At 40.0% G+C, this 72,089-nt stretch overlaps 1 protein-coding gene across 2 annotated transcripts; it reads right to left on the minus strand.

The window, feature by feature from the left end:
• Positions 1-2,104: 2,104 nt before the first annotated feature.
• Positions 2,105-56,438, minus strand: DOLPP1 (dolichyldiphosphatase 1). Of its 2 annotated transcripts, XM_053696120.1 has the most exons (8): positions 56,349-56,438; positions 42,742-42,842; positions 34,379-34,463; positions 30,334-30,433; positions 27,292-27,390; positions 18,446-18,574; positions 17,951-18,040; positions 2,105-4,080 (listed from the first exon to the last, which is right to left on the minus strand). In XM_053696120.1, the coding sequence occupies exons 1-8, from the start codon at positions 56,422-56,424 to the stop codon at positions 4,044-4,046; spliced, it is 717 nt and encodes a 238-aa protein (XP_053552095.1). In that variant the 5' UTR covers positions 56,425-56,438; the 3' UTR covers positions 2,105-4,043. The 2 variants fall into 2 exon arrangements, with proteins under 2 accessions (XP_053552095.1, XP_053552096.1); XM_053696121.1 differs by lacking the exon at positions 2,105-4,080 and having other exon boundaries at positions 17,947-18,040.
• Between the last annotated feature and the right edge of the window lie 15,651 nt (positions 56,439-72,089).

Here is a 72,089-nt window from a genome sequence, read left to right on the forward strand (position 1 = left end):
GGAACTCGGTGTTCCTTAGCAATGAAGGAGGTGACTCGCATTCTCCAGTGAGCGGAGTCTAACGATTGCCTTTTTTCAGCCTTCCACGTCCCAGGGGTGGACATCAGGGAAGCAGGTTTTTTGTGTTTTTTTCTGAAAGGGCAGATCTTTCAACCAGGGGGGTTCTGGAGTTGGATCTGATGGCCTCACGTCTAAACGCCAAGCTTCCAAAGTACGGTTCCTCACAGGATCTGGTGAAGATGTCATCTCTACCCCCTTGAAGGTTGCCTCCGAGGAGGGACCTTCTACTTTAGGGTCCATTCTCCATCCAATCTGGCTGTTTGGAGATTGAACTCCTAGTCTTGGATAGGTGTGGTTTTTCTGAGGTCATTGATACTCTGCTTCAGGCTCATAAGCCTGTTACGCGTAAAATTTTCCATAAGGTATAGGTGCGAATCGAGGGGTTTTCTCTTCGAGTGAGGGTTCCTCACATTCTCTCTCCTCTTCAGGAGGGCCTGGAGAAGGGTTTGTCAGTCTGTACTCTGAAGGGTCAGATTTCTGCACTGTCTATTCTTTTTCACAAACGTTTGGCAGATATGCCTGATGTTCAGGCATTGGTCAGAATCAGGCCTGTCTTTAAACCTTTGCAGCAGGTTCTGTTTGAGCCTATGCATTCTTTGATATTAGTTTGTTATTGTAGAAAGTTGTTTCTTCTAGTCTGCTCGCAGCGTTTCCGAGCCTTCGGCTCTGCAGTGATTCCCCTTACCTCATTTTCATACGGATAAAGCAGTCCTTCGTACTAAACTGGGATTTCTTTCCAAAGTGGTATTGTATCGCAACATCAATCAAGAAATTGTTGCTCCTTCTCATAAGGAAAATTTATTACACAACTTGAATGTTGGGCGTGCTCTAAAATTTTATTTACAAGCAACTAAAGTTTTTTGACAGTCTACTGCCTTATTCGTTATTTCTCAGGTAAGGGTCAGAAGGCCACTTCATCTGCTCTCTCTCTCTGGTTGAGAAGTGTTATCCGGTTAGCATGAGACAGCTGGACAACAGCCTCCAGAGAGAATTATGGCTCATTCCACTAGAGCTGTCTCTTCTTCCTGGGCTTTCAAAAATGAAACATCTGTGGAGCAAATCTGCAAGGCGGCCACTTGGTCATCTTTGCATTCTTTTTCCAAATTCTACAAATTGATACTTTTGCCTCGGCTGAGTCTTCTTTTGGGAGAAAAGTTCTTCAAACGGTGGTGCCTTCGGTTTAGATACACCTGTCTTATTCTCCCTCGCTTTTATTCTGTGTCCTCTAGCTTGGGTATTGGTTCCCACTAGTAATTGGAATGAAATTGTGGACTCTCCATGCCATAGGAAAGAAAACAAAATTTATGCGTACCTGATAAATTTCTTTCCAGGCATGGAGAGTCCACGACCCGCCCTTATTACATTTAAGGCGGCAAATTTTCTGGTATAAACCTCAGACACCTTTATACCCTTGTGTAATCTTCTTTTTCCTTTGAATGACTGGGGATTATGGGTAAGGGAAGTGACACTTAAAGGGACACTGAACTCAAATTTTTTTCTTTTTCGCGATTCAGATAGAGCATGCAATTTTAAGCAACTTTCTAATGTACTCCTATTTATCAATTTTTCCTTCGTTCACATGCTATCTTTATTTGAAAAGGAAGGTATCTAAGCTTGTTTTTTGGTTCCGAACTCTGGAGAACACTTTTATTGGTCTATGAATTTATCCACCAATCAGCAAGAATAACCCAGGTTATTCACCAAAAGTGGGCCGGCATCTAAACTTACATTCTTGCATTTCAAATAAAGATACCAAGAGAATGAAGAAAATTTGATAATAGGAGTAAATTTAGAAAGTTGCTTAAAATGGCCTGCTCTATCTGAATCACGAAAGGAAAAAAAATTGGGTTCAGTATCCCTTTAACAGCTCTGCTGGGTTGCTCTTTGCCTCCTCCTGCTGGCCAGGAGATGAATTCCCACTAGTAATTGGAATGCATTCGTGGACTCTCCATGCCTGTAAAGAAAGACATTTATCAGGTAAGCATACATTTTGTTTTTATTAAGCATTTGTCACTTTTTACAAAAATGAAAAAACTCAGGTACATGATATTTTGCATTGGTTTTATTTTAAGGAAAAAATCAGTTTCAGATTGAACTCACATTTGAATTACAAAAAAGACATTACAAAAGTTATCAGAGGATGCAACATGAGTTAGAGAGTCAGAGCATCTCGCAGCCTTATGCAACAAAATGTTTAAAACTGGAAAGTTCTCTTTTTTGCAGGTATATGAATTTAGGAATTGTGGATTTTCCATGCAGTTATCCGCTGAGAGAAACAAAACACACTTGTGCAGTTTCTGCATTTAAATGTCCTGTAATTGCAAGCAACAATTTATCAAAATGTCAGTTGTGTTCCCACAATTAGTTCATATCTGGGCTAACAATGCGTAAAAAAAAAAACACCTTCGCATACCTTCGCATATTCAAGGTAGTAAAGCTATTGATGAGAAGAAAAAAAAAATCTAAAAAAAAAGGAGCAAACAGACATCCTGACTTTTGTTAATAGTATCATTAGAGACTACATAGACGTGTGTTGATATGATTAAAACAATTATTAAAACAAATTTGCTTCCATAAAAATGACAGTTTTGTTTTCTTTGTTCACCAGGCTGATTTCATATAAGACACCAAACTTTCTCAGCAGATAATCTGTTTTGACAAATATATACCTACATAGCTATCCTAGAAATTGATCCGATTATAAGGGTGTGCTAGACTGTGGGGATTTCATTTTAAATCCAGTTTCAGGTTCAATGCCACAAAGTATTACGTGAATATGTCAAGATTTTGAAGTCTAAATGGACAACTTGATACGGTTACAGACTTCACCAAATCTACCTCTCACCAGGGCCTCCACAAAATGACGCATTCTTTTTTCCCAGGTGTGGCCAAATCAACAATATTTCAATCTTGCACTATTGGTCATTTGACACGGCTAGTGTAGGGAGTAGTTGTTAAATTATCTAGTTAGCACTCGTTTTATTCTGTATTTATTTTTAACTTATGACCCTAAAATTAAAAGGGGGGAAAAAAAGTAAACTTCATTAAAGGGAATGTCACAGCACTCCTCTATATGTGAGGATTTATTTTACCACTGACTTCATAGAAGAATATCAGTAACAAATGTAGCTTTTATAGCAGAAAGTAGGATATACAGGTGTCTTTTCACAGTAAGAAATTCATGCTGTTGTGGTGTTCTTAATAACTGGGACATGACAAAGAACAGCACCAAGGGGTTAATGAAATATACATCTAAGATAAGACGCCGGAAGGTAATAGGATATGGTTAGTACACTCACTGCTGCAGAATTCACTCGCGGTAACGTCTGAGTAACAAAGAAATAGGGGGGAAAAAAGCTCCCACCTCTCACGCAGTTTCCCATACACGCACAAAGAAAAAAAAAAATCACTAGTGTTAAAAGGATTTAGTCCTTTCTTGAAATCTTGTAGAAAGTGCAATGGGGGATGGCTTTCAGCCCTCACTCAATCAACAATAGGCACCTCTAGTAATAGAACTGCAGCCCTTATGGGCTTATATAGCGGCTACAAAGATTTGCAGGTTTTATGGTTGGTAGTTAAGGGTGTGGCGGAGGGAATATATAGAATTACAACCACTGCCAGGCAGTGAATGCTTCTTCTAGGCCAACCAAACAGGCTTTCATTAAAAAAATAAATAGTGGATAATGCATGCAGTTAAAGGACTTGCAGGAATATGTATTTTAGTCTCCAGGAGGGAGAAACGTTAACAGCTCGCTTATCCGTAATTGTCGTCCCTCCAGAGTTTAGTTCACTGGATAGCGTGCATATATGAGTATTCCCCAGGTTAGACCTGGTAATCCCATCAAGAGCCGACTGTCCCCTTTGTCAGTTTAAACCATCCTCGCTACGCCATGTGCTGTACCGGCTTCAGTTCCTTTCAGCTGCCATGATATTGTTGGATCATATTAGTTAAACCCCGCCCTGCCACATTGTTTGTTCTTGACTCACTGAAGCTTGGTACCGAGTTTACGTTGTCTGGATCTGTAAAGAAAACAATAAAAAAAAAAATAAACCAATCACAGGGAGTGGTCTGATGGTTGCATTAAGATAAATGAAATATATATTTATATATATCTAAGTGGCAAGAGTCCATGAGCTAGTGATGTATGGGATATACATTCCTACCAGAAGGGGGCAAAGTATCCCAAACCTCAAAATGCCTATAAATACACCTCCCACCACACACATACCTCAGTTTTACAAACTTTGCCTCCTATGGAGGTGGTGAAGTAAGTTGTGCTTGATTTCTTCTGTGATAAGCGCTTCTAAGCATTCTGAAGCCCAATTCCTCTCAGAGTACAGTGTTTGTCAGAGGGATGAGAAGGGAATATTTCCTATTGATTTTATGGTTTCACTCATGAGAAATCTATTCAAAGGCTCTCTGTAATCGGTCGAAGGGGTTCAATCCCCTTGCCTCCCTTTTCAGATCGACGTTACTCTCCTATACCATTACCGCTGCTGATATTTTTCAATACTGGTTTGGCTGTCTGCCTTAAAAAAAATGATACGATACATACTTACCAGAACTCTGATATGTTTGGCGCTTTATATTATATTGTAAAGTTTTAAATATGTGTTTGCTTATATTTGCAATGAGTCAGGTCTATGTATGTTTCTCTTTTCTGCAGACTATCAGTTTCAGTATGGAATTTATGTTTGGGAAGATTTAAATTTTTTCTTACCTGGGGTTCCAGTTCTTTCGATTTGACTTTGTTTTCCAAAAAATTTTGCGGGCCAACTAGGCTCGCAAGGACACAAAATGCTGTTTTTTATGGTGTCATTTTTTGCACAATTTTTTTGGCGTGGAATTGCGTCTAGGGTGACACAAGTCTCATTTCCTGTGTCTTTGTTGACGTGAGTTATTTTGGTGTGAAGTTGCGCTTGTTATGACGCGAGTTGTGTCATTTCCTGCTGTTAGCTTTGGCGCCAAAACATTTTTCACTTCCTTTTGTGTCATGCGTCATACTTGGCGCCAAATTTTTTAATTTTTTTTTTTATATATTACCCCTCTTCCTTTAATGCTTCTGGTTCTTTTCATATTTTTAAGAGCTATGATGCTTATTCTTTTGCATCTTACTTTAGCATAAGCATTTTTTCCCCATTCATGAAACTGCTATATGACGAAATTGGATATTTCGTTTAAATGTTTTTTTCTTTTTACATTTTGCAAGATGTCTCAGTCTGATCCTGCCTCTGATGTTCTACCAAAGCTAAGTGTGTGTGTTAAAAATTAACAGATGTTATTTCTTCAGCAAAATTATGTGGCATCTGTCATGACAAGCTTTTGCATGCTGATAATTTTTCTATTAGTACTAATACATCGTCTGTTGTTCCTTCAACGTCTAATGTACCCAATATTCCTGCAGATGTAAAGAATTATATTGCTGCAGCTATAGATAAGGTTATGTCTGCTATTCCACAGTCAAATAAACGTAAAAGGTCTTTTAAAACTTCTCATAATTCTGATTAACTTTGTATTGACAGACAGCATACTGAAATATCCTCAGCTGATGTGGATTCCTCTGGTTCAGAGGATCCTGAATCAGATTCTGAAATTGACAAATCTTCCTATCTGTTTAAGATTGATTATATATATTCGTTCTTTGTTGAAGGAAGTTCTGGTTACTTTGGGCATTGAAGAGTCTATTCCTCTTGATAAAGCCAGTAAACTTTTAAATTCTGTTTTTAAACCTCCTAAGGTTGCACCTGAGGTTTTCCTATTCCAGATGCTGTTTCTGATATGATAACTAAGGAATGGTCTAAGTCTGGTTCTTCTTTTAATCCTTCTTCTAGGTTTAAGAAAGTTGTATCCTTTACCTGTGGCTAATTTAGAGTTTTGGGGGAAAGTCCCTAAGGTTAATGGGGCTATTTAAACTCTTGCCAAATATACTACTATCCCTATGGAAGATAGTACTTCTTTTAAGGATCCTTTAGATAGAAAGATTAAATCTTATCTAAGAAAAGCTTATTTACATTCTGGTTATATTCTTAGACCTGCCATTTCTATGGCTGATGTGGCTGCTGCTTCAACTTTTTGGTTGGACAGTTTAGCTCATCAGGTAGAAGATACTGATTTGTCTAGCATTATTCTTCTGCTTCAACATGCTAATCATTTCATTTGTGATGCTATACAGGTGGCCCTCTGTTTATAACGGTTCAGAATAACAACCTTTTTTTCCAGTCATGTGACTGCTATTGAAAAGCAATGCATTGATTAAAATAGCCAGTAGGTGGAGCTGTCGGCTTGTGTTGCAGCAAAGCCAAGCAAGCTGAAATTAATCAGTTTAACCAGACCTGAGCTATCGAGCAGATTTCAAAGAAACAAGATCTACCTGTCTTTAAATCAGTCCAGATTGGAATGCATAGAAAGAACTGTTTGCAGAAAAATGCAAGTGACGTCTGTATTGTGTGATTATTTTATTAGGTTTATAATGCTGTTTAGCAAATGTTTTTGTTCAATTATATATTCTGTGTTGTGTGATTATTTTATTAGGTTTATAATGCTGTTTAGCAAATGTTTTTGTTCAATTATATATTCTGTGTTGTGTGATTATTTTATTAGGTTTATAATGCTGTTTAGCATTTAAAGTCTTCATTTCAAAGCTTTAAAAATAATGTATTAGGTGTTACTTATGACAATTTTGAGAGGGGCATGGAACCTAACTCCCTCACTTCCCATTGACTTACATTATAAACTGGGTTTCAATTTACAACGGTTTCGATTTACAACCATTCCTTCTGGAACCTAACCCCGGCATAAACTGAGGGCTACCTGTATTTGACATTATTAGGATTGATGTTAAATCTGTGTCTTTAGCTATTTTAGCCAGAAGAGCTTTATGGCTTAAATCTTGGAATGCTGACATTATGGCTAAATCTAGATTAATATCTTTATTATTCCAGGGTAAGAATTTATGTGGTTCTCAATTGGATTCTATTATTTCCACTATCACTGGAGGGAAAGGAGTTTTTTTTACCCCAAGAGAAAAAGTCTAAGGGTAAATTTAAGGCTCCTAATAGTTTTCTTTCCTTTTGTCAGAATAAGGAACAAAAAAAGTATACTCCTTCCCCTAAGGCCTCTGGTTCCAATTGGAGACCATCTTCAGTTCAGCTGCTGGGGGGCAGATTGAAATTATTTCAGGAAATTTGGTCAGGTTCTGTTCAGAATCAGTGGATTCAGAATATTGTGTCTCAAGGGTATCAAATAGGTTTCAGAATGAGACCTCCTGTGGGAAGATTCCTCATGTTCCAACAAATCCTGTGAAGACTCAGGCTTTTCTGAAATGTGTTTTAGGCCTAGAGCTTTCAGGGGTGATTATTCCAGTTTCTCTACAGGAACAGGGTTTCGGGTTCTATTCAAATCTATTCATTGTCCCAAAGAAAGAAAATTCGTTCAGACCAGTTCTGGATCTGAAACTTTTAAATCATTTTGCAAGAGTCCCAACTTTCAAGATGGTGACTATAAGGACTACTCTGCCTTTTGTTCAGCGAGGTCATTTTATGTCCACAATAGACTTACAGAATGCTTATCTTAATATTCCAATTCATCCAGACCACTATCGGTTTCTGAGATTCTCTCTTCTAGACAAGCATTACCAGTTTGTCGCTCTTCCATTTGGCCTAGTGACAGCCCTAAGAATCTTTTCGAAGGTTCTCGGTGCCCTACTATCTGTAATCAGAGAGCAGGGTATTGTGGTGTTTCCTTATTTGGACAATATATTGGTACTAGCTCAGTCTTTTCATTTAGCAGAATCTCACACAAAACAACTAGTGTGGTTTCTTCAAAGGCATGGTTGGAGGATCAATTTACAAAAGAGAGTTTCTTGATTCCTCAAACAAGGGTCACCTTTTTAGGTTTCCAGATAGATTCAGTGTCCATAACTGTCTTCAACAGACAAGAGGCAAATGAAATTGGTTTTATCTTGTCTAAACCTTCAGTCTCGATTGTTCCCTTCAGTGGCTATGTGCATGAAAGTTTTAGGTCTTATGACTGCAGCATCGGATGCGATCCCCTTTGCTCTTTTTCATATGAGACCTCTGCAGCTTTGCATGTTGAATCAATGGTGCAGGGATTATACCAGGATATCACAACTGTTGCACACATATCATCACAACTGATATACTCAAATCCCAACATTCAACTCTCTCTGTCTTGGTGGTAGAACCATCACTGTATTGTTCGAGGGGTCTTTTTTTTTTTTTTTTTTTTATTCGTCCTTCCTGTACTGTGATCTCAACGGACGCAAGTCTTAAAGGTTGGGGAGCTGTCTGGGGGTCTCTGACAGCACAAGGGGTTTGGAAACCTCAAGAGGCGAGGTTACCAATCAGTATTTTAGAACTCTGTGCTATCTTCAGAGCTCTTCAGGCTTGGCCTCTATGAAAGAGAGAACTTTTCATTTGTTTTCAGACAGACAATATCACAACAGTGGCATATGTCAATTTTTAGGGAGGGACTCACAGCTCTTTAGCAATGAAAGAAGTATCTCGGATACTTTCTTGGGCGGAGTCCAACTCTTGTCTAATTTCAGCGATTCATATTCCAGGTGTAGACAATTGGGAAGCGGATTATCTCAGACATCAGACTTTGCATCCGGGGGAGTGCTCTATCCATCCAGATGTGTTTCATCAGATTGTACAGATGTGGGGTATTCCAGAAATAGATCTGATGGCCTCTCGTTTGAACAAGAAACTTCCCAGATATCTTTCCAGATCCAAGGATCCTCAGGCAGAGATGGTGGATGCTTTAGCAGTTCCTTGGTTTTACCAACCTGCTTACATTTTTCCACCTTTAGTTCTTCTTCCAAGGGTGATCTCCAAGATCATAATGGAACAACCTCATATGTTTCTGATAGCACCAGCATGGCCTCACGGGTTCTGGTATCGGATCTTGTCCGGATGTCCAGTTGCCCGCCTTGGCCACTTCCTTTAAGGCCAGACCTTCTGTCTCAAGGGCCGTTTTTTTCCATCAGGATCTCAAATCTCCAAATTTGAAGGTATGGAAATTGAACGCTTAGTTCTTAATCACTGAGTCAGAGAAACCCCTATGACTAACACTATGTTACAGGCTTGTAAGTTTGTTTTGAGGAAGATTTATTATCGGGTTTGGAAAATCTATATTTCATGGTGCTCCTCTTATAATGTTTCTAGGCATTCTTTTAGAATTCCTCATATTTTACAGTTTCTTCAGGATGGTTTGGATAAGAGTTTGTCTGCAAATACTTTGATGGGACAAATCTCTGCTCTTTCTGTCTTATTTCATAGAAAGATTGCTAAACTTTCTGATATTTAGTTTTGTTCAGGCTTTGGTTCATATCAAACCTGTTATTAAGTATATTTCTCCTCCTTGGAGTCTTAATTTGGTTTTAAGGTTTTTGCAGGCTCCTCCTTTTGAGCCTATGCATTCTTTGGATATTAAACTACTTTCTTGGAAAGTGTTATTTCTTTTGGCTCTCTCTTCTACTAGAAGAGTTTGAGTTGTCGTCTCTCTCTTGTGAGTCTCCTTATCTGATATTCCATCATGATAAAGTGGTTTAACAGACTTAGTTTAACTTTTTGCCTAAGGTTGTGAATTCTAACAACATTGGTAGGGAAATTGTTGTTCCTTCTTTATGTCCTAATCCTAAGAATTCTCTTGAGAGATCTCTACATTCTTTGGACATGGTAAGAGCTTTGAAATACTATGTTGAGGCTACTAAGGATTTTAGAAAGACTTCTAGTCTATTTTGTTTCTCTGGTTCCAAGAAAGGTCAGAAAGCCTCTGCCATTTCTTTGGCATCTTGGTTGAAACTTTTCATTCACAAGGCTTATTTGGAGGAGGGGCAGTCTCTGCCTCAGAGAATTACAGCTCATTCTACTAGATCAGTTGCCACTTCTTGGGCTTTCAAGAATGGAGCTTCAGTTCATCAGATTTGCAAAGCAGCAACTTCGTCTTCTTTGCATGCATTTACTAAATTTTACCATTTTTATGTATTTGCTTCTTCAGAAGTAGTCTTTGGTAGAAAAGTTCTTCAGGTAGTTGTCTCAGTGTGGTTCCTTTGCATATGATTTGAGTTTTTTTAAATTTAAGAAAACTTAATTATTATTTGGATTTAATTTTTTCAGCGGAAATAGCTGTTTTTATTGTATGTCTCCCTCTCTAGTGACTCTTTGGATTTTCCCATCTTGGGTATTATATCCCATATGTCACTAGCTCATGGACTCTTGCCACTTACATGAAAGAAAACAATTTATGTAAGAACTTACCTGATAAATTAATTTATTTCATAGTGGCAAGAGTCCATGAGACCCACCCTTTTTTTGGTGGTTATTTTTTTTTGTGTGTATTAAAAAAAAAGAAGCAGATTTTTTTCCAGTTCCTCTTTTTGTATGCTTTTTTACACCTTACTACTTGGCTATACGTTAAAAAACTGAGGTATGTGTGTAGTGGGAGGTGTATTTATAGGCATTTTGAGGTTTGGGAAACTTTGCCCCCTGGTAGGAATGTATATCCCATACATCACTAGCTCATGGACTCTTGCCACTATGAAAGAAATGAATTTATCAAGTAAGTTCTTACATAAGAAAGTAAATCATTTATATATGTCCCTAACTGACCTCAGGGTTACAATATGGCGGAACACAATTTATGGATTTTACATTTATTACTTTAATATTTAAACAACTGATGCATTTGTAAATAACATAATTTATGCTTACCTAATAAATATATTTCCGGATATAGTGAGTCCACAGATCTTAATTACTGATGGGATATCACTCCTGTCCAGCAGGAGGCGGCAAAGAGCACCACAGCAAAGCTGTTAAATACCACCCCTTACCCATAACCCCCAGTCATTCGACCAGAAGGAAGGGAGTGACAAAAAAGGTGCAGAGGTGCCTGAAGTTTACATAAAAAATAAACTGTCTGAAAATAACGGGCGGGCTGTGGACTCACTATATCCGGAAATAAATACATTTATCAGGTAAGCATAAATTATGTTTTCTTTCCTAAGATATAGTGAGTCCACAGACCATCTTAATTACAGTTGGGACCCAATACCCAAGCCATAGGACACAGATGATTAGGGAGGGCGAAGACAGGTAACCTTAAACGGAAGGCACAACTGCTTGAAGAACCTTTCTCCCAAAAGAAGCCTCAGCTGAAGCAAAAGTATCAAACTTTTAAAATTTAGGAAAAGTGTGTAAAGATGACCAAGTGGCAGCCTTGCAAATCTGTTCCACAGAAGCTTCATTTTTGAAGGCCCAAAATGAGGAAACAGCCCTTGTGGAATGAGCCGTGATTTTCTTAGGAGGCTGCTGTCCAGCAGTCTCATATGCCAAACGAATAACTCTCCTCAACCAAAAAGAAAGAGAAGTAGCCATAGCTTTCTGACCCTTGCGTTTTCCAGAATACACAACAAACAAAGAAGACTGATGAAAATCCTTAGTCGCCTGTAAATAATATTTCAACGCACAAACCACATCCAGGTTGTGCAACAAACGCTCCTTCTGATAAGAAGGATTAGGACACAAAGAAGGAACAACAATTTCTTGATTAATATTCATATCCGAAACCACTTTTGGAAGGAAACAGAAGGCAGTACGTAATACCACCTTATCAGAATGAAAAATAAGGTAAGGAGATTCACACTGCAGTGCTGAAAGCTCCGAAACTCTTCTAGTCGAAGAGATAGCAACCAAAAACAAAACCTTCCAGGTTAACATTTTAATATCCAAAGTATGCATAGGCTCAAACGAACCCTGTTGAAGAACTCTAAGAACCAAATTAAGACTCCATGGAGAAGAAGCAAACTTAAATGTAGGCCAGATTCTAACCAGGGCCTGACAAAGAGACGCTTGTGCAACAAAATAGATAAAGCAGAAATTTGATGCTTCAGGGTACTAGCAGCTAAACCGTTCTCCAGACCCTCCTGGAGAAAAGACAAAATCCTAGGAATCCTAACTCTACTGCAAGAGTAGCCTTTCGATTCACACCAATAAAGATATTTATGCCATATCTTATAGTAAACCTTTCTAGTAACAGGCTTGCGAGCCTGAATCATAGTCTGAATGACCGACTCTGAAAACCCATGCTTAGATAAAATCAAGCGTTCAATCTCCAAGCAGTCAGCTTCAGAGAAACGAGATGTGGATGAAGGAAGGGCCCCTGAAGTAGAAGGTCCTACCTTAACGGAAGACTCCAAGATGGAAGAGATGACATCTCCACCTGATCTGCACACTAGATTATGCGAGGCCTTGCTGGAGCAATGAGAATCACTGATGCCCTCTCCTGTCCAATTCGAGCAATGACTCGTGGAAGGAGAGCAAACGGAGGAAACACATACGCTAGGCTGGAATTCCAAGGAACTGCCAGCGCGTCTATTAGCACAGCCCGAGGATCTCTTGATCTTGACCCGTACCTCGGAAGCTTGGCATTCTGACGAGATGCCATGAGATCCAGCTCCGGCTGCCCCAACTTGCGAACCAAGTTCCCACTCCCCTGGATGAAACGTCTGCCTGCTCAGAAAATCCGCCTCCCAGTTGTTCACTCCTGGAATGTGGATTGCAGACAGACAGCAATTGTGGGACTCTGCCCACTGAATAATCCTGGCTACCTCTGTTATGGCTAAGGAACTCCGAGTTCCTCCCTGATGATTAATGTAAGCGACTGACGTTATATTGTCCAACTGAACCCTGATAAACTGGGTTGAAGCTAACTGAGGCCAGGCCAGAAGAGCATTGAAGATTGCCCTCAGCTCTAAGATGTTTTATGGGAAGAAACAACTCCTCCCGAGTCCATAGACCCTGAGACTTCAACAAGTCCCAGACAGCTCCCCATCCCAGCAGGCTGGCATCCGTGGTCACAATCACCCAGGAAGGCCTGCAAAAGCAGGTTCCCTGAGTGAGATGTTACTGAGACAACCCCCACAGAAGAGAATCTCTTGTCACCTGACCCAGAACAATTCGCTGAGACAGATCCGCATAATCCCCGTTCCATTGTCTGAGAATGCATAACTGCAGAGACCTGAGATGGAACCGAGCAAACGGAATGATGTCCATAGCTGACACCATCAGACAGATTACTTCCATACACTGAGCCACTGACGGCCGAGGAGAGGACTGAAGGGCAAGACAAGAATTGAAGATCTTTGTTTTTCTGGCTTCTGTCAGAAAAATCTTCATCTCTAGTGAATCGATAATGGTTCCCAAGAATACCACCCTTGAAGATGGAACCAAGAAACTTTTTCCTAAATTCACCTTCCAACCGTGCGAGCGCTGAAAACAACAACTCTGTGTGGGAGTTTGCTTGTTGAAAAGATGACGCCTGGACCAGAATATCGTCCAGATACGGAGCTACTGCAACACCCTGCAATCGGAGAACTGCTAACAACGCTCCCAGAACCTTTGAGAAAATTCTGGGAGCCGTTGCCAGACCAAAAGGAAGAGCCACAAATAGTTTTCTAGGAACGCAAACCTCAGAAACTTGTGATAATCCTTGTGGATGGGAATATGTAGATACGTATCCTTTAAATCCACCGTAGTCATTAACTGACCTTCCTGAACCAAAGGAAGGATGGAGCGAATAGTGTCCATCTTGAAAGACGGAACTCTGATGAATTTGTTTACACTCTTGAGATCTAGAATTGGTCAGAAAGTTCCCTCTTTTTTGGGAACCACGAACAGATTGGAATAAAAACCCAGACCTTGTTCCTGAATTGGAACAGGAACTATTACTCCTATGTCGGACAGATTCTGAACACATTTTAAAAATGCCTCTGTCACGAATATCTCAGGATGTAGCTGCTAAGGGGTTAATTCTGTTTAGTTTGTGAAGTAAGAACAGTTGTTTGTTTTTTTAAAAATAGCTGTGTACTGGGTTTGTTTGTGTTTTCTTTGATGTGCCAGAACCCCTCATAAATAGTTTCTAAAACCCTTCCTCCAAATGTTATTGTGTATTTTCCTCTCTTTTTATTTTAAATAACTGTTTGCTGTGTGTAATTTTATTTGTAACAACCTTTTATTAATAATGCATTGTGCATAATATTTTTGGCATAATAAATAATTCCTTTATTAAGTTTGGCCTTTGTCTAATAATTGAACCACGTTACTGAAGAGACTGGAATATTAGAACTGTATAATTTAGGTTATTTTCTGCTAATGTGTAAGTCTGGGTTTTTCCTAAGAATTTTTCCTTTAATAAATTTTAAGTGGTGGCAGTTTTGGAGCTATATGGTTGTTAGTTTAGTGTGGGTGGCATTAAAGGAGAGTATTGGGCATTTCTTTTAAGTCTAGTACAGACTAGGGAGTGTTAACCCTTGCACCCACGGAACTAAATCGCAAGCTGGCCTGGTGTGTCTAGATTGTGACCTATTTGGCATGGAAAGGGTTATCAGACCCCTTCTACTCTCACTAAGTGACTGGCGCAGGGTTGGATAACCTTGGTTCATCACAAATTGGTGGCAGCGGTGGGATCATTTTTGTGATTAGATTTTAGTGCTTGTGGATTTGCTAGTGTGAAAATCCCAGTACTAAAAAGAAATTGTAACTCACAATTTCCAAAGTGCATTATATAGTCACACATTGCAAACAATCCCCTTCCCTATTCTCTGTTTTTCTTTTCTATTTTTATTATGGAGAGGTATGAGGAGCAGACTAAAAAAGTGTTGGCACTGTTATGCCAGGAGCGAGATATTCCAACCCGTGGAAAGAACAAAGATGAACTAATACAAGCTCTTTTTAAATATAAGCCAAACCACACCAGTTGAAGTCTCAGGAGAGATGTCTGCAGCTGTGGGCAGTGATTCATCAGGATCTGGAGATCCATTGGACTGTTACTTCCAAACTGTTCTGAAACATATGGGCTCAGTGGATGCAAGTTTGCGCATGGAACTTATTACAAAAAGAGAGACAGGGGGCTGCGGAAGCAGCTGAGAGACAGGCAGCTAGGGAAGCTGAGAGAGAGTCTCTGGCAGCTGAGAGACAGGCTGCTGAACGACAGGTTGAGAGAGAGTATCAGCTACAGCTTGTACGGTTGGAGAGAGGGATGGTCTCACCTGTTAGTGAACCTAGAGACCCACCTGTTCCCAGAGTGCGTGCAGAGAATTTTCCCACTCTGGAGAAAGATGGCAATGTGGATGTATTCCTGCGTAGCTTTGAGAAAGTTTGCAGACAGTTCCAGCTGCCAAGGGAGCTGTGGGCCAAGTACCTTACCCCTGGTCTTAAAGGTCCTGCACTGGAGGCTTTTCCTGAACTACCCCCAGAGTTTGATCAGGACTATGATTCCATCAAAGCTGCACTGCAGAGGATATAATCCTGAGATGTACAGGAAGAAATTCCGTTCTCTGCAGAAAGGTACGTCTGAGAGCTATACTGCAGCTGTTGGGAACTTGATGACAGCTTTTAAACAGTGGGTCAGAGGGCTAAAGGTTGCCACTGTGGAGGAGCTGGAAGAGCTGATTGTGAAGGAGCAATTTATGCAGCTGTGCCCAGCAGAAGTTCAAGAATGGGTTTTGGACCGTAAACCCATAACAGCATTGGAAGCTGGTGAGCTGGCTGATTTTTACACAGCCAACAGGTCACCAGGGAATGGGAAAAAATCCTTTTCTAAGGGGGGGGGGTCTACCTGGAGAGGAGCTGATGCATGACCCCCCTTCACAAAACCTGCTGTGCCTTTGTTTCATGTGTCTGTTCCCTCTGAGAAAGGAGGGGCGAGTGCTGCATCTGGGTAAGGGGATACCCGCAGATGTTTTGCTTGCAACAAAGTGGGCCACATCAGCTCCACTTGCCCAGAGAGGATTAACTTGGAGCAATCAGCTGGAGGGGGTAATCCCTCAGAAGTACCAGCATCTGTTTTGTTTGTTACCCGTCCAGAGGAAAACAACCATGAGAACTTGCAACCTGTGACTGTTGGAGATAAGGTAACATTGGGGCTTTGGGACACGGGTGCAGAAGTGACTATTGTGCGTCCAGAGCTAGTGAACTCTAAGGACATTATCCCTGGAAAGACTCTAGCAGTTAAAGGGATTGGGGGAATGAAACTTGCAGTGCCTATGGCACGTGTATATCATTTCTCCCTTAGACGCTATGGAAGAATCCTCCCCCTCAGACCTATGGGAAGAAACATTCAGGATAGCCAGGATACCTTGACAACTGAATCCTTATATCTCCTTTTATGCTTTCCCTGAAACGCAGGAAAAGCCACCAGGGCATTAGTTACCGCAGAGGATATCTGGGTAGAAATGTCCTGCAAGGAAACTCCAACTGGAATAGAAACACTGGGCACTGCATGAGGCGACACTGAATGATGGGACACGAGGAGAAAACTGCGGCATATTCTGAACAGGAGACCCCTGAACAGCATCCACCCCAGCTAATGATGGCTCAAGAAAAATCTTTTCCCTACACTGTAAGGTCCTCTCAATACATGAGGCACAAAAAGGCATTGGAGGTTCCACATTAGAATCAAAACACAAGCTGCATGTAACATCTTGCAAAGCTTCTTCCATCTTTACCAAAAACAAATTAAATTGGCTTCAAATTTCTTTTTTTTTTAAAAAACGTTACTGACACTTTAAATTTTAAGCTGCAACTTTTTTACTGCAAAAAAAAATACAATTGCTTTTTAAAGCTAAAAAAACACCTTCAGGCAGCCTCCTTACCTCAACAGACCCTACTGAAGTGCCTACCTGACCCCTGAAGCCGGAAAATATCTCTTAGCCTTTGAAAGCAATGAAAACTGCCAAACAGACTAAGCCCCGTCCCTTCGTGGGCATGGCTAAAGACCGGCTTCCATTACAGGGGGGGGGGGGGGAACACACACAGAGCCTCTCCCGAGTGTCATACAGTGCCCAAATATAAATCCACACTGGTTTAACAGTCCCTGTACCCATCAAAGTGCCAAACTCTCTTAATAAAGAAAATAAAAACCGGCATTTACCTGAGTCAAATCTGCAGGGCAGCTCACAGATATGGAAAGGCTTCCTCCCTCCATAGACCTGGTGGAACAAGTGAAGGACTGACTAAAGTTAATCAGGCATTTAGGGTAGGGCAGCACCAAACATGAAAAGGCACGGTGAAATGAAAATTCCCACCAGTTTTAAAGTGCTCAAAAGCCACCACAGCTTTACTGAATAGACTGATGTGGAACACAGCTAGACCCCAGTAAAAAAACAGAACAAACAGCTCTGCTTTAAAAATAATAAACTTTTGATTGAAGAATCTACAGCCACTCTAAAAACATTACCACCTCCTCGCATAGGCAAAGAGAATGATTGGGGGTTATGGGTAAGGGGGTTGTATTTACCAGCTTTGCTGTGGTGCTCTTTGCCGCCTCCTGCTGGACAGGAGTGATATCCCAACAGTAATTAAGATTATCTGTGGACTCACTATATCTTAGGAAAGAAAAACATATTATTCTCAGGCTAATCTGTGCTTTGAATACATCACTTTGTATAAATATATTTTTGAGGTAACATTCCTGTGTAGTCATAAAATGCTTTACTTATCTGTAAGAATCTTTTTATTGCACTAAAATGACTTTTTAAAATAGGTTTTCATTCAAACACACGGTCTTCCCTCGCTTAAATATTTTCTTAATAATCTAATCTTAATTATTCATATACTATGGCTCATATCGTTATTTCTATTCCCAGGGGCTGATAATAAGTGCAGACAGCTACATGTGGCTATTGAAACCCATGATTGAAAGTATTAAGCATGTTATTTATTTAAATACATAAAGTTTACAGTCAATAACAGAACCTCCAGGGTTAATACTAAGTTGTCTGGTTTAGACCTTCACTGTTGTTTAGCTGTTAATAAATATAGGATATAAAGTATAAATGGGTTATGCCAGCAATAGACCATGACTTACCTAGCCTGTGCCCGGGTGACTGTGTATTCAAACCACAAGATATTGGGTATTAGGCTGGCATCACGGATGAGAAAGAATTCAGAAATCGGCCTGTACACAATCAGAGAACAAGACAAACACATTGTTACAGATTAGGAAAGTGTAGCCAGAAGAAAGTTTGTTTTTGGGTGGAATCTGTAAGGACGTGTTTTCTTGTGCATAAATAGACCAAACTGAGCACAGCTCTACACCCCAACATCTTTATTAAATCATCATAAAAATGCATTGTAAGAAATAGTAGTAGAGTGCATGAACAAGAGCTCACATTGTATATGTATATTAGTCTGTAATTGGCTGATAGCAATCACATGACAGGGGGCAGGGGAATGGAGCAAATGTTGAAATTTTTCAGAAAATCTACTACTCATTTGAAATTGATCTTTTTATTATGTATTTATTATGTATTTGTTAATGATGTCGTTCTACTGTAAGCATTGGTAGGGACCGGTCACTCACCAGGCTGCGATCCTAGGAAAGATCGGCGTTAGGATCTCCTGCGTAATGGCAAACCATATAATTGCCAGTATACTGCCGGCCACCCCTCCGTACACTACCTGCTTCCAGCTGTGGTACATCAGGTACACCCTAGGGAAGTAACCACAAACATATAAATACCAATAAAGGGTTAATATTGTTTGCAACAGAACGACAATGTCCTCAACTGCAAGTGCTTGTTATGGCACCAAGAGAGGACACGCGTGACATGACAGATGTGGGACCTCAAAAGTATATAAATCCACATGGGGCTGTGTACTGTGCTGCACTATGTTACAAAATAATTTAACCCTTTAGCAAGATGCCACTGACTGAGGGACAGGCATGCCAGTCTGGGGCACAACTGCATATTTACTAATCCTGTAGATTGTAAGCTCTTTGTATACATTTGCATTGTTTAGCTTGTGTTATGTATCTACACTACAGAATGACAAACTAATGATAAAGTACACAATAGCCAGCTAGCACGCTATCTGATTTCATGTCCCTTTAAAGAAGACAGAGGTACCCACTCCAATCCCTTCCACTACCACCAGGTTCCCATCACAGAGAGTGGATATATCATTAAATATCAATAAAAAGGTAAAATACATGGAAAGCAAAACACCCCAGAATCCCGAAAAAGACACTTTATAGACACCCTGACCAGGGAGGACTCGGAGTACCCAATCTCCAAAACTACTGAAATGCAGTTTACTTATCTAGAATAGTGGACTGGTGTTCTTATGAAGAACACCATAATAAGCAATGGGTTGAATTGAAACATGATTTAGGGAACTTCCCCCATCTAAGAGCTTTATGATGGCTAGAAAAAAAAATCAGGATAAATATAAACATAGCACTAATCCCATCATTTCGAAAACTTTCAGGGTCTGGAAACAAATAATTAAAAAAACACAATACCCTCTCCACTTACACCCATTCTGCATAACCAAAATTTCCAACCAGGTATCAACTTCACTCCCACTGGCCCTACGGACATACACCTCCTATTACCAATATACACACTAGCAGTAGACAACAGAATGTTGCCTAAACACCTTATAGAACACTTAGGAGATGGCTTCTTCACCAAATGGTTTTGGTATCATCAACTTAACCCCTTCTTAACCTCCTCCCCCAAGCATAATCTAACTAGAACCCAAACTCTATTTGAAAAGTTATGCAGCTCCTTTTCAATTCATCACATAATCTCACTAACCTATAAACTCTTAAAGGGATAATAAACCCGCAAATTTTCATTTTAGGATTCAGATAGAACATAGAATTTTAAACAACTTTCCAATTAAATTTTATTCATGCTCTCATTATCCACTGCTGAAGGGGTTAGCATTGCACTACTGACAGGAAGCTGAACACATCTAGTCAGCCAATCACAAGAGACAAATGTGTGCAGGCACCAATTAGCAGCAGCTCCCACTAGTGTAGGATATGTGCGTATTATTTTTTAACAAGGGATACTAAGAGAACAAAGCTTATTTGAAAATAGAATTGAATTTAAAAGTGTCTTAAAATGACCTGCTTTATCTGAATCATACAAGCTTAATTGTGACGTTCCTATACCTTTAACCAAACCAAAAGAAGACAACCTACCTACATTTACCAAGTCATGGGATAAAGAATTACCCTTCCTGCTATCAGCAAGTGAATGGAATTTAATTTTTGTCAGTATACATAAATCAGCTTACTCATCAAAATGACTAGAAACTAACACTAAATGACTGTCTAGGTGGTATCTAACCCCACAAAGCTTGAAATGCATATTTCTGAACTCATCCAACTGCTATTGGAGACTCTGCTCTCAGGAAGGAACATTACACCACATATGGTGGTCTTGCCCCAAATTACAACCCTTTTTGAAGGCAGTATCACAATACATACAGGAAACATTAGGAACACCTTTCCCATTAGACCCACTCATATTCCTGTTCCACAAATACCCACAACTTCAATAAAAAACACAAGAAGCTATGTCAAATCATCATAAACAGCACAAATCAACTAATTCCACGTATGTGGGAAAAAATCAACTCCTACTATTCAAATGTGGAAACAAGAAATCCAGGTCAATCTCAAACTAGAGAGATATCATTATCTAATCTCCAACATATTAGAAGTATACCATGACATGTTCATCTGGAAAGCCATAGAGAGCTATTTACACCACATTAGCACCAACACAAAGACTTATTTAAGACAGAAAATCCCTTAGCCACTAATGGTTTACGACATTAACAACGACCTAACCTTCACCACAACAACTTGTTTTTAAACAAGTTAACAAAAGGTCACCAACACCCAGAAACCTACCCACCCTCAAGATGATTACTTTCACCGAGATTACGAGTTTTGCGGTAACAAGGGTGCGTGGCTAACGAGCATTTTTTTTTCACCGCTCACTTAAGACAACGCTGGTATTACAGGTTTTTTTAAACCCGGCGTTAGCCGCAAAAAGGTGAGCATAGAGCAAAATTTAGATCCACATCTCACCTCAATACCAGCATTGCTTACGGTAGCGGTGAGCTGGCAAAACGTGCTTGTGCACGATTTCCCCATAGGAATCAATGGGTCAGAATCGGCTGGGAAAAAAAATAACACCTGCAAAAAAGCAGCGTTCAGCTTCTAACGCAGCCCCATTGATTCCTATGGGGAAACAAAAGTTATGTCTACACCTAACACCCTAATATGAACCCTGAGTCTAAACACCCCTAATCTTACACTTATTAACCCCTAATCTGCCACCCCCGACATCTGCTTTATATTATTAACCCCTAATCTGCCGCTCCGGACACCACCGCCACCTACATTATCCCTATGAACCCTAATCTGCTGCCCCCAACATCGCAGACACCTACTTTTAATTTATTAACCCCTAATCTGCCGTCCCCATCGTCGCCGCTACTATATTAAATGTATTAACCCCTAAACCTAAGTCTAACACCCCCCTAACTGAAATATAATTTAAATAAAACGAAATAAAATGACTACAATTAAATAAATTAATCCTATTTAAAACTAAATACTTACCTGTAAAATAAACCTTAAGCTAGCTACAATATAACTAATAGTTACATTGTAGCTAGATTAGGATTTATTTTTATTTTACAGGAAAGTTTGTATTTATTTTAACTAGGTACAATAGTTAACTATTTAATAACTACCTAGTTAAAATAAAGACAAATATACCTGTAAAATAAATCCTAACCTAAATTACAATTACATCTAACACTACACTATCATTAAATGAATTACCTTAACTAACTACAATTAAATACAATTAAATTAAATAAACTAAAAGTACAAAAAAAAACTAAATTACAGAAAAAAATTAAATAATTACAAGAATTTTAAACTAATTACACAAAAAAAAAACCAAAATAATAAAAATCCCTACCCTACACTAAATTACAAATAGCCCTTAAAAGGGCTTTTTGCAGGGAATTGCCCCAAAGTAATCAGCTCTTTTACCTGTAAAAAAAATAAAAATACAATACCCCCCCAACATTACAACCCACCACCCACACACCCAACCCTACTCTAAAACCCACCCAATCCCCCCTTAACAAAACCTAACACTACCCCCTTGAAGATCACCCTACCGTGAGACGTCTTCACACAGCCGGGCACAAGTGGTCCTCCAGAGGGGCAGAAGTCTTCATTCAGGCGGCATATTCTATCTTCATCCAGCGGGTCCATCTTGAAGCCAGCCGACGTGGAGCATCCATCCAGACCGACGACTACACAACGAATGACGGTTCCTTTAAATGACGTCATCCAAGATGGCGTCCCTTAAATTCTGATTGGCTGATAGGATTCTATCAGCCAATCGGAATTAAGGTAGGAAAAATCCTATTGGTTGATCCAATCAGCCAATAGGATTGAGCTCGCATTCTATTGGCTGATTGGACCCACTCCGCTCCGGATGGATGAAGATAGAAGATGCCGCCTGGATGAAGACTTCTGCCCGTCTGGAGGCCCTCTTCTGCCCGGCTGGGTGAAGAGGTCTCAAGGTAGGTTGATCTTCAAGGGGTTAGTGTTTTTTAAGGGGTGATTGGGTGGGTTTTAGAGTAGGGTTGGGAGTGTGGGTGGTGGGTTTTAATGTTTGGGGGGGGGGTATTGTCGTTTTTTTTACAGGTAAAAAAGAGCTGATTACTTTGGGGCAATGCCCCGCAAAAAGCCCTTTTAAGGGCTATTTGTAATTTAGTGTAGGGTAGGGATATTTATTATTTTATTAGGGGGTTTAGATTAGGTGTACTTAGTTTAAAATTCTTGTAATTATTTTACAGGGAGTGCAGAATAAGTTGTATTTTTGAGGATTAATTTTATTATTGAACAACAACCATGTTCTCAATGAACCCAAAAAACTCATTAATATCAAAGCTGAATAGTTTTGGAAGTAGTTTTTAGTTTGTTTTTAGTTATAGCTGTCATGATTTTGTCCGTTCATCGCCGTGTCACCGCGGCTCCCGGATCTTCTCTGAGTGAATGACGTCACGTTGCTTAGCAACGTGACGCTTCCTCGACACACCCCTCTGATGACGTTGCCGCTCCTGCCTTTAAACCACGGCGGGAGATCTTACTCGGGGCCCGTTTGTTTGTTCCCCTTGGAGTTTGTGAGTACCATACCTAATTCTGTTCTATATTCCTGTGTACCGACTTCTGCCTGCCTGACCAAGCCTTTTGCCTTAACCCTATTACTGATGTTTGGATACCGACTTCTGCCTGCCTGACCTTGCTTTTGCCTTATTCTACTACTGATGTTTGGATGCCGACTACTGCCTGCCTGACCTTGCTTATGCCTTATTGCACTATCTTTTCTTGGGTAACTATAAACCTGCTTAAAGAGACATTTACTTTTACAAGCTGCAAAAGAGAACTTTGCCTTTCTGTTTAAAGGGACATTTACTTTTACAAGCTGCAAGAGAGTACTTTGCCTTTTTGTTACAAGCCTGCTTAAAGGGACATTTTCAAAACTGCAAATAAGAGCATTATCTTTGTATTTTTTCTAACCTGCTTAAAGGGACGTTTTTTCCTTTTTTGCTTCCTTGCATACTGGAACAATTATTATTTTTTGTTATCATTATCATCTGTTTCCTGAGTGGGTCACGTCCTGGTTATTTCTCAGTGTGCTAGCGTGTGTTTTCTATTCACGCTAGCAGTTGGGTTGCATCCCGGACTGATTCCTAAACGGCTGACATTACAATAGCTATTTTAGGGGGATATCTGTGTGTGCAGGTGACTATTACTGTGCATAATTATTAGGCAACTTAACAAAAAACAAATATATACCCATTTCAATTATTTATTTTTACCAGTGAAACCAATATAACATCTCAACATTCACAAATATACATTTCTGACATTCAAAAACAAAACAAAAACAAATCAGTGACCAATATAGCCACCTTTCTTTGCAAGGACACTCAAAAGCCTGCCATCCATGGATTCTGTCAGTGTTTTGATCTGTTCACCATCAACATTGCGTGCAGCAGCAACCACAGCCTCCCAGACACTGTTCAGAGAGGTGTACTGTTTTCCCTCCTTGTAAATCTCACATTTGATGATGGACCACAGGTTCTCAATGGGGTTCAGATCAGGTGAACAAGGAGGCCATGTCATTAGATTTTCTTCTTTTATACCCTTTCTTGCCAGCCACGCTGTGGAGTACTTGGACGCGTGTGATGGAGCATTGTCCTGCATGAAAATCATGTTTTTCTTGAAGGATGCAGACTTCTTCCTGTACCACTGCTTGAAGAAGGTGTCTTCCAGAAACTGGCAGTAGGACTGAGAGTTGAGCTTGACTCCATCCTCAACCCGAAAAGGCCCCACAAGCTCATCTTTGATGATACCAGCCCAAACCAGTACTCCACCTCCACCTTGCTGGTGTCTGAGTCGGACTGGAGCTCTCTGCCCTTTACCAATCCAGCCACGGGCCCATCCATCTGGCCCATCAAGATTCACTCTCATTTCATCAGTCCATAAAACCTTAGAAAAATCAGTCTTGAGATATTTCTTGGCCCAGTCTTGACGTTTCAGCTTGTGTGTCTTGTTCAGTGGTGGTCGTCTTTCAGCCTTTCTTACCTTGGTCATGTCTCTGAGTATTGCACACCTTGTGCTTTTGGGCACTCCAGTGATGTTGCAGCTCTGAAATATGGCCAAACTGGTGGCAAGTGGCATCTTGGCAGCTGCACGCTTGACTTTTCTCAGTTCATGGGCAGTTATTTTGCGCCTTGGTTTTTCCACACGCTTTTTGCAACCCTGTTGACTATTTTGAATGAAACGCTTGATTGTTCGATGATCACGCTTCAGAAGCTTTGCAATTTTAAGAGTGCTGCATCCCTCTGCAAGATATCTCACTATTTTTGACTTTTCTGAGCCTGTCAAGTCCTTCTTTTGACCCATTTTGCCAAAGGAAAGGAAGTTGCCTAATAATTATGCACACCTGATATAGGGTGTTGATGTCATTAGACCACACCCCTTCTCATTACAGAGATGCACATCACCTAATATGCTTAATTGGTAGTAGGCTTTCGAGCCTATACAGCTTGGAGTAAGACAACATGCATAAAGAGGATGATGTGGTCAAAATACTCATTTGCCTAATAATTCTGCACACAGTGTATTTTTTTCTGTAATTTAGTGGGGGGGGTTTCGTACTATAGTTTAATTTAATTGTAATTAATTGTAGGTAATTTAGTTAATTTATTTAATTATAGTGTAGTGTTAGGTGTAATTGTAACTTAGGTTAGGGTTTATTTAACAGGTAAATTTGTACTTATTTTAACTAGGTAGTTATTAAATAGTTAATAACTATTTATTAACTATTGTACTTAGTTAAAATAAATACAAACTTGCCTGTAAAATAAAAATAAATCCTAAGCTAGCTACAATGTAACTATTAGTTATATTGTAGCTATCTTAGGGTTTATTTTATAGGTATTTAGTTTTAAATAGGAATAATTTAGTTAATGATAGTAATTTTATTTAGTTTTATTTAAATTATATTTAAGTTAGGGGGGGTTAGATTTAAGGTTAGACTTAGGTTTAGGGGTTAATAAATTTAATATAGTAGCAGCGACGTTAGGGGCAGCAGATTAGGGGTTAATAAATGTAGGTAGGTGTCGGCGATGTTAGGGGTTAATAAAATTGAACAAGTGTTTGCGAGTTGGGAGTGCGGCGGTTTAGGGGTTAATATATTTATTAAAGTGGCGGCGATGTCCGGTCGGCAGTTTAGGGGTTAATAGGTAGTTTATGGGTGTTAGTGTACTTTTTAGCGCTTTAGTTAAGAGCTTTAAGTTACGGCGTTAGCCCATAAAACTCTTAACTACTGACTTTTAAATGCGGTAGGAGTCTTGACAGGAGAGGCTGTACCGCTCACTTCTTCCAAGACTCTTAATACCGGCGTTATACCATTCCCATTAAAAAGATAGGATACGAAATTGACGTAAAGGGATTTGCGGTATGCTCGAGTCGCGGAAAAAAAGTGAGCGGTACACCTGTACCTGCCAGACTCGTAATACCAGCGGGCGTTAAAAAGCAGCGTTGGGACCTCTCAACGCTTCTTTTTAAGGCTAACACAAGACTCGTAATCTAGCTTGTGTGTTTTATGTTCTTGTTTACTTATCTGTTGTTCTAAGCATTCATTTTGGTCTCCCTGCAAAACTGCCCCTAAATAGGTGCATCCTTAAAGGGACATTATACACTCATTTTTTCTTTGCATAAATGTTTTGTAGATGATCTATTTATAAAGCCCATAAAGTTTTTTTTTTTTTTTAAATGTATAATTTTGCTTATTTTTAAATAACATTGCTCTGATTTTCAGACTCCTAACCAAGCCCCAAAGTTTTATGAGAATACCGTCAGCTACCTTCTCCAGCTTGCTCCTGTTTGTGTAAAGGGTCTTTTCATATGCAAATGAAGGGGGAGGGGGAGTGTCTTATTTCCCACTTGCAGTGGGCTTTCCAACTGCCTTTTCAACAGAGCTAAACTGAGAGCTTCTAAGTAAGTTTTTAAACCGTTTTATACTGGATTTTATATCAGTATCTGTGCATCTTATTCTTTATAGTAGTGTCTATTACATGCAATTATATGAAAATGAGTGTATACTATCCCTTTAAGAGACAAACTATACAGGCACTTAAAGGGACACTGAACCCATTTTTTTTTTCTTTCATGATTCAGATAGAGCATGAAATTTTAAGCAACTTTCTCTTTTACTCCTATTATAAATTTTTCTTCGTTCTCTTGCTATCTTTATTTTAAAAGCAGGAATGTAAATCTTAGCAGCCAGCCCATTTTAGGTTCAGCACCATGGATAGCGCTTGCTTATTTGATGTTTTCATTTACCCTCCAATAAGCAAGCATAGCCCAGATAACCAAAAATGGGCCGGCTCCTATGCATCATATTCCTGCTTTTTAAATAAAGATAGCAAGAGAACGAAGAAAATTTGATAATAGGAATAAATTAGAAAGTTGCTTAAAATTGCTGCTCTATCTGAATCATGAAAGAAAAAATTTGGGTTTAGTGCTACTTGGACTTCCAGCACACCGACCATATTGGTCTAACCTTTCTACCATATCAGTCAAGGATATGAGGGACAATTCAGAAAGCATTCCCTGGACTCTTAGCCTGTATTTACCAAAATGTCACCAATACATAATTTGTTTGTTTATATAAAAATTATTTATATATATATATATATATATATATATATATATATAAAAAAAGGCAATACATTCATGGTATACAATCACTGCCCAGTGATATTGTCAGATGAGGCATATAAGGGTTACAGATATATGCATACCTACTATATGACACTAGGAAGGCTGCCGTCAGCAGACAGAGGGACAGCACGTGTCGCCACAGCAGATCCAGAAAACGAGCATTGTTTGTCTGGTGCATCCTAAAAAGAAAAACACATTAAACCAGGTGGAGATTGAAGAAGTAGTTCAGATATGTGAATCTAATGCCAGTTCTGAACTCAGTTACTGCCTAGTACAGCGGCGCACGCCCTCCCTTACTGCCTAGTACAGCGGCGCACGCCCTCCCTTACTGCCTAGTACAGCGGCGCACGCCCTCCCTTACTGCCTAGTACAGCGGCGCACGCCCTCCCTTACTGCCTAGTACAGCGGCGCACGCCCTCCCTTACTGCCTAGTACAGCGGCGCACGCCCTCCCTTACTGCCTAGTACAGCGGCGCACGCCCTCCCTTACTGCCTAGTACAGCGGCGCACGCCCTCCCTTACTGCCTAGTACAGCGGCGCACGCCCTCCCTTACTGCCTAGTACAGCGGCGCACGCCCTCCCTTACTGCCTAGTACAGCGGCGCACGCCCTCCCTTACTGCCTAGTACAGCGGCGCACGCCCTCCCTTACTGCCTAGTACAGCGGCGCACGCCCTCCCTTACTGCCTAGTACAGCGGCGCACGCCCTCCCTTACTGCCTAGTACAGCGGCGCACGCCCTCCCTTACTGCCTAGTACAGCGGCGCACGCCCTCCCTTACTGCCTAGTACAGCGGCGCACGCCCTCCCTTACTGCCTAGTACAGCGGCGCACGCCCTCCCTTACTGCCTAGTACAGCGGCGCACGCCCTCCCTTACTGCCTAGTACAGCTACACCAGCCCTCCCTTACTGCCTAGTACAGCTACAACAGCCCTCCCTTACAGCCTAGTACAGCTACGCACGCCCTCCCTTACAGCCTATTACAGCTGCAGCCGCATTCCCTTACGGCCCAGTACAGCGACTGTTCATGCGATCGCATGATTTTAATGATGGGATTGGTTCAGGCACGCCCCCCAACCCGCGATCCCATACAGGAAGCGGCTATGGTTTCATGACAGCTGAATGGTTAGGACGTTCCATGCCGTGCTAATGGTGCTAAAGCCCAGCGCAGTTATAACAGCACATAACGTCCTAATGCCAGGGCAGTGAAAAAGAGCTGAATGCCATTTTAAGGGCAATGCACATACAAATGCCCCTTTACAGGCAATGGGTAGTTTAGGTTTATTAGTGTTATTTATTTATTTTTATCACGGGGGGTTTTACTGTTAGGGGGGAATTGGTTTATTTTTAATGTAAAAGAGCGGATTTTTTTTTTTTTTTTTTTTAAGGGCTATTGGTAGATTAGTATTAGACTAGGGGGTGTTTTTATTTTAGGGGGGCTTTTTTATTCTCAAAGGGATTAGGTTCAATGTTTTTATTTTGAATAGTGTTTATTATTTTTGTAATGTTATCCTTTTTTTAATTTTCTGTAATTTTAGATTAATGTAATTATTTTTTTATATTGTAATGTAGTATTCTTTTAATGCAGTTAAGGGGTTAATTTAGAGGGTGTTAGGTGGCTTAGTCATTAAATTAGTTTTTTGCGTTGTGGGGGTTGGCGGTTTAGGAGTCAAGAGGTAAATTAGGTTTAATGCGTTGTGGGGGGTTGACGGATTAGGTAGTTTGCTATGTTGTGGTTGGCGGATTTAGGGGTTAATAATTTTATTGGGTATTTTTTTTTTCTTAATACTTTGTGCGGGCGGTTAGGTTTTATTTGTTCTTAATAGTTCGTAAGGGCGGTTCTTTTTTTTTTAAAATACTTATTGCGGGCGATTAAATTTTTTTCTCTCACTTATTGTGAACGGTTATTTATTTTTATTTTTTTAATACTTATTGCGGGCGGTTATGGGTTTTTTTTTGTAATGTTCCGTTTGCCTTCGCTGCATCCCGGTGGAACTGCCGATGGACGCGTTACAAACGCAATTATAGTATAGTAAAAACAAACCTCCCAAAAAAATTGAAAAAAAACCTATAACACAAAAGACCCAAATAGTTTAGGTATTTTTTTTAATTGGGGGGGGTTGTTTTTTTAGATTAGGGTTCTTTGGGCAATTTCAAATGAGCTGAATGGCCTTTTAAGGGCAGTAACAAATAGCTGAATGTCTATACCTATACAAATGCCCCGTTAGGGGCAATGGGTAGTTTAGGTTTATTAGTGTTAGTTTTTTTTTATCGTGGGGGGTTTGGTGCGTGGGGGTTTTTACTGTTAGGGAGGACTTTATTTTTAATGTAAAAGAGCCGATTACTTTAGGGCAATGCCCTACAAAAATCCCTTTTAAGGGCTATTGGTAGTTTAGTATTAGATAAGGGGGTGTTTTTATTTTGGAGGGGATTTTTTTTATTTTTATAGGGGTATTCGTTTAGGTTTAATTTTATTATTTTGGACAGCTTTGTTTATTTTTTTCTGTAGTTTTACTTTTTTAGTTTTTGTAGCTTGGGAGTTGCATTTTAATACATAGACTGCCCTCTGGTCAGACTTAACTAGAATTAACATAACAGTGTTGGGGTTAAATAAAGAGATTATCTATCTTTTTAAACAATAACATTTTTGGTGTTTACTGTCCTTTTATCTTACTATTCTGTGTCTCGCCTCAGATCCTTCCCTATCACGGTTATGACTGTGTAAAAGTAACATACATTAGATGGGAACTCATGGGCACGGTCCTCTGAACCTCTGTTTTGTGTGTGTACTTGTGCTTATCGTGCTCTGTAATCGTGTACCTAGCGTTGGTGTTTTATAAATATATTGCGCACACATATCTAGCATAAATACAATGTCACATCTCTGAGTAGTGCATCTGCACATCCAATTCATTCCTTTTCCCCATAGTCATCTACAGCTAACAGTGTCTCTACTGAAGCAGAAGAGTCTGGGTAATGATATGTAAATGATATTCATGCTGCCTCAGCTTTTTGCTTTTAAATAAACCAATTTAACCCCTTAGGTGCACACAATGACCAGTTCTTGTCAGAATAGAAGTGATGTGAATCCATGTCCCTTTAACACAAGCATTACATGTATATTCACCTTAAATAGAGGAAGAGGAATGAATAAACAGAGAAAAACCACATAAACTGGGAATGACTGGACGGCAAGCCATATTCTGTTGTGACTGTCGTGTGGGTTCCTGCAAAAGAAGCAATAAAGTTATTGTATTGATAGTAAAGGGATATTTAAAGGGACATGAAACCACATTTTTTTCTTTCATGATTCAGATGGAGCATATTATTTTAAACAACTTTCAAATTTACTGCAATTACCCAATTTGCTTCATTCCCTTAGTATCTTTTGTTGTAGAAGTAATGCACTACTGAGACCCAGCGACAAGAGGCATATATGTGTGCAGCCACCAATCAGAAGCTTCTATGCCTACCCAGGTATACTATTCAACAAAGCATACAACGAAAATGAAACAATTAGATCATTCATTGGAAAGTTATTTCAAATTGCATGTTCTATCTGAAGCATGAAATAAATAAAATTGGGTTTCATATCCCTTTAAAGGGACAGTCAAGACCAAAAAAACCTGTCATGATTTAAATAGGGCATGCAATTTTAAACAACTTCCCAATTTACTTTTATCACCAATTTTGCTTTGTTCTCTTGGTATTCTTAGTTGAAAGCTAAACCTAGGAGGTTCATATGCTAATTTCTTAGACCTTGAAGACTGCCTCTAATCTGAATACATTTTGACCACTAGAGGGCATTAGTTCACATGTTTCATATAGATAACATTGAGCTCATGCACGTAAAGTGACCTAGGAGTGAGCACTGATTGCCTAAACTGAATGTCTGTCAAAAGAACTGAAATAAGGGGGCAGTCAGCAGAGGCTTAGATACAAGATAATTACAGAGGTGAAACGTGTATTAATATAACTGTGTTGGTTATGCAAAACTGGGGAATGGGTAATAAAGGGATTATCTTTCTTTTTAAACAACAAAAATGACTGGTGTTTTACAAATGCTAGGATTGACTTTTGAAACAAATAAAGGGCACTTTCATTCATGAAGTATAAGAAACTTCATGTAGAAAGCTCCTTTATTTGTTTTAACCTATCGCCGTTTTTAGCTGCTACAGCTGCCCACGGCTAAAAAATGTTTTTGCTAAGAGGTGACGTTTTCACCTCTTAGCCAATAGCCGTGCGGTAAATCCGACTTGGCGCCCATGGGAGCTGGATTTACCGCACGGCTATTGGCTAAGAGGTGAAAACGTCACATCTTAGCAAAAACATTTTTTAGCCGTGGGCTGCTGAAGCAGCTAAAAACGGCGATCGGGGGGGGGGGCGTGTCCAAGCTGCGACTCTGAGATGTCGCATCTTCCTGGAGCTCTGGAGGAAAAAACTGTAATCCGTCGCTTACTGTTTTAATTTAACAGCATCCAACAAATCTATGAATCTCATCATACTCACAGTTACCTGCTCTCAAACCCCATACCTTAAACTGCTGTGTTGGCGATTCCAGAGCCGGAATCGGACAGTTGAGGCCTGTAGCGGCGGCACTCTCTCAGGCAGCGTTCCCCCCCCAGACCTCTGGGGTATCTAGCCACTGCTGGCTGCACTTTAAACAAGCCGCATCATATCAATAATCCTTGGCGGGCCCTTGTCTCTCTGCTCAATTCATATTCACTACCAGCTAGATGATATACACATCGGAAATGACAATGCAAACTGCAACCACGAGGAGTGAAGATATCACAGATAACCTGGATAGACAATTTGCTAGAATTGAGGCACTATTTCAATCACTAATCGACAGAACACCCTCAGAGAAAGAACTTTTATCATATATGGAAAATACACCTGCAAAAGGCAAAGATTTACCCACACCGGATCACTCAGCTGACACAGCAAACCTGACCTTACATCACAACGTGATCAACTATCCTAGAGAGTGGGACCTACCACAGTTAATCACAATACCTACTGACTGCCCATCTCTCTTAACGCAAATCTTTTGGGAACAGAAAGGCATCAGTACCCCTGGAACCTGCATAGGGGTAAGTCCTTACATGACATGGAAGCAATCATCAAATGAATATGGAAGGGAAATACAGTTCCTTACAGGGGGTGACTTGTTACATCTGCTATCAGAACGGGACATGAGACCTTATGAAATAATACTCAACAGCTCTAATAATGGGGGCATTAGTTCCTGGCGACTATCCCCGAACCAGCAATATGACTCTAGGATCTGCTCATGCAGAGCTACTGACCATATGTTCTTAATCGCTGGACTACCACACATCCGCAATGAGAATGCAGCCTTCACCAGCTCCCTCATGGACAAGCACAAGCCTGTTCTTTTGGCACCAAAGCGTGAGCAGGGACTGGCGAGGACCGGAGAAGGCTAAAGACAGGACTCTATTCTTTTTATTCACTCAGTAACAGGCATTAACGGTGCTTGGTTACACTATAATTTACCAATGTTATAATATGTATAGTGACACATGTTTAATAGACAGAGGCTTGGAATAATACAATAGTTATGTTTGATCTCTCTTACTGTATTTGTACACCTCGTAGGAACCACCCCAGCTACAATATAGGAGATACTATGCTAATGTTGCTTTCGATGCACACAATTTTCCACACTGCTTCTTTATCAGTTGATATCTTGATTCTAGCATATGTTCATAAGATGCGCACAATTTAGTCAGTTATTTTCCTACAGAAGGTTACATTATTTTCACCTTAACGCTATATCAATACTAGAGAGGATGGCTCACATACTTTACACCTAGACCCTTTTTTTTGCGGTCTGCAGCCAAGGCTGTGAGGGGATAAACCAATATATGCTTTGTATAATGTGCCATTCCAAATTTATTTGTTACACAGATTTCCTGCTCATTCATAGATACTTATTGGGTGATAATTACCTCCACAACCTAATATACATTTATCCAGGGTATCTATACCACTTGTATTTTCTGTCTTAATATCGCTACGAGGAGCTATTAACATTAGATATCAATTTCCTTTTTCAGCCACTAGATGGCGATGCTACCACACAAAATATAAGACAAAAGCTTGAAGAGGTGGATAAACGTTTTTTTACAAATTATAAAATATTGTACTTCATTTTATTCTCCCTCTCTTACACCCCACTACATACCAAAAGCCTCACTCCCCTTTCTTTATGATGACTCTAGATGTCAGATGCTGTTATTACTCCAGGATGATAATTATTAGTGCAGTTGTAGCCTTTAACTCACATTTCTTTTTATTTTCCTATTAGACCATAGAACAGTACTTTTGTTTTGTCAGGCAGTCTTGAATATAAAAAAGTGCTTGGAGGACCTAGCCCTTATATTGTCCCTATATTGCTCTAGATATATAACTATGAAGGACCCAAGAGAGGTCTGGCAGAATATTATTAGGGACAAAAATGAAGATTTTTTTTTGTATTATGACTCCCAGATAAAATTTGTAATTTTGTTGAAAAAAAAAAAAAAACGGCGATCGGTTAAAACAAAGAAGTTTTCTACATGAAGTATCTTTTACTTCATGAATGAAAGTCCCCTTTATTTGTTTCAATAGTAAATCCTAGTGTTTGTAAAACGCTAGGATTAACTTTCACTTTAAGTTTGAAATAAAAAAAGACAAATCATTAGCTCTACAGTGAGATCACGAGAATATTAAAGGGATAGGAAAGTCAAACTTAAACTTGCATGATTCAGACAGAACAGGTAGTTTTAAGACACTTTTAAATTCACTTCTATTTTCAAATATGCTTTGTTCTTAGTATCCCTTGTTAAAATATGAATATGCACAAATCCTACACTAGTGGGAGCTGCTGCTGATTGGTGCATGTACACATTTGTCTCTTGTGATTGGCTAAATAAATATTGTCAGCTTCCTGTCAGTAGTGTAATGCTGTCCCTTCAGCAATGGATAACAAGAGAATGAAGAAAATTTGATAATAGAATTAAATTGGAAAGTTGTTTAAAATTGTATGTTCTATCTGAATCCTAAAAGAAAATGTTGGGGTTTTCTATACCTTTAAATATATCAGAATAAGCTTAAAAAAAAATAAAAAATAAAAGATGATTTAGAGACTGTTGTGCGGCTCATACCTTCACAAGGACGGGGCTCCCGGAATATGTTCTTTATTAACCAGTTAACACCTTCGTTCATGAGTAAACCGCCTAGAAAAGAAATCTGAAAAAGAAGGGAAGAAGCGTGAGCAGAGACTTCCTACTGCTGTACAATAAATACTCACGGCGCGTTCAGAGCAACTGCACAACTCGGCAATAACCCCCTTCCCAGACATTAGAATTATTAAGTAAAGCCACGTTTGGCTGTTTTATGTGTAAGAAAGGAAGAGAGAGGGCGCCACAATATTGTGTTAGCCCCAGATAAATAGTAAGTTTAAATACAGAATACACCCATATGGCACCTAGAATAAAGCCGCTTGGTGCCGTTATTGGGATCTCTTTTACAGTCTCCCAAATGACACACCTCCCGCGTTAAAAGGGACGTTAAAAAAAACGCCTACTAAACCATAGCTTGAATGTTTTATTCAAAGCAAAGATTAGCCAGAGAATAATTTGTACAGTTATTTTATAAAAAATTATGTTTTTTTATTATTATTCTTTATTTATAAAGCGACAACAAATTCAACAGCAAGGTCCATGAGATAAAAGTACAACGATGATACAATAAAGACTCTACTGTTCAGGGATGCATACAACCTACGCTAACCTTTCTTTATACAAGTTCTTCTCCTCCATTGCTATCCCCTTGAACCCCCTTAGCATGTAAGCCTAAGAGCCCAGCTGTTTGTAGATCCCCTTCTTTAGAGCCGACTACAACAGTGCGACTCTTGGCAGGGCCCTTTACCCGTCTGATACCTATAAATGCTTCCTTGTATTCCGCCGATGTTTATAGCGCTGCGGAATCTGTTGGCGCCCTACAAATAACTGATAATAATAAAAATAATTTTTAAGACACAGGACACAATTTATCAAACAAAATACAGGAGGAATTTAGGGCCCTATTCCCGTTGTTTAAATAATGAAACAAATAAGAGTAACATTCTAATGTCCATATAGCAGTGGGTGCCGCCATATTGTAACTTAGGTTACCTTTTCTGCTGAGGCCAATTAGCAATGGGTATAAATAGCTTACTAAAGTGTGCAACCAATGACTGTGCAGAATATTGCTGTGTCTGCACTTCCATGTTTAATATGAATTAGAAAACCCACAATATTTAGAATTAAATTACAGGAAAGGTGAACAAAAACATAATTTATGCTTACCTGATAAATTCCTTTCTTCTGTAGTGTGATCAGTCCACGGGTCATCATTACTTCTGGGATATTACTCCTCCCCAACAGGAAGTGCAAGAGGATTCACCCAGCAGAGCTGCATATAGCTCCTCCCCTCTACGTCACTCCCAGTCATTCGACCAAGGACCAACGAGAAAGGAAAAGCCAAGGGTGAAGTGGTGACTGGAGTATAAATTAAAAAATATTTACCTGCCTTAAAAACAGGGCGGGCCGTGGACTGATCACACTACAGAAGAAAGGAATTTATCAGGTAAGCATAAATTATGTTTTCTTCTGTTAAGTGTGATCAGTCCACGGGTCATCATTACTTCTGGGATACCAATACCAAAGCAAAAGTACACGGATGACGGGAGGGATAGGCAGGCTCTTTATACAGAAGGAACCACTGCCTGAAGAACCTTTCTCCCAAAAATAGCCTCCGATGAAGCAAAAGTGTCAAATTTGTAAAATTTGGAAAAAGTATGAAGCGAAGACCAAGTTGCAGCCTTGCAAATCTGTTCAACAGAGGCCTCATTCTTGAAGGCCCAAGTGGAAGCCACAGCTCTAGTAGAATGAGCTGTAATTCTTTCAGGAGGCTGCTGTCCAGCAGTCTCATAAGCTAAACGAATTATGCTACGAAGCCAAAAAGAAAGAGAAGTAGCGGAAGCTTTTTGACCTCTCCTCTGCCCAGAGTAAATGACAAACAGAGAAGACGTTTGTCGAAATTCCTTAGTTGCCTGTAAGTAAAATTTTAGAGCACGGACTACATCCAGGTTGTGCAGTAGACGTTCCTTCTTTGAAGAAGGATTTGGGCATAAAGAAGGAACAACAATCTCTTGATTGATATTCCTGTTAGTAACTACCTTAGGTAAGAACCCAGGTTTAGTACGCAGGACTACCTTATCCGAATGAAAAATCAAATAAGGAGAATCACAATGTAAGTCTGATAATTCAGAGACTCTTCGAGCCGAGGAAATAGCCATTAAAAGTAGAACTTTCCAAGATAACAACTTTATATCAATGGAATGAAGGGGTTCAAACGGAACGCCCTGTAAAACATTAAGAACAAGGTTTAAACTCCATGGTGGAGCAACAGTTTTAAACACAGGCTTAATCCTGGCCAAAGCCTGACAAAAAGCCTGGACGTCAGGAACTTCTGACAGACGTTTGTGTAACAGAATGGACAGAGCTGAGATCTGTCCCTTTAATGAACTAGCAGATAAACCCTTTTCTAAACCTTCTTGTAGAAAAGACAATATCCTAGGAATCCTAACCTTACTCCAAGAGTAACCTTTGGATTCACACCAATATAGGTATTTACGCCATATCTTATGGTAAATCTTTCTGGTAACAGGTTTCCTAGCCTGTATTAAGGTATCAATAACTGACTCAGAAAACCCACGTCTTGATAAAATCAAGCGTTCAATTTCCAAGCAGTCAGCTTCAGAGAAGTTAGATTTTGATGTTTGAAGGGACCCTGTATCAGAAGGTCCTGTTTCAGAGGTAGAGACCAAGGTGGACAGGATGACATGTCCACCAGGTCTGCATACCAAGTCCTGCGTGGCCACGCAGGTGCTATTAGAATCACTGATGCTCTCTCTTGTTTGATTCTGGCAATCAATCGAGGAAGCAACGGGAAGGGTGGAAACACGTAAGCCATCCTGAAGTCCCAAGGTGCTGTCAGAGCATCTATCAGGACTGCTCCTGGATCCCTGGATCTGGACCCGTAACGAGGAAGCTTGGCGTTCTGTCGAGACGCCATGAGATCTATCTCTGGTTTGCCCCAACGTCGAAGTATTTGGGCAAAGACCTCCGGATGAAGTTCCCACTCCCCCGGATGAAAAGTCTGACGACTTAAGGAATCCGCCTCCCAGTTCTCCACTCCCGGGATGTGGATTGCTGACAGGTGGCAAGAGTGAGACTCTGCCCAGCGAATTATCTTTGATACTTCCATCATAGCTAGGGAGCTTCTTGTCCCTCCCTGATGGTTGATGTAAGCTACAGTCGTGATGTTGTCCGACTGAAACCTGATGAACCCCCGAGTTGTCAACTGGGGCCAAGCCAGGAGGGCATTGAGAACTGCTCTCAATTCCAGAATGTTTATTGGCAGGAGACTCTCCTCCTGACTCCATTGTCCCTGAGCCTTCAGAGAATTCCAGACGGCACCCCAACCTAGAAGGCTGGCGTCTGTTGTTACAATTGTCCAGTCTGGTCTGCTGAATGGCATCCCCCTGGACAGATGTGGCCGAGAAAGCCACCATAGAAGAGAATTTCTGGTCTCTTGATCCAGATTCAGAGAAGGGGATAAGTCTGAGTAATCCCCATTCCACTGACTTAGCATGCACAGTTGCAGTGGTCTGAGGTGTAAGCGTGCAAAGGGTACTATGTCCATTGCCGCTACCATTAAGCCGATTACCTCCATGCATTGAGCCACTGACGGGTGTTGAATGGAATGAAGGGTGCGGCAAGCACTTTGAAGTCTTGTTAGCCTGTCCTCTGTCAGGTAAATCTTCATTTCTACAGAATCTATAAGAGTCCCCAGGAAGGGAACTCTTGTGAGTGGAACGAGTGAACTTTTCTTTTCGTTCACCTTCCATCCATGTGACCTTAGAAATGCCAGCACTAACTCTGTATGAGACTTGGCAGTTTGAAAGCTTGAAGCTTGTATCAGAATGTCGTCTAGGTATGGAGCTACCGAGATTCCCCGCGGTCTTAGTACCGCCAGAAGAGCACCCAGAACCTTTGTGAAGATTCTTGGAGCTGTAGCCAATCCGAATGGAAGAGCCACAAACTGGTAATGCCTGTCTAGGAAGGCAAACCTTAGGTACCGATAATGATCTTTGTGAATCGGTATGTGAAGGTAAGCATCTTTTAAATCTACAGTGGTCATGTACTGACCCTCTTGGATCATAGGTAAAATTGTCCGAATAGTCTCCATCTTGAACGATGGAACTCTTAGGAATTTGTTTAGGATCTTTAAGTCCAGGATTGGTCTGAAAGTTCCCTCTTTTTTGGGAACCACAAACAGATTTGAGTAAAACCCCTGTCCCTGTTCCGATCGTGGAACTGGATGGATTACTCCCATTAACAAGAGCTCTTGTACGCAGCGTAGAAACGCCTCTTTCTTTGTCTGGATTGTTGACAACCTTGACAGATGAAATCTCTCTCTTGGAGGAGAGTATTTGAAGTCCAGAAGGTATCCCTGAGATATTATCTCTAGCGCCCAGGGATCCTGAACATCTCTTGCCCAAGCCTGGGCGAAGAGAGAAAGTCTGCCCCCCACTAGATCCGATCCCGGATCGGGGGCCCTCAATTCATGCTGTTTTAGGGGCAGCAGCAGGTTTCCTAGTCTGCTTGCCCTTGTTCCAGGACTGGTTAGGTTTCCAGCCTTGTCTGTAGCGAGCAACAGCTCCTTCCTGTTTTGGTGCAGAGGAAGTTGATGCTGCTCCTGCTTTGAAATTACGAAAGGAACGAAAATTAGACTGTCTAGTCTTGGCTTTGTCCTGAGGCAGGGCATGGCCTTTACCTCCTGTAATGTCAGCGATAATCTCTTTCAACCCGGGCCCGAATAAGGTCTGCCCTTTGAAAGGTATATTAAGCAATTTAGACTTAGAAGTAACATCAGCTGACCAGGATTTTAGCCACAGCGCCCTGCGTGCCTGAATGGCGAATCCTGAATTCTTCGCCGTAAGTTTAGTAAGATGTACTACGGCCTCCGAAATGAATGAATTAGCTAGTTTAAGGACTCTAAGCCTGTCCGTAATGTCGTCCAGAGTAGCTGAACCAATGTTCTCTTCCAGAGACTCAATCCAGAATGCCGCTGCAGCCGTGATCGGCGCAATGCATGCAAGGGGTTGCAATATAAAACCTTGTTGAACAAACATTTTCTTAAGGTAACCCTCTAATTTTTTATCCATTGGATCTGAAAAAGCACAGCTATCCTCCACCGGGATAGTGGTACGCTTAGCTAAGGTAGAAACTGCTCCCTCCACCTTAGGGACCGTTTGCCATAAGTCCCTTGTGGTGGCGTCTATTGGAAACATTTTTCTAAATATCGGAGGGGGTGAGAACGGCACACCGGGTCTATCCCACTCCTTAGTAACAATTTCAGTAAGTCTCTTAGGTATAGGAAAAACCTCAGTACTCGTCGGTACCGCAAAATATTTATCCAACCTACACATTTTCTCTGGTATTGCAACTGTGTTACAATCATTCAGAGCCGCTAACACCTCCCCTAGTAATACACGGAGGTTTTCCAGTTTAAATTTAAAATTTGAAATATCTGAATCCAGTCTGTTTGGATCAGAACCGTCACCCACAGAATGAAGTTCTCCGTCCTCATGTTCTGCCACCTGTGACGCAGTGTCTGACATGGCCCTAATATTATCAGCGCACTCTGTTCTCACCCCAGAGTGATCACGCTTACCTCTTAGTTCTGGTAATTTAGCCAAAACCTCAGTCATAACAGTAGCCATATCCTGTAATGTGATTTGTAATGGCCGCCCAGATGTACTCTGCGCTACAATATCATGCACCTCCCTCTGAGCGGGAGATGTAGGTACTGACACGTGAGGCGAGTTAGTCGGCATAACTCTCCCCTCGTTGTTTGGTGAAATTTGTTCAATTTGTACAGATTGACTTTTATTTAAAGTAGCATCAATACAGTTAGTACATAAATTTCTATTGGGCTCCACTTTGGCATTGCAACAAATGACACAGGTATCATCCTCTGAATCAGACATGTTTAACACACTAGCAAATAAACTTGTAACTTGGAAATACAATTCAATTAGAATAATATTAAAACGTACTGTGCCTTTAAGAAGCACAGAAGATCTATGACAGTTGAAAATTAATAAATTGAAACAGTTATAGCCTCAATCCTTGTAAATAACACAACTTTAGCAAAGATTTAATCCCATTAGCAAAGATAACAAATTCTGAAAGCAGGAAACAAATTACAGAATAAACGTTTTTTATCTCAGTCAAACTATAATTCTCACAGCTCTGCTGAGAGAAATTACCTCCCTCAAAATAAGTTTTGAAGACCCCTGAGCTCTGTAGAGATGAACCGGATCATGCAGGGAATACAATGAGTTGCTGACTGAAATATTTGATGCGTAGTAAAAGCGCCAAAAAAACGTCCCCTCCCCCTCACACACAGCAGTGAGGGAGAACAGAAACTGTCAGAAAACAGATTAAGCAACTGCCAAGTGGAAAAATAGTGCCCAAACATTTATTCACTCAGTACCTCAGTAAATGAAAACGATTTTACATTCCAGCAAAAACGTTAAACATAATCTCTAGTTATTAAACAGCTTTATGTATTTCTTACAGTGTAATTCTAGTGAAGTACCATTCCCCAGAATACTGAAGTGTAAAGTATACATACATGACATATCGGTATGGCAGGATTTTCTCATCAATTCCATTGTCAGAAAATAAAAACTGCTACATACCTCTATGCAGATTCATCTGCCCGCTGTCCCCTGATCTGAAGTTTACCTCTCCTCAGATGGCCGAGAAACAGCAATATGATCTTAACTACTCCGGCTAAAATCATAACAAAAACTCTGGTAGATTCTTCTTCAAACTCTGCCAGAGAGATAATAACACACTCCGGTGCTATTTTAAAATAACAAACTTTTGATTGAAGATATAAAACTAAGTATAATCACCATAGTCCTCTCACACATCCTATCTAGTCGTTGGGTGCAAGAGAATGACTGGGAGTGACGTAGAGGGGAGGAGCTATATGCAGCTCTGCTGGGTGAATCCTCTTGCACTTCCTGTTGGGGAGGAGTAATATCCCAGAAGTAATGATGACCCGTGGACTGATCACACTTAACAGAAGAAATAAATAATGAGCGTATATTGCAAAGTTGTTTTACTACGCGTAATTAAACTATTTATATTAATATCTTGAGGTGTTTAATGTCCCTTTAAAACCGCATAATAAGGTAAAACACTTCCAGACCTGATGAACCTCAGGTATATCAGTCAGTGTGGCTGAAACGTGCGCATTTGTCATTAGAAGACCTCCTGCTATTTTGTCGATAGAGGTGAGACCAGATTGATACTGCAGGAAAGTTCTTATTGGAGGAAAAAGAAGAAAAAACAAACACACATATGGGGCTAATAAGGCTGTTTCTGCGTTAGTGACTAGATATAGAATACATTTTTCATATATAGCTTTGCCCCTCTCTTTTCTTATATAATTGGTTTTGGTTTAATGTAGTAAAGGGACAGTCAACACTAAAATTGTTTAAAAAGATAAACAACGCCTTTACTACCCATTCCCCAGCTTTGTACAACCAACATTGTTAGATTCATATACTTTTATAACATTTAAACCTCTACATATCTGCCTGTTTCTAAACCACTACAGACCCAGCCTCTTATCACATGCTTTTTTATTTGCTTTTCACAACAGGAGAGCCATATAGATAACATTGTGCTCACTTCCGTGGAGATGTGCAGGACACAGCACTAATTGGTGAAAATGCAAGTCAATAGATGATCAGGGGGCTGCCAGAAGAGGCTTAGATACAAGGTAATCACAGAGGTAAAAAGTAAATTAATATAACTGTGTTGGTTATGCAAAACTGGGGAATGGGTAATAAAGGGATTATCTATCTTTTGAAACAATACAAATTCTGGTGTAGACTGTCCCTTTAAAATAAAACTAAATCACACAACTTATATGTAAATTAAACTTATTCATCAGAACATTCATATAAAAAACAACAACTAATAACTAGGAAATTACCAACAATGATTAAAACTTAAATGGCTATTAAACGCCTCTTGTTTGTGTGTAAAACCTGTGCTTGTCCCACACATTTATATGCAAGGAACAGTGTAGAGGCATATGTGTGTAGTCACCATCACCAGAGCTGACTTTAGCTATGTATTTAACCCATAGTTATACACAAGCAACAGTGCAATAACACATTAAAGTGAAAGAAGAAGATCAGTATAGACTACAAATTTGATAAATGAAAGTCTCATTCATGTTTTAAATTCTATCCTATGACTTGAGCGAGAATGCTAAAGTTTACATTCACTTTAACTAACTGTGCGCTTTTATACCAGGGTTTGCGCTAAGCCTACAGGGGATTTACAGCTGCGGAGAGTTAGGAGGTAAATCTGATGGTGCCAGATCTCACCGTGTGAAGTTCCCTTTTGAAAACGATTAACGTCACAAAACTGATGAGAATGAAGACGGGTCCCAGACTGAGGTAGGCTAACAGGTGTCCGTAAACATCGCCTGAAAGGAAACAAAAGCCGTAACAATATTACACCACAAAGGCACATACTGACCCTGCAGGCGACAAACTACCACCATACAGTGCTCAAGTCACATGCACACCCCTGAGCATACCTCAGTATTCTCTCATGGTGCTAAGTTTCAAAAAGTAGACCAAGTGGTTCATTTTATAGGTTAAGTAAATTGGATTTTTTATTTTTATTGAAAACTGAGAGGGGGATAACGGTTAAAACTAAACCTTCATTCGTCAGGAGAGCAGCAAATTTGAGAGACTTTTACATTTACTTCTATTACCAAATTGACTCAGTCCTCCTGGTATCTATTGTTGAAAAGCATACCTAGATAGGCTCATGAGTTAGCCGCTGGTTGGTACCTACACACATATGCTTGCTGTCAGTAGCTCACCGGATGTGATCAGCTAGCTCCCAGTGGTGCATAGCTGCCCCAGGTGCAGGGTTATAACAGGTTAGAATATTTTATTTTTGTATTTCTACGTGTCGTAAAGTGATAGGAAAGTCAAAACTAAACTTGCATGAGTCAGGTCATGTTAAGATACTTGTAAATTCACATATGTCTACACATTTCCTTTGTTCTCCTACACTACTGGGAGCTAGCTGCTGACTGGTGCCTGCACAAATTTGTCTCTTGTGATTGGCTAACTACATGTGTTCAGCTAGCTGCCAGTAGTGTAATGCTGTTCCTTCAGCAAAGGATAACAGGAGAATGAAACAAATCTGATAATAGAAGTAAATTGGAAAGTTGTTTAAAACGTATTATCCAAATCATGAAAGAAAATGTTGGGGTTTCCTGTCCCTTTAACAACATCCTTTCACTGTATCATGTTAATAACAATTGATAAGACAAACATGCTGTTTTTGTTCTTAAAGTGAAAGTAAAGTTGAGTATATCCCTACATATGCTTATATAAATCTATTAAAAATAACATCACTTTCATTCATCATTTTTTTTACCCTCAAAGCCGCAATACTTGTTAGCCGTTCCTCCGTCTGCATAATAAAAAAAAATTGCCTTCTGTCGTGATGAAACAGCGATATCCGAATTTCATTGGTCCCCCATTGGCGTCTAACTTGTTCTTTTTACACCCCATTTTCAAATGCGCATGCGGCTATCCTCGAAGTTCATCCACAATCCGATGCACGTTCACGATAGCCGCCGCAAGCGCATTTAGAGCTTCAAAGGAAATCCCTTATAGTGACATAACTCAACTGAAATATACTTTGTTAGAACTTACTAAATTTTGTTTACTCGTTACAGTCATCTGGGAATTCTCTTCTTACAAACAAATTATACGATTGCCGCACCCATACTAAACAATGAATCCAGTGATTCAATGTTTAGTATCGGAGCTCTATCATTGCGCATGCGCAAAATATTGGGCTCACGAGAGCGTGCACGGCTTAAGATGTATAGAGCGGGTGGGACCGCTCTTTCCTCTAACACTTCTAAACCCGGAAGCTAGCAGGGGCGGAGGAAGCTAGCTAAAGGTACGCAATATTAAATATAAATTTCCTAAGTATAGAAACTTTTTTTAAACATAAAAAGTTAGCAACTATACATTATGGGAGTTGTATTATCAATAGCATTGTTGGCGTATCTAAAAATTTACTTTCACTTTAACTGATCAATAGCAAGTGCCTCTGTCTCACTATCACTGTACAACAGAGGTGGCAGGAACCGTGTTAAAGGCTCCTGTGTCAGAACAACCCCATAGCCCAGGCTTGTAACACGTACGTCCTGTCTAGCAGTACAGCAAGACAACAGCAGTGCTTTTATGCCGATATAACTATTAGCAGCAGGCAGGAAGGCCTTTATCAATCATTTAGCAACACTGATCATCTATTAAGAACACACGTGAAATATGCAAAGGAACGAAAACCCAGATTAAAAAACTGCCATGCGTGGACTTGAAGGGACACTGAGCCCAATTTTTTTCTTTCATGATTCAGATAGATCAGTAATTTTAAGCAACTTTCTAATTTACTCCTATTGTCAATTTTCTTTGTTCTCTTGCTATGTTTATTTGAAAAGCAAGAATGTAAGTTTAGATGCCGGTCCATTATTGGGGAAAAACCTGGGTTGTCCATGCTGATTGGACAGCACCAATAAACAAGTGCTGTCCATGGTTCTGAACCAAACATTTTGCTGGCTCCTTAGCTTAGATGCCTTTTTTTCAAATAAAGATAGCAAGTGAAGAAAGAAAAATTGATAATAGAAGTAAATTAGAAAATTGCTGCTGTATCTGAATCATGAAAGAAACAGTTTGGGTTCAGTATCACTTTAAGTGGTAGAAAGGGAGAAACACATTGTTCTACAGATAGAGCGCACTCATGACCGGAGAAAGGACAGACACATTGACATTAGCAAAGTAAGATATTAGTTTTCCCAAAGGTTAAATAAAATGTGCTACAGCTATATACAGTGTCACCCTACAGCAATGCTACAGCTATATATACAGTGTCACCCTACAGCAATGCTACAGCTATATACAGTGTCACCCTACAGCAATGCTACAGCTATATATACAGTGTCACCCTACAGCAATGCTACAGCTATATACAGTGTCACCCTACAGCAATGCTACGGCTATATACAGTGTCACCCTACAGCAATGCTACAGCTATATATACAGTGTCACCCTACAGCAATGCTACAGCTATATATACAGTGTCACCCTACAGCAATGCTACAGCTATATACAGTGTCACCCTACAGCAATGCTACAGCTATATATACAGTGTCACCCTACAGCAATGCTACAGCTATATACAGTGTCACCCTACAGCAATGCTACGGCTATATACAGTGTCACCCTACAGCAATGCTACAGCTATATACAGTGTCACCCTACAGCAATGCTACAGCTATATATACAGTGTCATCCTACAGCAATGCTACAGCTATATATACAGTGTCATCCTACAGCAATGCTACAGCTATATACAGTGTCACCCTACAGCAATGCTACAGCTATATATACAGTGTCATCCTACAGCAATGCTACAGCTATATATACAGTGTCATCCTACAGCAATGCTACAGCTATATATACAGTGTCATCCTACAGCAATGCTACAGCTATATATACAGTGTCATCCTACAGCAATGCTACAGCTATATACAGTGTTACACAGGTGTATATATAGTGTCACCCTACAGCAATGCTACAGCTATATACAGTGTTACACAGGTGTATATATAGTGTCATCCTACAGCAATGCTACAGCTATATACAGTGTTACACAGGTGTATATATACAGTGTCACCCTACAGCAATGCTACAGCTATATATACAGTGTCACCCTACAGCAATGCTACAGCTATATATACAGTGTCATCCTACAGCAATGCTACAGCTATATACAGTGTTACACAGGTGTATATATACAGTGTCATCCTACAGCAATGCTACAGCTATATACAGTGTTACACAGGTGTATATATACAGTGTCACCCTACAGCAATGCTACAGCTATATATACAGTGTCACCCTACAGCAATGCTACAGCTATATATACAGTGTCATCCTACAGCAATGCTACAGCTATATATACAGTGTCACCCTACAGCAATGCTACAGCTATATATACAGTGTCACCCTACAGCAATGCTACAGCTATATATACAGTGTCACCCTACAGCAATGCTACAGCTATATACAGTGTCACCCTACAGCAATGCTACGGCTATATACAGTGTCACCCTACAGCAATGCTACAGCTATATACAGTGTCACCCTACAGCAATGCTACGGCTATATATACAGTGTCATCCTACAGCAATGCTACAGCTATATACAGTGTCACCCTACAGCAATGCTACAGCTATATACAGTGTCACCCTACAGCAATGCTACGGCTATATACAGTGTCACCCTACAGCAATGCTACAGCTATATACAGTGTCACCCTACAGTAATGCTACAGCTATATACAGTGTCACCCTACAGCAATGCTACAGCTATATATACAGTGTCACCCTACAGCAATGCTACAGCTATATATACAGTGTCACCCTACAGCAATGCTACGGCTATATACAGTGTCACCCTACAGCAATGCTACAGCTATATACAGTGTCACCCTACAGCAATGCTACAGCTATATATACAGTGTCACCCTACAGCAATGCTACGGCTATATACAGTGTCACCCTACAGCAATGCTACAGCTATATATACAGTGTCACCCTACAGCAATGCTACGGCTATATACAGTGTCACCCTACAGCAATGCTACAGCTATATACAGTGTCACCCTACAGCAATGCTACAGCTATATACAGTGTCACCCTACAGTAATGCTACAGCTATATACAGGGTCACCCTACAGCAATGCTACAGCTATATACAGTGTCACCCTACAGCAATGCTACAGCTATATACAGTGTCACACAGGTATATATACAGTGTCACCCTACAGCAATGCTACGGCTATATACAGTGTCACACAGGTATATATACAGTGTCACCCTACAGCAATGCTACAGCTATATACAGTGTCACCCTACAGCAATGCTACAGCTATATACAGTGTCACCCTACAGCAATGCTACGGCTATATACAGTGTCACACAGGTATATATACAGTGTCACCCTACAGCAATGCTACGGCTATATACAGTGTTACACAGGTATAAATATATATAGTGTCACCCTACAGCAATGCTACGGCTATATACAGTGTCACACAGGTATATATACAGTGTCACCCTACAGCAATGCTACAGCTATATACAGTGTCACCCTACAGCAATGCTACGGCTATATACAGTGTCACACAGGTATATATACAGTGTCACCCTACAGCAATGCTACAGCTATATACAGTGTCACCCTACAGCAATGCTACAGCTATATACAGTGTCACCCTACAGCAATGCTACGGCTATATACAGTGTCACACAGGTATATATACAGTGTCACCCTACAGCAATGCTACAGCTATATACAGTGTCACCCTACAGTAATGCTACGGCTATATACAGTGTCACACAGGTATATATACAGTGTCACCCTACAGCAATGCTACGGCTATATACAGTGTCACACAGGTATATATACAGTGTCACCCTACAGCAATGCTACGGCTATATACAGTGTCACCCTACAGTAATGCTACGGCTATATACAGTGTCACCCTACAGTAATGCTACGGCTATATACAGTGTCACACAGGTATATATACAGTGTCACCCTACGGCTATATACAGTGTTACACAGGTATATATATATACAGTGTCACCCTACAGCAATGCTACAGCTATATACAGTGTTACACAGGTATATATACAGTGTCACCCTACAGTAATGCTACAGCTATATACAGTGTTACACAGGTATATATACAGTGTCACCCTACAGCAATGCTACGGCTATATACAGTGTTACACAGGTATATATACAGTGTCACCCTACAGCAATGCTACGGCTATATACAGTAAAAAAATAGTTCCAAGTTGAAGCAGCAGGTAAAAAAATAACATATCCTTTATTCCTTTAAAAACATGTACAAAGGACATACAACAGCATGGATAGGGTTCAAGCAAGTAAACTCTGACCGGTTTCGGTCATATTGACCGTAATCATAGAATAGCACCTGTTAGGGGGTGCTCCCTTTTATGCTGAACAATCCATATTCATTGGTTAAAAACATTTTGTGTGTTTGCTGATCACCTTAACCCCTTACATACCAGATTTCCCTTTAAACACAGATTGGGAAATAAGCAATGTAGTGTATACATAGGTACATAAATACAAAAGTTGCAGACAATAAAAAATGAAGAAACAAATATAGAGAGTACAAGCTAGAGAGTTAGTACAATAACCCAGAGAACAATATAAATTAGAATATTTGAAGCAATAAGTCTTTTAAATTAGATGAGCTGTAAAATCAATACTTAAGAGGAGATATACAGACATGATGATTACAGCACAAGCATTCATGTTTTGATCAATGTGTGTGATAAAACCAAAAAACAAAATCTCTTTAATATTGTTTAACCACTCTCATTATTAATAGAGGGAGAGATAATTTCTAACTGCCTCTTAATATGTAGAGAAGTGGCAAACACAATAAAAGTAAACATGAACAAGGAAGCAAGAAAGAGCAAGTGTAGATTTGAACGGGCCTATAGTAATTAAACAGATTAACAATAACCTTGTAGATAGATAACCAAAAAAAAACACTATCGAAACGTACATTAGGATAAAGTGTATATTACTAAACTATGCGGTATATATTGTTTTATCTATGTGTTTAACCAATATAAAAACTTATGAATCATTGAAGTCTGAACACATAGTCCTAATAAAGAAGGGGGCCCATATATTCACTAGCCTAAAAAAGGGGATCTCATATATGTCTATACTCCTAATACGATTATTTCTGCCAGTAATTTATGATGTCATATTCAGAGTTGTAACCATATGGTATTAAGCATTTAGTTTTAAAAATCCAGTATGTTTCTTGTTTACATAGTATAGATAACTTATCACCGCCCCTGGGCGGTGTAGTTATCTGTTCTATGGCTTGCCATTTGAAGGACCTGACGTCCTGATGGTGAAATTCAATAAAATGAGTGGAAAGTGCTGAACAGGTACGTTTGTTGGAAATGTAAGAAAGATGTTCTCTTATGCGCTTACCTACTTTTCTGGTAGTTCTACCTGTATATTGTTTTTTGCAGATAGTGCATTCAATTATATAAATTACAAATGTACTTTTACAATTGACACAGCCTTTGGTGTTAAATTCTTCTCCCGTTACATGGGACTTGAATGTTTTTTTTTGTTTTTTTTTCTTGGCTATATACAGTGTCACACAGGTATATATACAGTGTCACCCTACAGCAATGCTACAGCTATATACAGTGTTACACAGGTATATATATATATATATATATATATATATATATATATATATATATAGAGTGTCACCCTACAGCAATGCTACAGCTATATACAGTGTTACACGGGTATATATACAGTGTCACCCTACAGCAATGCTACGGCTATATACAGTGTTACACGGGTATATATACAGTGTCACCCTACAGCAATGCTACGGCTATATACAGTGTTACACGGGTATATATACAGTGTCACCCTACAGCAATGCTACGGCTATATACAGTGTTACACAAGTATATATACACAGTGTCACCCTACAGTAATGCTACAGCTATATACAGTGTTACACAGGTATATATACAGTGTCAGCCTACAGTAATGCTACGGCTATATACAGTGTTACACAGGTATATATACAGTGTCACCCTACAGCAATGCTACGGCTATATACAGTGTTACACAGGTATATATACAGTGTCAGCCTACAGTAATGCTACGGCTATATACAGTGTTACACAGGTATATATACAGTGTCACCCTACAGCAATGCTACGGCTATATACAGTGTTACACAGGTATATATAGTGTCACCCTACAGCAATGCTACGGCTATATACAGTGTTACACAGGTATATATACAGTGTCACCCTACAGCAATGCTACGGCTATATACAGTGTTACACAGGTATATATACAGTGTCACCCTACAGCAATGCTACGGCTATATACAGTGTTACACAGGTATATATACAGTGTCACCCTACAGCAATGCTACAGCTATATACAGTGTCACCCTACAGCAATGCTACGGCTATATACAGTGTTACACGGGTATATATACAGTGTCACCCTACAGTAATGCTACAGCTATATACAGTGTTACACAGGTATATATACAGTGTCACCCTACAGCAATGCTACGGCTATATACAGTGTTACACAGGTATATATACAGTGTCAGCCTACAGTAATGCTACGGCTATATACAGTGTTACACAGGTATATATACAGTGTCAGCCTACAGTAATGCTACGGCTATATACAGTGTTACACAGGTATATATACAGTGTCAGCCTACAGTAATGCTACAGCTATATACAGTGTTACACAGGTATATATACAGTGTCAGCCTACAGTAATGCTACGGCTATATACAGTGTCACACAGGTATATATACAGTGTCACCCTACAGCAATGCTACAGCTATATACAGTGTTACACAGGTATATATACAGTGTCAGCCTACAGTAATGCTACGGCTATATACAGTGTTACACAGGTATATATACAGTGTCAGCCTACAGTAATGCTACGGCTATATACAGTGTTACACAGGTATATATACAGTGTCAGCCTACAGTAATGCTACAGCTATATACAGTGTTACACAGGTATATATACAGTGTCAGCCTACAGTAATGCTACGGCTATATACAGTGTCACACAGGTATATATACAGTGTCACCCTACAGCAATGCTACAGCTATATACAGTGTTACACAGGTATATATACAGTGTCAGCCTACAGTAATGCTACGGCTATATACAGTGTTACACAGGTATATATACAGTGTCACCCTACAGCAATGCTACGGCTATATACAGTGTTACACAGGTATATATAGTGTCACCCTACAGCAATGCTACGGCTATATACAGTGTTACACAGGTATATATACAGTGTCACCCTACAGCAATGCTACGGCTATATACAGTGTTACACAGGTATATATACAGTGTCACCCTACAGCAATGCTACGGCTATATACAGTGTTACACAGGTATATATACAGTGTCACCCTACAGCAATGCTACAGCTATATACAGTGTCACCCTACAGCAATGCTACGGCTATATACAGTGTTACACGGGTATATATACAGTGTCACCCTACAGTAATGCTACAGCTATATACAGTGTTACACAGGTATATATACAGTGTCACCCTACAGCAATGCTACGGCTATATACAGTGTTACACAGGTATATATACAGTGTCAGCCTACAGTAATGCTACGGCTATATACAGTGTTACACAGGTATATATACAGTGTCAGCCTACAGTAATGCTACGGCTATATACAGTGTTACACAGGTATATATACAGTGTCAGCCTACAGTAATGCTACAGCTATATACAGTGTTACACAGGTATATATACAGTGTCAGCCTACAGTAATGCTACGGCTATATACAGTGTCACACAGGTATATATACAGTGTCACCCTACAGCAATGCTACAGCTATATACAGTGTTACACAGGTATATATATATATATATATATATATATATATATATATATATATATATATATATATATATATATATATATATAGAGTGTCACCCTACAGCAATGCTACAGCTATATACAGTGTTACACAGGTATATATACAGTGTCACCCTACAGCAATGCTACGGCTATATACAGTGTTACACGGGTATATATACAGTGTCACCCTACAGCAATGCTACGGCTATATACAGTGTTACACAAGTATATATACACAGTGTCACCCTACAGTAATGCTACAGCTATATACAGTGTTACACAGGTATATATACAGTGTCAGCCTACAGTAATGCTACGGCTATATACAGTGTTACACAGGTATATATACAGTGTCACCCTACAGCAATGCTACGGCTATATACAGTGTTACACAGGTATATATACAGTGTCAGCCTACAGTAATGCTACGGCTATATACAGTGTTACACAGGTATATATACAGTGTCACCCTACAGCAATGCTACGGCTATATACAGTGTTACACAGGTATATATAGTGTCACCCTACAGCAATGCTACAGCTATATACAGTGTTACACAGGTATATATACAGTGTCACCCTACAGCAATGCTACGGCTATATACAGTGTTACACAGGTATATATACAGTGTCACCCTACAGCAATGCTACAGCTATATACAGTGTCACCCTACAGCAATGCTACGGCTATATACAGTGTTACACGGGTATATATACAGTGTCACCCTACAGTAATGCTACAGCTATATACAGTGTTACACAGGTATATATACAGTGTCACCCTACAGCAATGCTACGGCTATATACAGTGTTACACAGGTATATATACAGTGTCAGCCTACAGCAATGCTACGGCTATATACAGTGTTACACAGGTATATATACAGTGTCAGCCTACAGTAATGCTACGGCTATATACAGTGTTACACAGGTATATATACAGTGTCAGCCTACAGTAATGCTACGGCTATATACAGTGTTACACAGGTATATATACAGTGTCAGCCTACAGTAATGCTACAGCTATATACAGTGTTACACAGGTATATATACAGTGTCAGCCTACAGTAATGCTACAGCTATATACAGTGTTACACAGGTATATATATACAGTGTCAGCCTACAGTAATGCTACAGCTATATACAGTGTTACACAGGTATATATATACAGTGTCAGCCTACAGTAATGCTACAGCTATATACAGTGTTACACAGGTATATATACAGTGTCACCCCACAGCAATGCTACAGCTATATACAGTGTTACACAGGTATATATACAGTGTCACCCCACAGCAATGCTACAGCTATATACAGTTTTACACAGGTATATATATATATATATATATATATATATATATATATATACACATACACACACAGTGTCACCCTACAGCAATGCTACGGCTATATACAGTGTTACACAGGTATATATACAGAGTCACCCTTCAGCAATGCTACGGCTATATAGAGTGTTACACAGGTATATATACAGTGTCACCCTACAGCAATGCTACGGCTATATACAGTGTTACACAGGTATATATACAGTGTCACCCTACAGCAATGCTACAGCTATATACAGTGTTACACAGGTATATATACAGTGTCACCCTACAGCAATGCTACGGCTATATACAGTGTTACACAGGTATATATACAGTGTCACCCTACAGTAATGCTACAGCTATATACAGTGTTACACAGGTATATATACAGTGTCAGCCTACAGTAATGCTACAGCTATATACAGTGTTACACAGGTATATATACAGTGTCAGCCTACAGTAATGCTACAGCTATATACAGTGTTACACAGGTATATATATATATATATATATATATATATATATATATATATATATATATATATATATATATATATATATATATATACACATACACACACAGTGTCACCCTACAGCAATGCTACGGCTATATACAGTGTTACACAGGTATATATACAGAGTCACCCTTCAGCAATGCTACGGCTATATAGAGTGTTACACAGGTATATATACAGTGTCACCCTACAGCAATGCTACGGCTATATACAGTGTTACACAGGTATATATACAGTGTCACCCTACAGCAATGCTACAGCTATATACAGTGTTACACAGGTATATATACAGTGTCACCCTACAGCAATGCTACGGCTATATACAGTGTTACACAGGTATATATACAGTGTCACCCTACAGTAATGCTACAGCTATATACAGTGTTACACAGGTATATATACAGTGTCAGCCTACAGTAATGCTACAGCTATATACAGTGTTACACAGGTATATATACAGTGTCAGCCTACAGTAATGCTACAGCTATATACAGTGTTACACAGGTATATATACAGTGTCAGCCTACAGTAATGCTACAGCTATATACAGTGTTACACAGGTATATATACAGTGTCACCCCACAGCAATGCTACAGCTATATACAGTGTTACACAGGTATATATACAGTGTCACCCTACAGCTATATACAGTGTTACTCACTCAAGTGTGTATGTATATATATATATATATATATATATATATATATATATTGTGTGTGTTACCCTACAGTAATACTACAGCTATATACAGTGTTACACTACAGCAATACCACAGCTATATACAGTGTTACCTACAGTAAAACTACAGCTATATACAGTGTTACCCTACAGTAATACTACAGCTATATACAATGTTACCCTACAGTAATACTACAGCTATATACAATGTTACCCTACAGTAATACTACAGCTATAACTAGTGTTACACTACAGTAATACTATAGCTATATACAGTGTTACCTACAGAAATACTACAGCTATATACAATGTGACACTACAGCAATACTACAGCTATATACAGTGTTACCCTACAGTAATACTACAGCTATATACAGTGTTACACAGGTATATATACAGTGTCACCCTACAGCTATATACAGTGTTACTCAGGTGTGTATAATATATATATATATATATATATATATATATATATATATATATATATATATATATATATAGTGTGTGTTACCCTACAGTAATACTACAGCTATATACAGTGTTACACTACAGCAATATACAGTGTTACACTACAACAATACCACAGCTATATACAGTGTTACCTACAGTAATACTACAGCTATATACAGTGTTACACTACAGTAATACTACAGCTATATACAGTGTTACACTACAGTAATACTACAGCTATAATCAGTGTTACACTACAGTAATACTACAGCTATATACAGTGTTACCCTACAGTAATACTACAGCTATATACAATATAAATATATAGCAATACCACAACTATATACAATGTTACCTACAGTAATACTACAGCTATATACAGTGTTACCCTATAGAAATACTACAGCTGGATACAGTGTTACCCTACAGAGATACTACAGCTGGATACAGTGTTACTCATGTATATATATACAGTGTTACACTACAGCAATACCACAGCTATATACAGTGTTACACTACAGCTATATACAGTGTTACCCTACAGTAATACTACAGCTATATACAGTGTTACCCTACAGTAATACTACAGCTATATACAGTGTTACCCTACAGTAATACTACAGCTATATACAGTGTTACACTACAGCTATATACAGTGTTACCCTACAGTAATACTACAGCTATATACAGTGTTACCCTACAGTAATACTACAGCTATATACAGTGTTACACTACAGTAATACTACAGCTATATACAGTGTTACCTACAGAAATACTACAGCTAAATACAATGTTACACTACAGCAATACCACAGCTATATACAATGTTACCTACAGTAATACTACAGCTATATACAGTGTTACCCTACAGAAATACAACAGCTATATACAGTGTTACCTACAGAAATTCTACAGCTGGATACAGTGTTACTCAGGTATATATACAGTGCTTCTCAGGTATATATGTTACCCTACAGAAATACTACAGCTATATAGTGTTACCTACAGTAATACTACCGCTGGATACAGTGTTATTCAGGTATATATATATATATATATATATATATATATATATATATATATATATATATATACATATACACATACACAGTGTTACCCTACAATTATACAACAGCTATACATAGTGTTACTTAGAAATATACTAGCAGACACTTCACGCATGCGCAATACTCATTCAGCGCTTTATATTATAAAGCGCATGCGCAAAACTGCATTTCAGTATTGGCAGCGCCTCTCGAATGCAAAGCGCATGCGCATCACCAATGCAAACACGGTGTCTACATCAATATATGGCAGCAACGCTTTCCTCGCCCGTACAACCTTTTACGCCGCTGACGCTGTAGGTGCAAGGCAGGAGTTAGGGTACGGCGCATGCTTACCTTCAGGATATTCTACATGAGTGAGGGAAACCGGACGCCATTGAACAGACAGCGAGCACTGCTCTACCGCCGCCATCTTACCCGGATACCGGGCGTTTGGAAAAGACCAATAGGAATCCAGAAAGGAGGTGTCGTCCAATAGAAATTTAATGGACGAGAATGGTCCAATCCATAAGTAAGGCAGGTTATTGTGTTGTTCAATAGGAAGGCAGATGGTACAATTGTACACCAGTGCATAACGCCTAAAGCACAACCTATCAGAAGCTAGGTCTACTGACACTATAACCAATCAGGACATAAAATAGGCTCTTGTGTTTATGACAATCCCACCAATGGTATTTTTCTGTGCCGGAAAGTAGTGTCATCGGTGACCAATCAAAAACAAAGAACAAGAGGGCTGTACCAATCAGTACATGTGATGCGGATTGGCGGGAGTTGCATGGATTTGAGACCGCCAATGAGAGCGCCGCACTCGCAGTCTCGCACTGAGTACAGTAAAGGCTGTCTATGCGCAAGGTAAATGGAAGGTGCCTGCTTGTCACGACGAGCTCTGCAATGGGACATCGTGAGACCAATTCCAGTGTGACTAGAACATTGTACAACATGCGCGTGTTAGCTGATATCATACGGTATCGCTCTGTTAGTGGCATACGCACGTATGCTGCGTGCCAGTGCTGTCCTAGGCATTCAACATTCTGCTGCCCTCTTCCCCTCTAGGTATTAGAACATTGTAATATTATATTTTGGTGAGGGAGTACAGTTACTTTTTTCCCATGGCATCCTACCAGTGCGTTTGTGTGTAGTGCAGAGTGTGTGTATCATGTATGTGTATAATATATATATATACACAACACACAGAGAAAACCCAGCACTCACTCACAAGCTCTCAGCTAAGATTTAAAAGCAAAAATGGAAAGGTTAGTCACCGCATCTGGCCAAATGGGACAAGCTCAGGTACCACGTCAAGGTCCTTTCCAATACCTGAGACCCTAAAACAGCCACACAATGCAAGCTTTCAAATCCAAACAAACTGAAAACAAGGGAAGGGTGCACAGGAATATGTAACCACCCTAGACATATACAAAACACGGAAGGGAACTGCACTCTCATACCGGACCGGGTACACATCCCATGACCCTGCAACATGCTCAGCCCAGGGTGCCACTGGCACTCACAGGAAGCTGTGCTGTCCCCAGAGCCACAAGCAGTTAACCCCATTCCCTGTGCACCCTTCCCTTGTTTTCAGTTTGTTTGGATTTGAAAGCTTGCATTGTGTGGCTGTTTTAGGGTCTCAGGTATTGGAAAGGACCTTGACGTGGTACCTGAGCTTGTCCCATTTGGCCAGATGCGGTGACTAACCTTTCCATTTTTGCTTTTAAATCTTAGCTGAGAGCTTGTAAGTGAGTGCTGGGTTTTCTCTGTATGTTGTATTAATTTGTTTTGTAATTTTCCCTATGGTTCTTGCACCCAGACCTGTCTGGGGTTAACTGCTTGTGGCTCTGGGGACAGCACAGCTTCCTGTGAGTGCCAGTGGCACCCAGGGCTGAGCATGTTGCAGGGTCATGGGATGTGTACCCGGTCCGGTATGAGAGTGCAGTTCCCTTCCGTGTTTTGTGTATATATATATATATATATATATATAAAGTCCAGCAGAAAAGGCACTCACTGTTCACATAAAATTTAACTTTTAATAAATATGCAAAGATTTAAAAAGACATAACGTTTCGGTGTTTGTCAAATGTCAGCAATACAAAATATCCTTGGTATCCCAAAAACTCACCTATCGTACCCAACAAATGCACTCCCTTATATACCAACAAACAAACCTTTTTGCGCTCCTGTGTCTGATTCACTGCTCACGTGGTGACGTAATGACGTCATCACGCTGCGTGTTCCCATGTTGAAACATCAACCAATCACGCTATTGTTAGTTGTCATGGCAACATAAACACAAAAACACAAAAGACGTTACCGTAGACACTGTGGGGCTAACTTATAATTCATGATCAATAGCGTCTTAAAGCAGATGAGTACCCGCCTCAGCCTATTAAAATGTGTCTCTCAGATATAAATGTATATCGTAGTCCTGGCTAGTTATGTTGCGAACGGTTACCATGGAAACCGGCATAGCGTGTCACCTGACCCATACACGAATGGGCTTAAAAACTCTATAGTCAACAGCACTATTCTTATAAAGGTCGATATCAGCATAGGTATATTGACACTGCACTGAACCTCCTAGCATTATCCGCTGTGCTCACGTAACCCTGTGTTATAATGCTGGCCAATCATATGGTGACCGGTTGTCATGGAAACACATAAGAATACATAAAAATACAATGCTGTTCTAACTATTGTGGGATTGATATGCGGATCATAATTGATATCAGCATTAGACCCCTACATGTGTCAGTCATGTTTATATATATTGTGGCACTAAGATGTTAATATGGGGTGTAGTGCTGGCCAACTACAACATGCTCAGTTATTACAGGGACCACTAAATCATGTCTCCTTGTTAGTATAAGAGCTGGCTCCTAGATCCCAATAAATTACCACACTTGGTCTACATTGGCAAAACCATAACGAGCTTCCGAGACCGAATGGCGAACCATCGCTGCGCAATACGTGAGGCACTGAGACAAGGGGATTCGGAGCAACCTGTTGCCCGACATTTTGCTGAACACAACCACAGTCTATCCAGTCTTAGATCGATGGTAATTGACCACGTGCCACCACTGAGGAGAGGTGGTGAGAGGGATACTAGGCTGTTACAAGTGGAAGCAAGATGGATTCACATGCTTGATACATTGGTTCCTAAAGGACTTAACACTGTCCTTGACTTCGGACCGTTCTACACAAAATAGTGCCATATTGGAATCTACCAGCTACTGTTGTATGCACTGTCACCCGAGACTATTCACATGGATTTTCATCCTAGTGGGTACCCACAGGTTTCTATGCATACTTCAAGAGGCATGGAGGGGAATGTTACCTCCATAGATGAGGTCTAGCGGAATCTGTTCTACCAGCTAAGTTTGTGCCATTAAATATGGATAAAAAGTGTATAGATAATTTTGGCATGATTCTCCATTTCACTGCTGTTGATTCATGCCTCATAGTTTTTAGAAATCATACATATCACTAAATATGAAAATGTTTTTATTTCTATTTTGCGCTGCTGTGCCATGATTTAATGCTCAGGATCTACACCACTTTTGACACTGATGCGCTGACACTTGTTTATAATTAGTGTGGTAATTTATTGGGATCTAGGAGCCAGCTCTTATACTAACAAGGAGACATGATTTAGTGGTCCCTGTAATAATTGAGCATGTTGTAGTTGGCCAGCACTACACCCATATTAACATCTGAGTGCCACAATATATATAAACATGACTGACACATGTAGGTGTCTAATTCTGATATCAATTATGATCTGCATATCAATCCCACAATAGTTAGAACAGCATTGTATTTTTATGTATTCTTATGTGTTTCCATGACAACCGGTCACCATATGATTGGCCAGCATTATAACACAGGGTTACGTGAGCACAGCGGATAATGCTAGGAGGTTCAGTGCAGTGTCAATATACCTATGCTGATATCGACCTTTATAAGAATAGTGCTGTTGACTATAGAGTTTTTGATCCCATTCGTGTATGGGTCAGGTGACACGCTATGCCGGTTTCCATGGTAACCGTTCGCAACATAACTAGCCAGGACTACGATATACATTTATATCTGAGAGCCACATTTTAATAGGCTGAGGCGGGTACTCATCTGCTTTAAGACGCTATCGATCATGAATTATAAGTTAGCTCCACAGTGTCTAAAGCTGTAACGTTTTTTGTGTTTATGTTGCCATGACAACTAACAATAGCGTGATTGGTTGATGTTTCAACATGGGAACACGCAGCGTGATGACATCATTACGTCACCACGTGAGCAGTGAATCAGACACAGGTAAAATAGGTTTGTTTGTTGGTATATAAGGGAGTTTATTTTTTGGGTACGATAGGTGAGTTTTTGGGATACCAAGGATATTTTGTATTGCTGACATTTGACAAAGGTGTTTTGTAAACACCGAAACGTTATGTCTTTTTAAATCTTTGCATATTTATTAAAAGTTAAATTTTATGTGAACAGTGAGTGCCTTTTTTGCTGGACTTTTTGTATACATTTTAAAGTGCACCCTGGCTGCTGGAAAAATTCTTTGATGTGCTTAACCTTCTTTGGACATTATATATATATATATATATATATATATATATATATATATATATATATATATATATATATATATATATATATATATATATATGTGTGTGTGTATAATATATATATATATATATGTGTGTGTGTGTGTAGTGTGTGTGTGTGTATAATATATATATATATATATATATGTGTGTGTAGTGCAGAGTGGGTGTAGTATGTGTGTGTAAAATATATATATATAGATGTGGGTGTAGTGTGTGTGTATCATGTATGTGTAAAATGTGTGTGTGTGTATATATATATATATATATAGATGTGTGTGTGTGTGTAGTGCAGAGTGGGTGAATATGTGGGTATAAAAAATATATATGTGTGTGTGTGTAGTGCAGAGTGGGTGAATATGTGTGTATAATATATATATATATATATATATATGTGTGTAGTGCAGATTGGGTGTAGTATGTATGTGTATAATATATATGTGTGTGTAGTGCAGAGTGGGTGAATATGTGTGTATAATATATATATGTTAGTGGGTGTATAATACAGTATGTGTATAATATATATGTGTGTATAGTGCAGAGTGGGTGAATATGTGTGTGTATAATATATATATATGTGTGTGTAGTGCAGAGTGGGTGAATGTGTGTATAATATATATATATAGAAAAAATAACATTGTGTAGTTCATTACCAAATCTAGACAGGCCCAGAGGCTTGTTTTCCCACAGAAAACCTCTGAATTACATTGTTTCCAATGCAGCAAAGGATTCTGGGTAAGATATGCAAATTAAGTACACAATGACACACCTTTTTACTTCAGTCTGCTTTTCAGCAGAATCACTGCACTAACCCTAGCTAAGTTTATAAGCTGTGTGAACAGCGATACTTTGGCGTAAAGGGAACCTGCTGAAAAGCAGACTGAAGTAAAAAGGTGTGTCATTGTGTACTTAATTTGCATATTTTACCCGGAATCCTTTGCTGCATTGGAAACAATGTAATTCAGAGGTTTTCTGTGGGTAAACAAGCCTCTGGGCCTGTCTAGATTTGTTAATGAACTACACAATGAGTTATTTTTTCTATATTTTGTGCGTAGTGGAGGATTTTAAACTCGCCTTTTATCTCCCCCTAATTTAAAATGTTGTTGTATTCTGCCTGGAATCAACTTCACCCAGCAGTGATTCTAACCTTCTCCCAGCTGATGAGTGGCAAAAACCACGAAACAGTCTGTCCTGGGATGGTTATGAATCACTGCACTAACCCTAAGTTTATAAGCTGTGTGAACAGCGATACTTTGGCGTAAAGGGAACCTGCTGAAAAGCAGACTGAAGTAAAAAGGTGTGCCATTGTGTACTTAATTTGCATATATTACCCAGAATCCTTTGCTGCATTGGAAACAATGTAATTCAGAGGTTTTCTGTGGGAAAACAAGCCTCTGGGCCTGTCTAGATTTGTTAATGAACTGCACAATGAGTTATTTTTTCTATATTTTGTGCGTGGTGGAGGATTTTAAACTCGCCTTTTATCTCCCCCTAATTTAAAATGTTGTTATATATATATATATATATATATATATATATATAGTCTTTAACAAACGTGAAGTTTAATGTAACGTTTCGGGGACCGTATCCCCTTCCTCAGACAGTGAAGCACAGTGACAAACAAACTTTTAAAGCACACCTATCCAATAAAACACAAACCCCACCCCCAATTAAAGCAAAAAAACCCGCCAAAAGGTAGTCATAGCAGCCAAAGTAAACAGAATAAACAACTTAGTGTTATGTGACTTTCATACATCATGTTACAAAACAATATGATACGATCCTCAATGTAATCCTGAGAAACAGTGAAATAAATAATGCTGTGACAAGTGCATATGCATAAACAATTGAGAATGCCCAAAATGGTACTAATATGTGAACAGAAAACATATGACATTTAACACTTTAAAACGAGTGTACACAAATGTAATGATTGTAACCGGCAAAGGACCACACACATAGAAAATACTAAGGAGCAATCAGGCATGTGGACTGACATATACGCTGTAGCTCATCAGCAGCTATACTAAGAATACGTACGGCAAATATCAAACACATAAGCACTATGTAAGACAATTGTGGATAGCTTATAATTACCGGGGAGGATCAGCAAGTATACACGATGGAACACCGCCACCGGAGAGCCACACTGAAAGAGCACGTCGCATCAGTGTGCGTGTGACGTAACTGCCTGCCCCCAGCTGTAAAAACAACAACAGCTGATCCACTGTTGCGGCGTGCACTGTCAGTGTGAGAAACGGGCAATAAGAGATGAGACCCTGCCCACGCAACAGTAAAAACAAACCACAAAAATAACCATAATATAAGAAGGAAAATATAACCCAAAACTATAAACCATTGATGAATAAAAAAAAAGGGGGGGGGGACCAGAGAAACAGAGAATGAAAGAACAAATAAATGTAAACAGGACAAAATAAGTGAAGGTAGCAACCAAAAAGGTACAGAGTATGAAAAAAGCATAGAAAGAGCAGAAAAAACAACGACACACAATAATAGAGACAAAAATGTGATGACACATGAGAAAAAACAAAAAGAAAATAAGAACAGAATATAGGAGAACCATGCACCCACAACGGACAGTGAAAACTACAAAGAACAATGTAATAACATAGTGACAGAACCCAAACCACCCAAATAAAGAAATAAAAAGAAATAAAAAAGAATTAGATAAATAAATAATAAAATGAAAAAACAGAATCAAACATAAGCACGTGAAAACTGAAATAGACAAGAGCATAAACACACGAACAAAAACAACAACAAAATAACAAAAACAACAGCAGAAGACAAACCACAAAAAACTAAATACAAAAACAAAAAACAATAAAGGAACCAACAAACGAACAACACAGCACACATACAAAAAAAATGAATGGACGTCGGACTCTCATCACGCAGTAGTGGAGCACACGCTCTCGCGAGTGGATATTCACATTACAGGAAGCAATGCCAATCCAACATGGAATTAAGACCATGTGGATATATCTTGTTCAGGCGGTATGTCCATCTGGCTTCGATTTGAAGGAGAACCTTATTCCTGTCACCTCCCTGTCTAAGTGGAGGAACATGATCAATCAGAACAAAGCGCAAATCAGTCTAGCCACGGGTTGGTCGCTCTTTTTGTTCTTGATTGCAGCTCTTATTGAGGATCTATGATTAGCCATTCTCGTACGGGCATCATCAGTTGTTTTGCCCACATAGAATTTGGCACAGCTGCAGCTGAGTAAATAAACCACAAATGTCGGGGTGCATGACAACCGGTGGAGAATGGTGTACTTCTTGTTTTTATGTGGGTGGCCCCAGAGAGCATAGAGCTACACGTAGTGCATCCCAAACATCGGTAACAACCCAATTTCTTGGGTTGAAACCAAGTTGTGTCTTGGTAACAGTGGATTGGATCAGTCTTCATAATTAAGTCCCGTAGGTTTGTGTTTCTTTTGTACCCAACACGGGGAGGGGCCCACTTAGATAGTGGTAAGTTAGGATCCTCCCCTTGAACAATATGCCAGTGCTGACGTAGTCTCTTACCGACAAGTCGTGCATCTGGAGCATATTTGGTGGTAAAGGTCATACTTGGATTAGTCACCTCCTCAGCTCTTTGTGAAGTTCCGGCATCCATGCAATTTACTCTTGCCTGATTGATGATTCTTGGCCGATATCCCCTGTCACGGAATTTATTAGCCATGGTCTCTAGTTGCCGAGCTTGTTTGTTGATTTCACTGTTAGCTCTGATGACTCTGGTAAGTTGTGCTTGTGGAATTGCCTGAAGTAAAGCTCCTGGGTGGCAGCTAGTCGCATGCAGCAGGGAGTTGCGGTCAGTTGGTTTCTGGAACATGGTAGTACCCAGTTTCCCCCCAGTCTTGAAAATTCTCAGATTCAGGAGTGTCCGGTCAAGTTTAAGATCAATCATCACCTTGAATCAATAGATTTCCTGGACCTGAGAATTTTCAAGACTGGGGGGAAACTGGGTACTACCATGTTCCAGAAACCAACTGACGGCAACTCCCTACTGCATGCGACTAGCTGCCACCCAGGAGCTTTACTTCAGGCAATTCCACAAGCACAACTTACCAGAGTCATCAGAGCTAACAGTGACATCAACAAACAAGCTCAGCAACTAGAGACCATGGCTAATAAATTCTGTGACAGGGGATATCGGCCAAGAATAATCAATCAGGCAAGAGTAAATTGCATGGATGCCGGAACTTCACAAAGAGCTGAGGAGGTGTCTAATCCACGTATGACCTTTACCACCAAATATGCTCCAGATGCACGACTTGTCGGTAAGAGTCTACGTCAGCACTGGCATATTGTTCAAGGGGATCCTAACTTACCACTATCTAAGTGGGCCCCTCCCCGTGTTGGGTACAAAAGAAACACAAACCTACGGGACTTAATTATGAAGACTGATCCAATCCACTGTTACCAAGACACGACTTGGTTACAACCCAAGAAATTGGGTTGTTACCGATGTTTGGGATGCACTACGTGTAGCTCTATGCTCCCTGGGGCCACATTCAGCCACCCACATAAAAACAAGAAGTACACCATTCGCCACCGGTTGTCATGCACCACAACATTTGTGGTTTATTTACTCAGCTGCAGCTGTGCCAAATTCTATGTGGGCAAAACAACTGATGATGCCCGTACGAGAATGGCTAATCATAGATCCTCAATAAGAGCTGCAATCAAGAACAAAAAGAGCGACCAACCCGTGGCTAGACACTTCCTGGAAGCCGGGCATAATTCCACTGATTTGCGCTTTGTTCTGATTGATCATGTTCCTCCACTTAGACGGGGAGGTGACAGGAATAAGGTTCTCCTTCAAATCGAAGCAAGATGGACATACCGCCTGAACACAATATATCCACATGGTCTTAATTCCATGTTGGATTGCCATTGCTTCCTCTAATGTGTATGTCCACTCACGAGAGCGTGTGCTCCACTACTGCGTGATGAGAGTCCGACGTCCATTCATTGTCTTATTTGTATGTGTGCTGTGTTGTTTTATTGCACTGTTCGTTTGTTGGTTCCTTTATTGTTTTTTTGTGGTTTGTCTTCTGCTGTTGTTTTTGTTATTTTGTTGGGTTTTTTGTTTGTGTGTTTATGCTCTTGTCTATTTCAGTTTTCACGTGCTTATGTTTGATTCTGTTTATGTTTTGTTTTTGTTTTTTTAATTTTATTATTTATTTATCTAATTCTTTTTTATTTCTTATTTCTTTTTTATTTATTTGGGTGGTTTGGGGTCTGTCACTATGTTATTACATTGTTCTTTGTTAGTTTTCACTGTCCGTTGTGGGCGCATTGTTCTCCCATATTCTGTTCTTATTTTCTTTTTTCTCATGTGTCCTCACATTTTTGTCTCTATTATTGTGTGTTGTTGTTTTTTCTGCTCTTTCTATGCTTTTTTCATACTCTGTACCTTTTTGGTCGCTACCTTCACTTATTTCGTCCTGTTCACATTTATTTGTTCTTTCATTTTTTCATTCTCTGTTTCTCTGGTTTTCAGTCCCCCCTTTTTTTTATTCATCAATGGTTTATAGTTTTGGGTTATATTTTCCTTCTTATATTATGGTTATTTTTGTGGTTTGTTTTTACTGTGGCGTGGGCAGGCTCTCATCTCTTATTGCCCGTTTCTCACACTGACAGTGCACGCCGCAACAGTGGATCAGCTGTTGTTGTTTTTACAGCTGGGGGCAGGCAGTTACGTCACACGCACGCTGATGCGACGTGCTCTTTCAGTGTGGCTCTCCGGTGGCGGTGTTCCATCGTGTATACTTGCTGATCCTCCCCGGTAATTATAAGCTATCCACAATTGTCTTACATAGTGCTTATGTGTTTGATATTTGCCATACGTATTCTTAGTATAGCTGCTGATGAGCTACAGCGTATATGTCAGTCTACATGCCTGATCGCTCCTTAGTATTTTCTATGTGTGTGGTCCTTTGCTGGTTACAATCATTACATTTATGTACACTCGTTTTAAAGTGTTAAATGTCTTATATGTTTTCTGTTCACATATTAGTACCATTTTGGGCATTCTTACTTGTTTATGTATATGCACTTGTCACAGCATTATTTATTTCACTGTTTCTCAGGATTACATTGAGGATTGTATCATATTGTTTTGTAACATGATGTATGAAAGTCACATGACACTAAGTTGTTTACTCTGTTTACTTTGGTTGCTATGACTACCTTTTGGCGTTTTTTTTTGCTTTAATTGGTGGTGGGGTTTGTGTTTTATTGGATAGGTGTGCTTTAAAAGTTTGTCACTGTGCTTCACTGTCTGAGGAAGGGGATACGGTCCCCGAAACGTTACATTAAACTTCACGTTTGTTAAAAAGACCAGTGAGTGCATTCCATTGCTTACATATATTACTTTACTGTCTGCACCCTGGCAGTTGGAGTCGAAGTGAGAGTGCTCTTCATTTGCTATTATATATATATATATATATGTGTGTGTATAATATATATATATGTGTGTGTAGTGCAGAGTGGGTGTAGTATGTGTGTGTATAATATATATATATATATATATATGTGTGTGTGTGTGTGTGTAGTGCAGAGTGGGTGAATATGTGTGTATAATATATATATATATATGTGAGTGGGTGTAGTGTGTGTTTAATATATGTGTGTGTAGTGCAGAGTGGGTGAATATGTGTGTATAATATATATATATGTGTGTGTGTAGTGCAGAGTGGGTGAATATGTGTTCATAATATATATATATATATATGTGAGTGGGTGTAGTGTGTGTATACTATATGTGTGTGTAGTGCAGAGTGGGTGAATATGTGTGTATAATATTATATATATATATATATATATATATATATGTGGGTGTAGTATGTGTGTGTATAATATATATATGTGTGTGTGTGTGTAGTGCAGAGTGGGTGAATATGTGTGTATAATATATATATATATGTGAGTGGGTGTAGTGTGTGTATAATATATATGTGTGTGTAGTGCAGAGTGGGTGAATATGTGTGTATAATATATATATATTTGTGAGTGGGTGTAGTGTGTGTATAATATATATGTGTGTGTAGTGCAGAGTGGGTGAATATGTATAATATACATACATATATATATGTGTGTGTGTGTAGTGCATGTATGTGTTTTTTTAATTTATATATATATGATGTTTCAGGTGGGAGGCTGATCTCTACACTAAAGCTAAAATTACCCCAAAAAGCTCCCTACATGCTCCCTAATTAACCCCTTCACTGCTGGGCATAATACACATATGTGCGCAGTGGCATTTAGCGGCCTTCTAATTACCAAAAAGCAACGCCAAAGCCATATATGTCTGTTATTTCTGAACAAAGGGGATGCCAGAGAAGCATTTACAAACATTTATGCCATAATTGCACAAGCTGTTTGTAAACAATTTCAGTGAGAAACCGAAAGTTAGTGAAAAAATTTGTGAAAAAGTGAACGATTTTTTGTATTTGATCGCATTTGGCGGTGAAATGGTGGCATGAAATATACCAAAATGGGCCTAGATCAATACTTTGGGATGTCTTCTAAAAAATATATATACATGTCAATAGCTATTCAGGGATTCCTGAAAGATATCCGTGTACCAATGTAAATAGCGCTAATTTTGAAAAAAAAGTGGTTTGGAAATAGCAAAGTGCTACTTGTATTTAAGGCCCTATAACTTGCAAAGAACATGTAAACATTGGGTATTTCTAAACTCAGGACAAATTTTAGAAACTATTTAGCATGGATGTTTTTTGGTGGTTGCAGATGTGTAACAGATTTTGGGGCTAAAAGTTAGAAAAAGTGTTTTTTTCCCATTTTTTTCTCATATTTTATAAAAGATTTTATAGTAAATTATAAGATATGATGAAAATAATGGTATCTTTAGAAAGTTAATTTAATGGCGAGAAAAACGGTATATAATATGTGTTGGTACATTAAATGAGTAAGAGGAAAATTACAGCTAAACATAAACACTGCAGAAATGTAAAAATAGCCATTGTCATTAAGGGTAAGAAAATTGAAAAATGGTCCGGTCATTAAGGGGTTAAAGCCTATTGAATCCTCCCCCAAAAATCGGCAATCATTGCTGTCCGTATGACACGCCTACACCCAAAGCATACTCATTGGTCATAAATCAGTGAACATGTATTAATCAGTAAACATGTATTGATATAAATACAATGTGTATAAAAACTACCATCTATATAAGCTCTATACCTCACATTCAGTGGTGAAACCAGTGCCATCAAAGACTGCGTGGCTTCCCTCCTACGCTGCATGCAGAAAAAACATACACACTTCGGATAAATCGGAACATACAATAAAAGATAAGCAAACCGCCCACCTTCACCTAAGGCCAATCACTATGGTCAGGGCATGTCTCCATATACACGAATGATAATCAAAACATGAAAAGGGGGCGGGCCACGCACAACCTACTACCGCATACCCACCTGTCATAGCCTTACAAGCACCATACATTGTCATCCTAAGGGGCGGAGAAAACACGTCCACATTGCCAGAGGGCGAGCCAATCACCATCTGCTGCCATATACCAGCCCCTCATTACATCACACACAGTCCTCACTGGTGGAGGAGAGACCCAACCCACAACGAATCAACACCATACCACATTACCAAAAGGGGAGGGGGAAAGGGTGCGTATCCCATTGATTCATAGCAACAAAATCCAAACAACACAGAGAGATTGCACTACCATATGTTAAGAACTAGCTCATACCATACTTAGCTGTCACCCTTGGAGTATAAAAGGGCAAAGCGTGTCTGGAGATATATTGAATCTGAGTAAAAAGCACCACTCCTCAAATCTTCACCCTAACCTGGGCATTACATGTCCCCAAAATAAACCTATATGGCCCCAGGTCAGAGAAATATACGAAATTTGCAAAATATAAAATCCAACACATTCACCCCACACAAAGTATGCTCCATAGTGACAGGCTACCACCGTGTCATATCAGACTAGTATCATATTTATACATAAAAGGCAGAAAGGGGATAGGCGGGGTAGCAATTAGCTCTTTCAGGGCAAAGTTTAATCAATTTAACAAACATAAGGGGAATGGGAGGGATACACAATAATCCAAATAGAAGAGGGAGTGGCCTTAGCAGCCTGGTATCCGTGACATAGGGTAGGTTAGCAACTGCCTCAATCTTGGCGGAATCTGCCAGTAACCCTTGCAGAGATCTAACGTCGTCAGAAAGTTACCCCGGACGATGCAGTCTAATAGCTCATCCACCATAGGGTGTGACGGACTCTGGATACCTCCACCGGGTATCACCGCCAAACAATCCTTCTTTACCCTGGAACTTGTAGCTGTATAGCGGGAAAGTGATTATAGCAAGTAGCACGCCCTAATTACCAGACAAGACCAGTATTAAGGTGAAACACGAATAGACTTTATTGGGACAAAAACACAGCTCATGTACACAATTGCCATCTGATAAGAGCCTTATCTGATCAAGAGATCACTACCCCTCCAGACAGGCTGGCGCCTCCATAGCACCAAAGTAGTAGAGAGATCGCAGTTTTGGGGTGATCCCGAAGGAGCGGCAGCTGTTCGAGGGTACCATTGAAGAGCCCCGGGCCCCCAGATGTCACAGTCCAAAAAGCAACATGATCCGTGGCTGGGGGCCGGAGCGGTAGGCTAGTAAAGGGTACTCAGGAACAGCATGAGGTAGAGAGGTGTCCAAACTCCAGGTTCCCGAGTGAGCTCCCTCTTAGCAATCACCCCAACCAATGCCCATCAAAGGTATGACAGGTCACCAAAAGAGTGGAGCTCTGGGGCAAATGGCTTTGTGAGCAACTTAGGTTAAAGTCCAGCCGGTATCTCTAGCGATCCCACCCGGTGAATAGTTACCAAAGACTGCAAGGCAGGAAGGGACCAGGCGGGGTAGCGATCAGCTCTTTTAGGACAAAGTTCAATCACTGTAAGAAACATTTGGGGAACAGGAGGGAAACACAATAATCCAAATAGAAGAGGGAGTGGCCTTGGCAGCCTGGTATCCGTGACATAGGGTAGGTGTCGGTCATTAAGCCTACGGTAGTCTACACAGAAGCGGGTCTTGCCACCCTGCTTGGGCACAAGCATTACCGTGGATGCCTAGGGACTGTTGGATGGCTCGATAACTCCCGTATCAAGCATCTCCCTAATCTCGCTGCGCATGTCTTCCCTAACTGACTCGAGGACCCAGTACGCCGGCTGCCATAAGGGCACCTGTCCCGGGGTCTCCACCTGGTGCATCGCTACCGTGGGGTATCCAGGGTCCGTGGAGAACATGTCCTGTCGGTTCTCTAGTACCTGTCTGACTTGCTCCCGCTGCACAGTCCCTATCCGCACATCTACTCATGTCCCCCACGCCTGCTGGTGCCCTACTCCGCCCAGGCTGCTCCGGCATGGGGAGACTCTCTGAGTCCTCCATGGTCGGAGCACATATGGCGGCTACCTCCTCTGACCTCTCCTGGTACGCCTTCAGCATGTTCACATGAAAGGTTGTTCATCTGAACATTTGGCTACCAGGTAGGTAGTATCACAAAGCTGTTCTACTACTCGATAGGGTCCCTGTCAAGCGACCTGCAGCTTATCCATCTTATTAGATTTTAGGACAAGAACCTTCTGCCCTACTTCCAGGGTGCGGTTATGAGCTGTACGGTCGTACCACCGCTTCTGCTTACCCTGGGCGATCTGAAGGTTCTTCCTTACCATGGCGGTGAGGTCCTTCAGTCAGTCCCTAAACTCTAGGACATATCCTACAATGGAGGGTCCCTCCTCCCAAACCGACCTTTCCCAGTGGGCTCTAAGCAGGTCTAGGGGCCCCCTCGCCCTCCGGCCATATACTAGTTCAATGGAAGAAAATCAGGTAGATTCCTTTGGCACCTCCCGGGAAAGCGCACAGGAGAGGCGGCAGGTATCTCTCACAGTCCTTATGAGAGACAGAGAACTTCCGAAGCAGCTTTTTCAGTGTCCCATTGAACCTCTCGCATAATCCGTTAGTCTGGGGGTGGTATAGGGAGCTCGTCAGAGGGTTTATGCCACAAAGCCTCCATAGCTGCTGGGTGAGCTCAGCAGTAAATTGAGTCCCTTGGTCCGAGATAATCTCTTGGGGAAACCCACTCTAGCAAAGATCCGGAGCAGGGCATTGGCTTTTGTCTCTGCCTGGATGTTGGCCAGGGAGATTGCCACCGGGTAGCGTAGTCTACAACCGTCACTATATATCTCTTTCCCGAGGGTCTGGGACGGGGCAATTGTTCCGACGATATCAACAGCTATCCTGCTGAACGGTTCGTCAATGATAGGGAGGGGATGCAAGGAAGCTTTGGAGTGGTCACCTATCTTCCCTACTCTCTGACAGATGTACTGTCTAACGTGCCCCGTAATCCGGGCCAGAAAAAGGTCTTTGTAAATCAGTGGCCGGTCCTAGTAATCCCTAGGTGTCC

Source organism: Bombina bombina, chromosome 12 (genome assembly GCF_027579735.1).
Source record: "Bombina bombina isolate aBomBom1 chromosome 12, aBomBom1.pri, whole genome shotgun sequence".
NCBI classification, from domain to species: Eukaryota; Metazoa; Chordata; class Amphibia; order Anura; family Bombinatoridae; genus Bombina; species Bombina bombina.

Bases quoted from the DNA above. Each gene is read 5' to 3' on its own strand.
- DOLPP1 (XM_053696120.1), bottom strand. From the start codon at position 56,424: ATGGCGGCGGTAGAGCAGTGCTCGCTGTCTGTTCAATGGCGTCCGGTT. The intron at 27,391-30,333 runs GTGAATATACAT...TTTTCTTTTTAG, and splicing joins TTCCTCTTCCTCTATTTAAG to GATGCACCAGACAAACAATG. The intron at 4,081-17,950 runs GTAAGTCATGGT...TTTTCTTTACAG, and splicing joins GTCACCCGGGCACAGGCTAG to ATCCAGACAACGTAAACTCG.